Source organism: Juglans regia, chromosome 8 (assembly GCF_001411555.2).
Source record: "Juglans regia cultivar Chandler chromosome 8, Walnut 2.0, whole genome shotgun sequence".
Taxonomy (NCBI): Eukaryota; Viridiplantae; Streptophyta; class Magnoliopsida; order Fagales; family Juglandaceae; genus Juglans; species Juglans regia.
The window spans coordinates 12,583,165-12,655,253 of NC_049908.1; the positions used below are offsets into that span (position 1 = coordinate 12,583,165).

Below are 72,089 nucleotides of genomic sequence, written 5' to 3' on the forward strand. Positions count from 1 at the left end.
TTGAGAAATTTCAAGAATTTCTTCTTCCATGATATCATCTAATTTGATTTTCAAAACGTACCCTAAGGGACTGTTTGAATACTAAAGTATTCAAGTATTCAACTTTAATTCTCATATAGTTATTATCTAATCATTACAAAATTTTCAAACTTTCAAATAAAATACAAAAAATATAGTTTTATTCAAATTTTAAAACAAAAATTATATTAAAAAATTATATTCAAATAATTTGTTAATTTATAATGTTTTTATTTAATTTTTTTACCTCTCATTCTCCAAAACCCAATAAAATATTTTATCTTAAACTATTTCACTATTATTCACAAGTATTAGATATTCTAAGTATCCCTAAAACCTCTCACAAAAAAAATCTTGAAAAGATTGAAACCAATTTCTCATTCAAATTTCAATCTCTAGAAAAGAAAGGAAGAGTAATTGGCAATACTACCTTTACCCTCTGTAATTAGAATTTACTATTTAGAACACAATAAATGTAACCTTCCTAACCTTTTGTTCATATTAATAAGCAGCCACGTGTCAATTTAATTTTTTTTTATAAAAATTATTAATTTTTTTTCCAAAAATAAGAGATATATATATACATATATATTTATGACAAAAACCGTATTTTCATAATGAAAAAGAACTTAAAATCAAAGAAAAAACATGTTCAAGCCATATGTCCTCACATGACTAGTTATGACGTGACTATTTATGACGTAGTAGTCATGTACCACATTAACTATATCAGTTAGTAGACTAATGGAGTCTCGACAGAGAAACTATTTTAAAAACAAAAATGCTACTCGCAACCGCTAGGGGAACCCTCGGGGCATCATGTCCGATGTGGCAATTAGTGGAACGTCGTCGTGGTGCAACTTGCTTGAAGATAGAAGGGATCTCAATATCTCAGAGCTAAACGTCGTCATTTAGGCTCCTTTCCCTCGAAGACAGAAGGGGTCGGTTGGCCTCCTTTCCTATTTCGCCCATCCCCACAAAAACTTACCCTTCACTCTGTCTTCTTCTTCCTCTTCTACTCCACGAAGCCCCATCGTCCTCCACGAACTAGCTGCCCCACGAAGCCACCGCAGCCCAGTCTTCGTCTTCTCTTCAGTCATTCTTCGTGGTCTCCACGTACCCACGAACCCTCGTACCCGCGAACCAACAGTTTTGCGAAGACACTGTGCTTTGTAGTCTTCGTCTTCTCCGCAGTCAGTCTTCGTGGTCTCCACTAACCCACGAACCAACAGTTTTGCGAAGTCATTGTCTTCGTCTTCTCTTCATCTTCTCCACGAAGACACAGAGCCATGAAGCCATAGAGCCACATCCCCTTTGTCTTCTCTTCGTCTTCTCCACGAACCCTCATTCCCACAAACCCAAATCTAAAATCCCCTTCCCAGAAAACCAAATCTGAAATCTCCTTCCCACAAAACCTAACCCTAACCCTAGCCCTAAATTTGTTTGGTTATCAAGCCCCGAAACATTAACCCTAACCCTAAATTTTTTTGGTTATCATGCCCAGAAACCCTAACCCTAACCCCAAAAAATTTTATGTAATCATTGATCGGGCCGAGTTTCAACGTATCCACACTGCAAAAATGTCGTTAGTTTTCTCCTTTTTCTGTACTTTGGTTTTACTTTCCAAATGTTTGAAAGTCAATAATTAGTTATCATACATTGTACATTTAGCCATGTAATACATTGCCTGTGATGTATAATTCTTACATTAACTATTTAGTCATGTAATTATTCAAATCACATACCATATCATTGTTGTTAAGTTGCCAATTTATAAATTCCACTCACGTATGAGAGTAGTAGCATCTCTATGGAATGCATAAAATAAAACTTGAGTAGGCTGTTTTAGCAAATTTTATTTTATTACACTGTTACTGTAAAATGTTATTGGGATGTTGCATTAAAATGTTAAACTGTTACTGTTATTGCGATGTTTACTTCCACATTAAAATGTTCAATTGCTACGGTTATTGGGATGCTTACTTCCACATTAAAATGTTAAACTGTTACTGTTATTGTGATGCTTACTTCCACATTAAAATGGTTATATTGAGCATGTGTATTTAATTGTACTAGAAGACTACCTCAAAGATTTGCATCAGGAAGGTCTTAATTGATTCACTCTTGTCTATAACAGTCTCACTGCCTACTTCCAGATGACCAATCAAATAAGCAAAGCTAAAACTACATATCAACATGGGCCCTCCTAATGGACACAGTCTAGCACGATAGGATGAGACATAACCAAAAGTGCTAACACACAAACCCAAAAAACAATGATTTTTTTTTCTTTGTGCAAAAACGACAGTATACCATGTCATATGGCAAATCTATTTAGTATTTTTTTTTCCTTTCAGGGTTGCCAACTACAGTCCAAGAAGATACACTTGGCATGATATACTGTTTTTAAAACTGAATAAGTAGGTTCAGTTCTCAATTTATCACTGAAAGTTTTATTAGACTATCAACTATTTTTAAAATGAGGCACCCTTTCAATTGTCATTGTGTTCTTTAAATTTCACAGAACATCACTAAAATGTTAAACTGCTACTGTTATTGGGATGCTTACTTCCACATTAAAACGTTAAACTGCTACTGTTATTGGGATGCTTGCTTCCACATTAAATTAAAACGTTAAACTGTTACTGTTATTGGGATGCTTGCTTCCACATTAAAATGATTAAACTGTTACTGTTATTGGGATGCTTACGTCCACATTAAAATGTTAAACTATTACTGTTATTGGGAAGCGTGTATCTAAATAATTCAACGAATTCCTCCCGACAGTTGAATTTTCTGTACTATTGAAATTACTATCATACGAGGATGTCATCATCAATATCTTCATCTTCCTCTGGTAAACATGCTTTGGGTATACCATTCTATTTTTGTGAGGAGCCAACCACACTAAGACTGACTCGTATTGCAAAGAATCCAGGACGACCCTTCTTAGGGTGTCCACAGTACAACACTAAGGTAACTACATAATTTGTACATAAAATAATTTTATTTATGAAATGATTAATATTAAAACATCTAACATTTGTTATATATCTTCTTAATCTTCAGGGATTACCACACTGTAGGTTTTTCAAGCAAGCATATAGTAATGAAGAGAACGAAGACTACTTTGGTTGTATTGGGTTTTTGCATTTCTAGTTGCATGTTGGTTGTTGCATGGTAGTTAGGGTACATTTGGATAGTGAAAAGTATTGAGAAGTGTTGAGAAGTGTTGAGAATATTTGTGAATAGTAGTGAAAAAGTAATGAAAAAATAATAATAAAATATTGAATACTAGTAAAAAGTAGGTGAAAAATAATGAATAGTAAAAAAGTAGGTAAAAAGTAATAATAAAGTAAAGAATAATAGTGAGAGGTACTCTCACTTGCCAAACATAGCCTAAGTAATTTCTGGATAGTGTTAGTAGTTCCAGAAATTGTATTGGAGTTTTGGTTTTGTATTAGACTATGTAGTTAATGTAGTTGATGTATGGATATTTAGCAGATTGTAAAACTGCCAAAATGTACAGTTTGTAAAACTGTAAAACAGTGATGTAATGTATATTATTTGTAAACAATATGGTTAGGTTAATGTATTTGAGCATTTTGTATGGATATTGCTTGTTGAGAAGCAGTTTGTAAAACAATGATGTATTTGAACAGTTTGTAAAACTGTTATGTATAGCTTGTATTGGACAGGTTGTAAAACAATTTTGTTATTGTCTGGATATTGGTTGTTGAAGAGCAATTTGTAAAACAGTTATATATTTGAGCAGTTTGTAAAACTGTTATGTACTGTTTGTATTGGACAGATTGTAAAACAGTTTTGTTATTGTATGGATATTGGTTATTAAGAAGCAGTTTGTAAAACAATGATGTATTTGAGCAGTTTGTAAAACTGTTATGTACAGTTTGTATTGGACAGGTTGTAAAACAGTTTTGTTATTGTATGGATATTGGTTCTTGGGGAGCAGTTTGTAAAACAGTGATGTATTTGAGCCGTTTTTAAACTGTTATGTACAGTTAGTAGTTGACAGGTTGTAAAAAGTTTTGATATTGTATGCATATTGCTTGTTGAGAAGCAGTTTGTAAAACAGAACAGTTTGAGCAGTTTTTCATTCCAGTTTGTATGAGCAGGTTAATCTATGTGCAGGAACTTTTATGTACAGTTTGTAATGGAAATGTTATAAGCAATTTGTGATGTATATGTTTGAGCAGTTTGGTCAACTGTTATGTAGAGTTTGTAATGTATGAGCAAATACTAACATTATGAGCAGGTTTGTATGGCGTTAATGTATGAGCAGTTTTGTAAAACAGTCTCATATGGATATTGAGCATTGAGACGTGATTTGTATTTGTATATAAAAGTGATGACACAAAATGCCAACCATGAAACTGCATTACACAAAATATAGTTTCACAAAAATCATTACACCCACAAACTCGGCATAAATTTAGTAAATTACATGAACAAACTCGCTGACAAAAAGTAAATTTTACTTCACTTTGGCCAACACTACACCTCATTACACAAACATCAACAACTCTAAAGCCAAATATCAACAAAATGTCCTCCCAATTAACAAAATAGCAATAATTGACTTCCCAAAGGCAAAATAATGATAACGTTCTTGTTTCCCGAATAGGACGAATGCAGAACACTAATGGAGAAAGACGGGTACAACTCCAAACTACCCGGACTACTTACCTCCCACGGACCAAGGAGGCAAGCTGAGCCCAAGGCCGTCTTGATTTCTTGCGGCATAGAGCGGGATCAATCTCATAGCTACCCGAAGAATAAAATTATGCTAATGGAGAAAGATGAGTACATCTCCAAATTGCTCAAACTACTTACCTCCCCATAGACCAAGGAGGAAAGCTGAGCCCAAAGCAGTCTTGACTCCTCGTAGCGGAGAGCGGGTTCAGCCCCACGGTTACCTGAAAAACAAATCTACGCTAATGGAGAAACACGGGTACAGCGTCAAACTGCTCGGACTACTTACCCCCCATGGACCAAGGAGCCCAAGGTCGGCTTAACTTCCGGCAGCGAAGAGCAGGATCAACTCCACAGCTACCCGAACACAAATCTATGATAAAGGAGAATGTGAAGAACGGTTGCCTCCCCAAAAAAAGTCTCTAAGGCCCCGGGAGAGCCACGTGGTAAAGGCCGACGAAAGGGATGCTAGCAGGTAGACTGCTGGCTGGCAGGGTTGTCAGATATAGACCAGACACTGGTGGGGTGGACCGCCAAAGCCTTGTGTGGCAAATCCTTGCGGCCAAGCCACCCCAGGCTGGCCAAAAAAAAAAAAAGAGAGAACAGTGAAAAATGGATGCGCAAAGGACATAGCCGGATATAGTCAACAAAAGGTAATATTATTAATTATTGAAAGCTACAACATAAAGTCGTAGAGCTACAAGAAACAAGTTACACCATAAAATCGCAGAGCTATAAGGAATAAGATACAACATCAAGCCACAGAGCTACAAAGAACAAGTTACTACGCAAGGCAACTCGTCACAATCGAGCTCGATCAAATCATATTCCATGAAAGTGGCAGACAGAGATCTCCATCATTACGACATGTCGATAACACTCAAGATTACCTCTAAAAAATTAACAGGGATGCAATGAGGCAACTAATTGAGTCGTACGGTGACAATACTAGCCCAGGAGTCGCCTGAAACAACCCGACAGACGAGGAGAGGTATGAAAAACTATTGGAGGAGGTGAAGTCGGCGGGAAGGAATGGCCTTGAAGAGGAGCTCAATAAGCAAAAGAGCGAGATTGAGGGGAGCACAATAAGCAAAAGGGCAAGAACCAGAAAGAGGAGCACATGGACCACAACAGCAGAGAAAGGGCAAGGAGATCTGCCTGGAAAAAGCCGTGGGGACTTGGGACAACAACAACATAGAAGAGCAAGAAGATCTGCCCGGAACTTCCGCCCCTCAGTTGGCAGGGTCGTTCCCCGCCAGGTCATCACCAAGACCGCTTAGAACCAGACCTTTCCCAAGAAGAGCACCTTGCTTTAGAGCCTCCTGGTGTGGAGGAAAATCCCCACATTCATGACCCTCAGGTCTCATTGGGGGTTCTGAAGAATGTGAGTCTTCATCTGCTCTAAGCCGTCATTATCATCAAAGCCCCATGCATCATCGCAGATACTACAGACATAAGACAGATCCTCTCGTAAACTACAGATGGTAGCTTCATGAGCTTCTATAACCCGCTTGGTTTCTTCCTGGGTGGCCTCCACTTCTCTCCTCCGCTTCATTTCCTCCTCTTTGACAGAGACTTGTTGGCAGTTTTGACTGGCTTTGTCAGCCACTTATTCGACCTTCTGTTAGAGTCAGGTTATCGGCCTGTAGCCACTCAAGCTCCAACTAGCATTTGTCAAGGGACTGTTGTAATGCCTCCCTCACCTCAGAAGCAAGGGAGGCCTCAATGCGAAGCTCACCAACTTTGCTCTAGCACCTTACCAAGTCGGCAAGGGCCTTCTTAGCTTTTTCTTACTACTTTCGCTCCTTAGCCGCACAGTCCAAGGCCAATTGCACAAGCGAACGAAGAGAATGGTTCTCGCTCATCACCTCTTCTTGGGCATCCATGATGAAGGCCGTTAGACGCTCCAACTCCTATCACAAAAGTCAGAGTCAAGACCAAAGAAAGAAACAAACAAAGAGCCTGAGAAGTTTGTAAGTTAAAATTTTACTCCTGCGAATAGCCTCTTGAGTCTACTCTCCATCTCGTAGATTCGGTCAGCATGGCCGGGCAAAGCTATCGTCCGTAGGTCCGTCGAAACTTCCTCGACGAACTCCTCCCCTTTCCCCTCATTGGGGACTCCGGGTGCCATTGCCTCCTCGGCCAAAAAGCAGACCCTGCCACCTCGACGTCGTCGTCGGAGATGACCTCGACCATTGGAGTGGCTCTGGTGACAATGCCTTGGACTAGCAACACGACACGAGGAGGATTTGCTATCATCGCCATCTTCTTGGGTGCCAACAGCTCAAGCCAAAACAGACGAGCCCTCGGGAGGAATGGGGACATTGTCAGAATCAGATCTGATGGAGGGGATCCTCTGGGGTTTCTTTCCTTTCCCCTCCACCGGCGGGCTAGGGGAGCAATTGTGAGCAGGCGACGTGGCTGGGTTTATGAGGAAACCCACGTCAGAACGCAAGTTGGCCTAGGGGGGCAAATATCTTCGAAGGCTGTCCTCGGTCAACAGAGCCTCCGACTAAAAGTCATTCGAATACACCTTCACCCAGGCCCGAACGACCCTGAGCCTAAATGCCTCATTCGAGGATGGTTTTGGATGACGGCCCGTGTCCCCACCAACGCTACCCCACATAGTAAATATGGGAAACCGGTGCTTGAGGGCTTGCCCATTTGGCAACTCCCATCTATCGCTCGACAAGAAGAAGAATCGGCGGTTGTACCCCTTCACAACATTATGTTGCACCTCCAACCAAATCAACTCTTGAACTGGCTGGAAGCCATAAAGGTGTCGGCCCTTCAGCAGAATGTTGTGAGTGATGAAGAACTCATGAGCTATAAGGTCCGGGAAGTCTAACCAGGCCTCCTCCAACGCGCAGTGCCAGATGACACAACACGAGACAAGAATCCTCTACGAGCTGGGAGGAAGCTAAGCAGGTGTCAACTCGAAGAAGCCCAAAACTTCTCAAACTGGCTGACAAAATGGAGCGTAAGGCCGCAGGAGAACATAGCGGGGTACACAGCAACCTTGGTGCCATAACCCTCAGAGTCCACCGCCCCTTCGGTGGGAGAGGGCACCACAAAATCAACTTTCGAAAGGGATCCTATAGGTCACCTTCAACTCCTCCTGTTCGGCAGGAGTCACCACCGATCGCCACGAAAATCCAACAAATTCCTCTAAGGTGGAACCACCGTGGCCAACAGTAGCCTAAGCACCACCAGAGAATCCAACCTGTCCAGAAAGGCGTGAAGATTTCTTCTGAGCCATGAGAGATTGAAAGAAAAGTAAGAAATTTTGGGAGAGAACCGAAGAAAAACAAAGGAACAAAGGACTCAACTAGCAAGCAAGAAGCGCAGGAAACGAAGCAAAAGGCATAATGTGTATAATGAACTTTCACCAGGAAGGAAAGGTCCTTATATAGGCGGGGTTGACCTTTGAACTCCAGAGGCAACATAACTCCATGTGTCCCCCAAAGTAACAGAATCCCTCGATTATCGTAACTTCTGCAGAGTGTATATGCTGATACGATGTGTGAAATAAATGGCTGCCTAACACGAAGTCATGACGCTAGAACCAAAGGGATGCTATTCAATGCGAAGTGTAACCAACACAATACTGCCACGTGAGTGGGAGGCCAATCATTGCTCGACTAAGAGCAAGGAAGGCCAAGTGGTCTTGCAGAGCTAAAATTGAAGGAATAAAGGAAGAATTCTCCTCTTGGCCCAGAGGAATTGGTAGGGTAACTGTAAGGAGATTTTTCCTACTTCACAAAGCCCACTGGGCCTCAACCCAATACTCGGCTCAAGGGCCACCAGAATCGTGTAGGGGCAAAGCATCTACCAAGAAAAAGAGTCGAGTAATTGATAAGACAGATCAGCCTGACAACCCACGGCTGCGATCTGAACCTAGAAACTTGCACAGAGCACAACGGAAAATGTGGAAGGCCCTCGATCCACCAATATCAGACCATCTACGACACACAAAGGATGAACGCAAGTCGAGGAAACTACGTTGCATTAATGGCGCTACTATTGAGCTACACGCCACATTTATGGTGCCGTCGTAGAGCCACGCCGCATTAAAGGACCCTGATAGCAAAAACAACAGAGAAGGCACAAACTCTATGGAGACAAAGACGATCTTCACTTCCCCCAACCCATGGTATAAATAGTAAGCTCCAGGCATGAGAAAACTCTCTGATCTCTAAACTCTTTTACTTATTTACAAACTTCTAAGAATATTTACTAACTTTGACATCGGAGACTCCCCGGCCCCAAAGCCACCCTCTCCTAGTTACCTTCTCTCCTATCTTTTGCAGGCCCATTTCGGAAAACCTGAGTTGTCTGAGCCTGACTTAAAGGTGTGCAAAACACGACGTTAACAAACATCATTGGAGACTCAATTAGATATGAGCATTATAGCATAGAGATTAATAAGTTATTCTATTATAAAGTCCATGTCACTACAAGAAATCAGGCATTTTTCAGCAATTTTAAAATTGTCGCAAAAGAAATCGCTGCAAATATATGTTATTTCCGGTGATTTTCAAGTCGCCGCTCAATCTCCCGTGCGAAGTTGGGGAAATGGAGGAATAGAATTTAGGCTTCACTTTTTGCGGCGACTTTTGTCGCTGCAAAAAATAATTTTTAACTGTAGCGGTGTTAATGTTCCGTCGATTAGAAAAATCGTTGTAATTAATGATATTTGCGGCAAACATTGTCGCCGTAACAAAATATGTGGCAATTAAAGCTTATTAGCGGCAAATAAAAATCGCCGGGAAAAAGCACATAAAATTTAAAAGCTGCGCGTTAGGTTTTTCCCTCATTTGTTTCCCTCGAGCCCTCTCCCCCGCCCCCCTCTCCCCACATTCTTCTCCTTCAAGCCTCCGCCACGCACAGCCCGTCACCGACGACCCCACCACGCCACCGCCACCTCACCTCGACGGCCACCCCCTCATTTTCCCCCAACCTCCTCGCCGATCTCTTGCCTTTTTCTGAAATCTAGCCTCACCTCTCTCTCTCGGATTTCTCTATATCGCCGCCGCCACCATTCGCCACCACCCACACCTCGACGCCATCGACAATCCTCCGTCGGAGCCCCCTTGTCCTCAACGCCTAGCCGAGCAGCCCGAGGCCCTCCCTCTCTCCCTTGCTCTATTCGCAACACACGACCACCAGCTCTCCTCAGTGCCGCCATGCTCCTCCCGAGCCACCACTCCACGCCAAGCTACCACCACGACCACCCCTGATATTGCCTTCGGTTTTCACATATGGGTTCTTTTCATTCCTTTTATCTTTGCTTGATTTCTTGGTTTAGTTTATTCAGAGATTGGGTTTTGTGTTTTGTACCTGTACTGTAGAAATATCTGTGTATCCAAGAAGAAACTCTCATTAGTTCTTAGGTTGCTCTGATTCAGATGGTCTCTTAAGCTTGTCCTTTGTGTTTTAAGATTTTCTTTGAATCTTGGAATAACTAGCACTGACTTGAAAGTTGACATTTGATATGTGTTTATAAGGTGAGATAGTTATTGTTTGATAAATGTTAATAATTGCATTTATCTTCCTCTGCACCAAGGTTAATGGATTATTGTATTCTTTTGTTGATATTATTTTTCTTGAATTTTGCATGCGGGATGCATTTGAATTGTTATTTCTTCCCTCTATCATATTGAAAAGTCGGTGAATTCCTATTTATCTAAATTTTGGGTCCTTATGATCATGTGCATGCTTTGGTGGTGTATGAAAAAGTGGTGGTTTGAAACTATATTGAATGGAAGACTGTCAACGTTCGAATGAATGAGAAAGATGTGAGAGAAATGTGGCATCTAAAGCTAGCTTACAGTTAATTTTTTTATAACGAGTGTAATGCTAGTTATAAGTTCTAAATGTACAAGTCTTGTACAAAATTCTTGGTAAAAATGTAGAGTCTATCAAGACAAAGTAAGTTTTTAACACTTTTTCAAGATAAGATTCATTTTTTTATAAAATACTTGCGTGAACCAGCCTCTAGAAATTGTATATATCATTTTTCTTGTATAATATTCTTTTGTATAGCAAAAATTAAAAATGTTGTGGAGCTTGTCAGGGTCTTGGAGAGTGAGCCCCGCCATCCATGCTAATTGCTACGGAGCATCCTCTCATTGTCATTATGTTTTATGACTGGTGAGGGGGAGATTAGCTTTGCTTTTCTCTTGCTGCCTTTATCTATCTTTATTCTCTACTTCCATTGTTTTTGTGAAAAAAACAGGCCGACAATGATGAAAATGATATAGCATTAAGCTCCTAATTGATCTCTTGAAATAACCATCTTCTATGTTCTTTCAAGGTTTTCATAGCATAGGGACACTTTTTTGCATTCTAAGGGTCAAAGACCTTATACATATTTTGTTCCTTGCTGTGAAGAAATATTCTTTTATTTATGCAAGAAGAAATTTTAATAGTTGTAAGAAATTTTGTTCCTTCCTTCGACTTTGTAACTTTAATAGCTCTAATTATAATTGAGGAACGATTTTTTATCGACTTGTTTCTTGTTTATAGTACAGGAACAGCTTAAACATCCTAATCTCTCCTTTGCTTTCCGGTTACAGGTGAGCTACAGATATTATTATGTCTTGTTGCTTTCATTTGTTTGTATTAGTACCATTTGGCCTGAACAAGAATTCTGAAGCTTTGTTACCATTCAAAATCTGCTGTTTGGCCTATACATTGATGTTTCTTGGGATGGCAGTGAAGTTCTTGATACTTTAAATTGCAATTAAATAATTATTTGAATGAATGTTACACATCCTAAATAGGATAATACTGATGTGAGATTTCGATCGATGGTTTTAATGTCATAATATTGTTCTGTTGTATTATAAAGTGGTTCTCATTTGTGACTAAATATTTTTTTCAATGTTAGTAAATATAACATGTTAATAAAAATGACCATAACAAAGCATGGGAGTAGGTACGTGCTAGTGACATACGACAACCAAAGATACAATCAATAGCTTAATTTGTCACATCCTAAGGTTGTTAGTATGAGTCATATTTTGAGAGCTGTGTGTATGAGTTAATGTTGGAAATATTTTGATGTAAAATATTGGGAAGTTTTTTTATGAATAGGAAAAAAATGGAGACTTAAACCATTTTAGATTGTTGTGTAAATGTGAGTATCATTTTAAATATATATATATATAAATAATAAATATGTATAATATTTTAATCATATTTATTGTTTAAGTTAATGCTTATTTGTATTGAGATAATATATTTTAACGACAAAATAAAATGTATTGAGATGAGAAGTTTTATATATTTGGAAAGAAGTTGAGGAAAGATTGTTAATGTAGATGGAAAACTACTGATCTCTTGTAAATGATTTACTTCTACATCCAATTTTTTTTAAAGAAGAAGAATAATCTTGAATAATAATGCTAACTGAGCTCTAGTTTTTCAGTCACTCTGTTAATGTCATTAACCACATTCTGTGCATCACCTTTTAGAATCACATTTTGCAGCTTCAATTGATCACAAAGAATTACTGCTTTGAGTGCTATTACGACCTCAGCTAGTTTTTCATTAGAAAATAAAGAGAAAAGCTAAACACAACCGCGCCTTATCCCCGTTGCGGCCTCGGCGCCTACGTGGCATTAATGTTAAACGACGCCGTATGTATTAATTTGAATTCGATTCGGTTCTCTTTCGATTCTCTTCTTCCCCCCCGCATTCCATCCCTCTCTTCCCTTCCCCCCGCACACTCCATCCCTCTCTTCTTCCCCCCCCCTAATCCCTTCTCCCGCACACGCAGGAACCCTAATCTACCCTACCCTTCCCCTGCATCCCATCCCTCTCTTCTTCCCCCGCATCCCTCTGTTTCGCACTAACCCTAACCCTAATCTACCCTTCCCCCGCACACTCCATCCATCTCTTCTTCCCCCCCTAATCCATTTCCCCGCACACGTAAGAACCCTAATCTACCCTACCTTTCCCCCGCATCCCTCTGTTTCGCACTAACCCTAACCCTAATCTACCTTTCCCCCGCATCCCATCCCTCTCTTCTTCCCCCACGCACGAACCCTAACCCCTAGCACCTAATCCCTTCCATTTCGCATGAACCCTAACCCTAATCTACCCTTCCCTCTCATCCCATCCCTCTCTTCTTTCCCCACGCACGAGCCCTAACCCAGAGCTCGCATCCCTCTGTTTCGCAAGAACCCTAACCCTAATCTACCCATCCTCTTCAGCCTTGAGGCCGCGAACCCACACGAACCGTTCTCTCTTTTCCACGACCCCACAAAGCTCCTTCCCCATTGTCCTCCCTCTCCCCCGAACCTCCATCCCCATCGTCTTCACCCCTGAGGCCGCGACTAGACACGGTCCCCCTTCTACTCGATTAACCCCCCAGGTTTTCTTTAGATTTTTGCTTTTACTTTTATGAATTAAATTTGTGCTTGTGATTTTAAGTATTCATTACTTGATTTGGAGATTTTGTTTGATTTTGATTCGGTTTATTTATATATTTTGCAATTTGAATTTTTTGCTTTTTTATTTATCTTTGTACCTTACATTTGAATTAAATGGGGCAATATCTTTTTTTATTTATCTTCACATTAGAATTAAATGGGGCAGTTAACTATGTTTCAAGAAGTTTCTAGTTTGGGTTCAGGCCGATGGTCAACTTGGAAAAATCCGTACTGGGGGGTCAAAACAAAATAGAAATCCCAACAATGTTTGGTTTTCATTTATCGATGTCAATAAAAAAAGGGTAAATGAAAAAATAAACATTTCTTGGATAGTTGCCAATTTTTAAAGAAACCGACAGACATGCTTGTGATTTATTAAGAATATGGTGTTTCGATTATGGCTTTGGATAGTTGAAAACTAAAAACTAAAGGAAAAGAGTTGTACAAACACCAATGTCATTAGAATGAGTGCAAGAGATAACTACGAGAAAAAGGTAAAACTTAGAAAGATGCATTTGTCATTATCTGTTGTTGTAAAATGTATTGAAATCAGGCCACAACCTTTTGTTTAAGCATTGGCAGCGTTTTCAATTTTCCTGCTAATTAGATGATCTAAAATGGCCTAAACTCCAAGAGAAAAAATGGGTTCTCTTTTCTTGAGTGTGCTGGAACTTAATACATGCACAAACCCATCGCATTCTTTAACACATGATTGGATTGAAGTGAGAAAGGGAAATATCCTGACTTCAAACTCCATCATTAGAAGTTAATGATTCTAAATAAGACAGAAGAAGTACGTCAAACAAAACAACAATCTAGTAAGGAGAGCTCTACTTTGGTAATACATCCTGCCTACATTAAAAAAATATTAGTATTCAACTTATAATTTGTTATTAAACCATCCATTGGAAAAATTCATATTGGAAAAATTCATTGCATGGTTATTAATATTAAGAGGACATTATAATTATTATATATTCATTTGGTGTACATGATTAGTATATGCATATAAATATATTTTGCAATTTGAATTTTGTGCTTTTTTATTTATCTTTGTACCTTACATTTGTATGTATGTATAGATATGTATATAGCATGCATATACCAAGTCTGCCAATTGTGTACATGGTTACACGTCTGATGTTGTTCTGCCCCTTGCATGTTGCATGATATTTTCATGTTAGGGCAGAGGCAGTTAAAATACTTAATTAAAACTTCCTGCTATTCAATTTTATTCCATCATTATAAAATTGTTATTCAATTGTTTTATGGGGGTTCATCTTAGAATGTCATCGTCATCTTCGTCAATATCTTCTTCATCTTTTTCAAACGTACTTTAGGAAAACTATTGTGCTTTTGCGAGCTCGAAGCCACATTGAAATGGTCAACTACTGCAAAAAATCCTAGACAACCATTCTTAGGGTGTTCAAAGTACAATACCCAGGTAACTACATTATTTGTTGCCTGAAATATTTTTTTATATATATTAATTTAATATGATGTGCAGTTCATTCATTTTTAATACAATACAATATATGCATGAAATGAGCGGGGCTTACCATACTGTAAGTTTTTCAAGTGGTTGGATGGTAATGAAGTGATTAAGCTACAAGTTGAAGAAAGAATGAATAAACTATTAAAGAAAGATAAAGAGGTTGAGAAGATACTCGAGCTTCTTGAAAAGAGGGAGATTGAACTGTGTAAGGTAGTGGATCGCCTCGAGAGAGTGCAGATGGTACTATCCATTAAAAGCGACGAGATTATGCAAAAGGAGTTGGTGCTTAATGCACAAGAAGCTAAAATAAGGCGTATAGGCACGCTACTTTGGATTTATTGTTGTTTTGCATTTGTACATGTATTTTACCTAGTGTTATATAAGTAATTTGGGATTGTTGTTAGTTCTATGTTTAGGTATTGGACTTGTACATTTGTTTTATCTTTGTATTGGATTTGTACATTTGTTTTAAGTTTTTATTGGACTTGTACATGTTTTAAGTTTGTATTGAACTTAAAGCATGTCCCTCAAATGGTAACCTGTGGAGATTATGAGGGCTTGAGCAATGTGATTTATATTGGACTTGTACATTTGTTTTAACTTTGCATTGTGTGAGTGAGTAAATGAGAGCATTTCAACCCAAAATGAAATACTTGGGAGTTTACAAGCAGTTTATGTATCTTTGAAACAGATTGCTAGAGAATGGTTGTGAAACAGAAACAGATTGATAGAGAATGGTTGTATGTATCTTTGAAACAGTTTATGTATCTTTTACAAGCAGTTTATCTTTGCTAGAGAAACAGTTTATGGTTGCTAGAGTTCTTGGTGTTCCGATGAATTAAGAGTATCCTATTACTACATTATACCAAGTCTACCAATTGTGTGCCGTAGAGCCTGTTCTTTGTTTAGAAGTAAGGTTTTGTATGTTATGGGAAGAAGAGTACCACGTGATTTACAACAGGTCTTTACATACAGTTTGCTGTGCAATTTCTTGTGCACATTTTTCTAATCTAGCTGGAGTATTATATAAAGATATGAAACCAACACAATTTTCTCAGAATGCAGAGGTAGGCTAATAAGATGCATAATTATTGTTTTATTGTTTATTGACCATTCTATCAAAAATTATTGTTTTATTTTTTATTAACAATACCCTTTTTTTACTATACAGTGGTACTTCAGGTATGCTAATAAGATGCATTACATGATAGCCTGCCATAAAAAAAAGGGAGAAGTGCTACACCAAAAGTAAAGCAGAGATACAATGAAATACACAACAAAGTCTCTTAAATATACAAAAATATATTCAATCCACAACAAATTTATCCAACTCAATCATTACAATAAAGTCCCTCAAATACACAAAATATATCAAATCCACAACAAATTTATCCAACCCAATCATTACAACGAAGTCCATCAAATACACAAAATATATCCAATCCACAACAAATTTATCCAACCCAATCATTACAACAAAGTCTCTCAAATACACAAAATATATCCAATCCACAATAAATTTATCCAACCCAATCATTACAACGAAGTCCATCAAATACACAAAATATATCCAATCCACAACAAATTTATCCAACCCAATCATTACAACAAAGTCCCTCAAATACACAAAATATATCTAATCTAACATCACAACAAAGTCCCTCCCTCAAATACATTCAATAAAGAAAATAACCCATGCAATACATTCAATAGACAAAAAAGTTTAACTGGGAACCCATCATTGCAACGGTTGTGATCCATCTAATCCAAATTGCATCTGTGAAGAATAAATAACAAAATATATTATTCAAGTAATATATATTACTATTAAACTCGAAAAAAAAAGCTATGAACCACTAACGCTTTCTTGACTCTGCATCACTATTTCTCGGGGTTGGGTTCCAATAACGTCTATAGCCACTCTTTCTCTTTCTGAAACAGTCTGCTGGAAATCAAACGTAAATATATAGCCAAATAATGGAAATTAGTAATAAATATAAACTTATTAATATACCATCTCAGAAGGGCCAAATAAATTCCTGGATACTTCTACGATCGGTGTATCTCCTTTATCCACGACTTGGGTATCTCCTCCATCCCGCTAATAATTATTTAACAAACAAAATTACATTAAATCATTTTCTTCGTCAACAAAATATAAATAAAAAGCGGATATTAAAATATCATCACTTCTTTACACTTCCCCTTTGCTGGTACTTTCTTGGTCTTTGCTTTAACTTTACGCATGTCTATCTCCATCCTGGATGCTCTCCTTAGAGATGGAGGTCTGCCTTTGCCTTTCACAACCCACGAACTACGTACTTCCCTAGAACCACCGACCGTAGTGTCATTTGCCGTACTATCAACATTGGAACCAATTTGAGTCATCGATGGGGGTTCTTGATTGGCACGATACAAATCAATCATCTCATATAACTTAGTTCTCGCATCCTTAGTATGCTCTCTCGAACCCGCTGCGTGAGTAATCATCTGATAATAGATATTTAAAAGACTTGAATATCTATTAGAATTTGCTCGTTGTTCCCCTCCATCGTAGCTGCTGTGGATTAATGTGTATCACCTTTTAATATCCTTCCTCCATCGATCTAAAATGTACATTTCTAACAAAAATTTAATATCGTTACACCTGAATATGACCAAAATATGCCGACACAATATCGACCTCATCTCAAATAATCCACAAGAGCACTTTGCAACTGCAGTTTCGTTACTAAAGTCCACAAAATGGGTAACCAGCTTAGTGAACTCTTCCAACCAAACTTCATCATCTACCATATATGTTTTTACTGCACCATTACTTTTATGTAACTTTGGATTCAAGTCAATGATGTTGTTGACTTGCTGCTGAACTTCCTTAAATTTAGCATTCGTGTACAACTCTTGAAACCTCTTTTCAATCGGAGATCTAGATATGCAGGGGATTGTGACATTAAATGACTGGAAATCTGCAAGATTTTCATTCTCAATCTTTTTTTTCAACTCGTTATCAAATTGGTCTACAAACTCCTTCAAGTTTGTCCTACAATGAACATAACCATCAAAAAATGCATTCATGCTCTCGCTTCGCTGCGTTATACTCATTCCAGCCCAAAAACACTCATTCAGAAATGTTGGTACCCAATGTTCACACTCAACATATAGGCTTTGCAACCACGCATTCTCATGCAAGTTGTAAGTGTTAATTAACTAATCCCAACATTTCTCAAACTCATCAACAAGTTGGGTGTCATATACACATTTCATCAATGCATTTTTCATCCCAGTTTTGTACGAACTATATGAGCCAAGCTTCTCAGGGACTTTCTTTAGTATATGCCAAAGACAAAATCTATGCCGGGCTTTTGGGAAAACAATTGCGATTGCATTTTTTATCGCTCTATCTTGATCAGTGATAATAGCCTTCGGAGCGATACCATCCACGCATTGCAACCATGTCTCGAACAACCACACAAAGGTCTCTGTATCCTCACTGGAAATCAGGCATACTCCCAACAAAATTGACTGTCCATGATGGTTTACACCAACAAATGGTGCAAAGGGCATCCCATATCGATTCGTTAGGTATGTGGTGTCGAATGTGACCACATCATCGAAATCTTAGAACACTGCTCTACTACGAGGGTCCACCCAGAAGACGTTCTTTAACCTCCCCTCATCATCTATATCCATCATATAAAAGAACCCAGGATTTTTGTACTGCATCCGTAAAAAGTAATCTCGGAGCGCTCCAGCACCACCTGCGCCAAGTCGTAAATATCTGGCCTTGTCAATATAATTACGACAATCTTTTTCCAAAAATAGGAGGTTCTCGAATCCACCCGCTCTAACAACAAGTGATATGAACCCATGAGAATGAATTCCCTTGAACCCACAATCAATTTGAAAACTCCCCAAGAAAGGCAAAATCAAGTCAACGGATGGAGAACTTAGACCAGATGAGAACTTGTTTCAATAATTTAGATTATATTAAAATCTAGACCCGTTGAAGAACTCGTCTCAAGAACCCAGATTACAAAAAATGAATGCCACAAAGGTTGTGATTTACCTTTGATAAGTTCAAGAGTTCAATCAAGAACAAGAGGAGAAACTCAACTCACAAATAAAATTCAATATTGTCTAACCCCTCAAATGAGGCTACAAAGAGTTTTTAAACCCAAATCTAATCAAAACCTTAGCCAAAAAAAAGCCCCTTTTACCCAAAATGACCATTGATGAACAGTACCGGCTACAGTACGCGCGGATACAGTAACCCCTACAATAAATTGATGAAACCCTAGTTCCTAAAAAGTAACTTTCTAAATAAGCCATTGACCAAAATACAAGGCCTTCCCAAAAAACATAGTTCATAAGAAATAAGACATGTGGGCTAAGCATCTTCAAGCCGACTTATTCTAAACTAAAAAAATAAATCATTTAACCAAATTGGAAGCCTCCAATAACAATAGGTCGTATCTCTAAATCATGTCTTCCACAGCTTGAATCAAGTGGATCAAAACTGGTTCTTCTTCTTTCAGACCCATCTTGAGTGTTGGGCTCTTGCTGACTTCATCCCAAGTGTATTGCACCAATCCTTGCATTGCTTCCTTGATCTTCTTGGCTCTTGATCTTGTAATTGGCCCATCTAGAACTTGCAAAGGATCTTTAAGAGTAGGCCCACCTTGGTTCCTATCATTCCACCTCTCCTCAAAAGGATTCGACCTCGAATCTTCACCTACATCAAAAGGAGAAAGATCAGAAATATTGAAGGTTGCAGAAACTTTATACTCACCTGAAAGATCCACTTTATATGCATTGTCATTAATTTTCTCAAGAATTTGGAAAGGTCCATCTCCTCGAAGATGCAGCTTAGTCCTTCTATGGGCTGGGAATCTTTCTTTGAACATGTGAACCCAAACCCAATCTCCTGGTTCAAAGATGACACGCCTTCGTCCTTTATTGGCTTGGGAAGCAACCCTTTCATTCTTTTGGGCAATTTGAAGCCGTACCCTCTCATGAAGTGACTTCACCAACTCCTCCTTCTTTTGTCCATCCAAACTACTCCTCCGGGATAGAGCATCAGCAACAATGTTCTCCTTACCTTACTTGTAACGGATGACATAGGGAAATGTCTCAATGTATTCCATCCATCTAGCATGCCTTTTATTCAATTTACCTTGACCCTTGAGATGCTTCAATGATTCATGATCGGTGTGGATCACAAATTCCCTTGGCCATAGGTAGTGCTGCCAAGTCTCTAACGCACGAACAAGAGCATAAAGCTCTTTGTCATAAGTAAGGTACTTAAGGAATGCCCCACTTAACTTTTCACTGAAGAAGGCTATAGGCCGCCTATCCTACATCAAAACGACTCCAATCCCTATTCCTGAGGCATCACATTCAATCTCAAAAGTTTTGTTAAAATCAGGTAATGCTAATACAGGTGCAGAGCACAACCTTTCTTTAATAGTGGCAAAAGCATTCTCTTGATTAGCCCCCCAATGAAACCCAACATTCTTTTTAATTACCTCAGTGAGTGGTGCAGCAATGGTTTAACAAAACGCCGATAAAAGCTAGCTAAGCCATGAAAGCTTCTTACCTCAGTGATGCTTTTTGGCGTTGGCCACTCCTTGATGGCCTTGATTTTCTCTTCATCCACCTCAATACCCTTTGTACTAACAACATAACCAAGAAAAACAGCTTTTTCCTTGCAAAAGGCACATTTCTTGAAATTAGCACACAACTTTTCACATCTCAACACATCAAACACATATCTCAAATGCTCAATATGTTCATTTAAGTTCTTGATGTACACTAAGATATCATCAAAGTACACAACCACAAACTTGCCTATGAATGCACGCAGGACATGGTTCATTAATCTCATGAAAGTACTGGGCGCATTTGTAAGCCCAAATGGCATAACCAACCATTCATAAAGCCCATACTTAGTTTTAAAAGCAGTTTTCCATTCATCACCCTCTTTCATTCTAATTTGATGGTATCCACTTTTAAGATCAATTTTACTAAAAATACATGAGCCATGCAATTCATCAAGCATATCATCCAATCTAGGAATGGGATGGCGATACTTTACCGTGATATTGTTGACCGTCTTGCAATCAATCCACATCCTCCATATCCCATCCTTCTTTGGCACTAGTAGCACTGGTACTACATAAGGGCTCATGTTCTCCCTCACGTACCCCTTGCTCATCAAATCCTCAACTTGCCTCTGAAGCTCCTTTGTTTCCTCTGGATTTCTCCTATAAGCTGGTCGGTTTGGAATAGCAACCCCGGGCACAAAATCAATCTGGTGCTCAATGTCTCTAATGGGTGGCAACTCATTTGGCATCTCCTCCGAGAATACATCCTCAAACTTCTGCAACAAAGAAACAGCCAAACTAGGAAGAGACTGGTTAGTTTCATCAAGAGTAAGATAAGACTCTTTATAGACAAGAAAAATTATAGGGCGATCTGCGAAGAAAGCCCTCTTAACCTCACTCTCTCTTGCATACAAACTCACTTTTGCCTTTCCTTTTCTCTCGGCAGACTCTCTTTCTTTTTTCTCTCGTGGCTCCACTCTTTTTTCTTTACTCTCAACCATCTCTCTACTTTCTTTTTCACTCTCACTCTTTCTTTTTTGCTCAATCACTTTTTCACTCTTTCTTTTTTAATCACTCTCATTTTCACTCTTTCTCTTTTGATCACTCTCATTTTCACTCTTTCTTTTTTGAGCAACCTCACTTTTCAATTTCAGTTGGTCCTCATGGCTTGAAGTTAAAGGAGCAAACTTAATTGTTTTGCCCTCCTTTTCAAAGATGTACATGTTCTTGAACCCATCATGTGTCACTCTCCTATCATATTGCCATGGCCTCCCCAAGAAAATATGACCCGCATGCATAGGCACAACATCACAAAGCACCTTATCTTGATACTTCCCAATAGAAAAAGTAACTAACACTTGTTTATCCACCCTAACCTCTCCACAATCATTCAACCACTGCAATTTGTATGGTCTAGAGTGTTTTAAGGTTGGTAAATTCAATTTCTCAACTAAAGTAGTGCTAGCCACATTAGTACAACTCCCCCCATCAATGATCATACTACATACCTTATTGTTGACATGGCATCTAGTATGGAAAATGTTCTCTCTCTGTTGCTCTGCATCATCCACTTTAATGTGTGCATTGAGAGCACGCCTGGCAACAAGAGACTCACCTGTCACAGGGTATACGACTCCATCATCATCACTAGCATCAACCAACTCGGGCACCTCATCACTATCATCCTCACTCTCAGTCATCACCTCTCCATTGTCACACATAATCATCACTCTCCTATTTGGACATTGAGAAGCAATGTGCCCTGAACCCAAACACTTAAAACATTTAATATCTCTATTCCGTGAAGGTTGGGATTCTACCTTGAATTTGTTGCTAATTCCCTCATCTTTTCCCTTAGGTGGTTCGATCTTTCTCTTTGCTTCAGCTGGATCATTCATATCCCATTTTGATTTCCAATTAGTGCTAGAAACTAAAATGTACCTTACTGTCCCTTTTCTCTTTAATTGCCTCTCCACCTTCATAGCCATATGCATCATGTCCTCTATCTCCACATAATGCTGCAATTCAATTACATTGGTTATGTCCCTATTCAAACCACTCAAAAATCTAGCCATGATGGCCTCTCGGTCATCCTCTACATTAGCCCGAATCATCGCCACCTCCATCTCCTTATGGTAATCCTCCACACTTCTAAACCCCTGTGTAAGATTTTGTAATTTCTGGTAAAGGTCTATATAGTAATGGCTAGAAACAAATCTCCTACTCATGAGAGCTTTCAACACTCCCCATGTCTCTATAGGCCTCTCATAATTCCTCCTCCCATTGGTCACTAATTGATCCCACTAAATAATAGCATAATCAGTGAACTCAATTTCCGCCGACTTTACTTTCTTCTCCTCAGAGTAATTATGACAATCAAACACCAACTATATTTTTTTCTCCCACTCTAAATAAACCTCAGGGTCAGTTCTACCTCGGAAATATGGTATTTTCATTTTGATGCTACCAAGGTCTCTATCTACACCATCCCGACCTGTTAGATTCCCCTCAAGTCCTATTTCATGCCTAACTCCTCTATTTCTACCCGACCCAACGTCAGATGCTAAGTCTTCCCCATCCTCACCATCTCCTTCATTCTCATACTGATTTTCAACTCTATGCTCACGTCACCTCCTATCCCTCCTACCTTGTGGATTTCTAATCGCTGCTTCTTGATGATCTATCTGATCCCTCACTTCACCTAACACCAAGTTCAACCGCTTAAACTGTTGTTGCATGGCTTGCAACACAAAGGATGAGTTATCTGCTCTCCCCCTTGGTGATGCGCTACTCCGATGAGACATTATCAGGTGCTACACAAAAGAATGTTAGTGGCAAAAAAAGGTAAACCTCACACACTTCCTTACGTGTTTACACTCGAATAATGACACTCCACTCGTGTTTCACTCTTAATTGACTTTTTCTCGATAATAGTCTCACACTCTCTTGCCTTTTACCTCAAGAGTTTTCTCACTCAAGTTCTTTAAGAACCAATTGACTCAATCAAGACAAAGCAACCTTGTTTTATCCCAACTAGTAATTAGGCCTAAGAAAAAGAACAAGAGAAATACTGAAGGAATGAAAAAAAAAATGGCACGTGAATCAAGGAAATTTATACGAATGAAACAGTAACTATAAGACAAGATACCAACTAGAATAATGTATGCACCCCCTTTGATGATAAGGCTCATCACGATTTTTTTTTTCTTTTCCTTTCTTTTCTTTTCTTTTCTTTTCACCAACTGATTTGATCACAATCAAGAATAAGCAGTTGAGAAAACCCTCACAATAACTCAAAAATCCTAGGGCAAGTGATATACGGCAGCCCATAGAACAAGAGATTTCAGCCAACACAAACCCTGGAACAATGAATTTCAGCAACCCTAACAATAGTGAACAAATCTGCTAGCCACCACTATTTTTTTTTTTTTTTGTAATCAATCCTAGAACAATGAAGCCCTATAATTAAATATGCAAGAAATAAAAGATAGAATCAGACCTAATTGGAAACCTTGCTCTGAATACCAAATGATATGAACCCGTGGGAATGAATTCCCTTGAATCCACAATCAATTTGAAAACTCTCCAAGAAAGCCAAAATCAAGTCAACGGATGGAGAACCTAGACCCGATGAGAACTTGTTTCAAGAACCTAGATTATATTAAAATCTAGACCCGTTGAAAAACCCGTCTCAAGAATCCAAATTACAAAGGAGGAACGCCACAAAGGTTGTGATTTACCTTTGATAAGTTCAAGAGTTCAATCAAGAACAAGAGGAGAAACTCAACTCACAAATAAAATTCAATATTGTCTAACTCCTCAAATGAGGCTACAAAGAGTTTTTAAACCCAAACCTAATCAAAACCCTAGCCAAAATAAAGCCCCTTTTACCCAAAATGACCCTTGATGAACAGTATCGGCAACAGTACGCACGGCTACAGTAACCCCTACAATAAATTGATGAAACCCTAGTTCTTAAAAAGTAACTTTCCAAATAAGCCCTTGGCCAAAATACATGGCCTTCCAAAAAAACATAGTTCATAAGAAATAAGACATGTGGGCCAAGCATCTTCAAGCCCACTTATTCTAAACTAATAAAATAAATCATTTAACCAAATTGGAAGTCTCCAATAACAATAGGCCGTATCTCTAAGTCATGTCTTCCACAGCTTGAATCAAGTGGATCAAAACTGGTTCTTCTTCTTTCAGACCCATCTTGAGTATTGGGCTCTTACTGACTTCATCCCAAGTGGATTGCACCAATCCTTGCATTGCTTCATTGATCTTCTTGGCCCTTGATCTTGTAATTGGCCCATCTGGAACTTGCAAAGGATCTTTAAGAGTAAGCCCACCTTGGTTCCTATCAACAAGATATCTGTAACTCTTATTTATTCGGATGCCAGCCAAATCATTTGTATCGAGGACCCTTTTTACGGCATCACTAACTTCTCTATTACATTAGAAGAAGCGGGATTTCTTTGGACTAAGGCCGTGATTATGGATATTATGTATTGTCGTCAACCGAAGCACACCATCTTGCCTTAAGGCATTAATCTTTGCCTTACATTCAGTTTTCCCTATCAGACGTGGGTTGGCAACATTCAACGTCCTATTCCGGGCCTTCCCACCACGGGCACAAGTAAGGCTGACATATCTAACAGACTCATCTTCTCCCCTCTCTGTCCGCTTTGTCATCACCCCAAACCCGCTCCTCTTACCATATTCCTTATAATAACTTAATAAATCTTCAAAGGAATTAAACTTCATTCCCGACTTTGGCTCCTCAATTGTATCATCATCATCCACTTGGACATTTTGAGATTTCTCAGCACTGCCATCACCAGGTTTCATAGGACTTGGTCTATCCTCAGTACATTCTTCAGCTTATGGAGATCCGCATGGCACTTCAGTTTCCCCACCATCAGGTCAATTATCCTCTGAACCAACTATTCTGCTTGTGGCAGAGCTTGTATTGCTGATAAGAGTCGGAGGTTCCATGATATGTTGAAATAGGTAACCAGCATTCTGCAATAAACACAAAAAGTCTGCAATTAAACTCCTACAAATAAGCCAACTTATTATTTTTTTTATAGGTGGAAAGAAGCCAACTTATTAAGAATAAATCCTGATCAATTATCACCACCTGTATGTTGATTGGATATTGGTTGCCAACCGGATATGGTAGAAAAGTCGGTGACCACGTAGGCACTGGTCCAAAGTAACCAAGCATGTAATTTGGGATGTTTGGACTAGTTGATGGTATGGCCTAACATGTTATTAGATAAAATTATTGATGATGAATTTTGGAAATAAATATCAACTCAATAATACCAATGTTATTGATATATTAAATCATATAACATACATACCTCGGAAGAAGCGGAATTTGGGCTAGATAATGTCTGCGTAGTTGGCTGTTCTTTCCCGTTTCCCAGTCTAAAAATTAGTATAAACTTTCAAGATAGCCAATTGACACTTCAGCAAGTGGGTTTTTATAACTAGAAAAAAATAAACTATCATGCAAAAGCAACTAAAATGCCATTCAAGCAATTAAAATGCCAAGTGAAAGGACAGTTCGTAGCATAATATATTGATTATCAAATGGTCCCATCATCACTGTTTAATTATAACATCTTACAATTATTAATTACATAATACTAGATTAATGTAAATGCATGCATACCCAATCAGGTAGGCTTGAGCTTCAACTATAAGCATGACTAGAAAAAATAAAACTTACACTGCAAAATTCAACTCCTAATTGTCCACATGAAGTTAATTCATCTTCTAGACACAAACTGAAGCGGCAATCTTTGTGTTTGGGAAAGGGGATCGTTATCTCCACGTTCTATAAATCTGACCGTTCAAACGGGATACAAACAAACAACTGTCCGTGCAGGGTGACAACAACAGATGTTTGATGTGGATCAAATCTGGAAGGGAAGCTAACAACCTGGGAAAGAGAACTACTAAAGTCAGGTATGCTTCGATAAAGAGCCTCACGCCTATACAAATATTTTTTTATAAATACATAAATCAGAATTCCTTAAACTCCTCCTATGCACATCATTAGCTCGAAAGCAGATACATCCAGTCCAAACTAAACCAAAAAAAGTGGTATAACAAAAGGGGTTTCATGTAGCATCAGCTTACATTCATTATTTACATGAATACTTTTAACCCAAAAGAAATCATACACTCTATTATGCAAAGAATTTAAGATCCTCTCCACCGTCTAGCCAAATTGAATGGTCTAAAGCAAAGAGAGATAGATATAACATTCGTTTGTTTTCGGAGATGAGATGAGATGAGATGAGATTAAAGTTAAAAAGTTGAATAAAATATTGTTAGAGTATATTTTTTAATATTATTTTTGTTTTGAGATTTGAAAAAATTGAATTGTTTATTTTATTTTGTATTGAAAGTTGGAAAAGTTGTAATGATTAGATGAAATGAGATGAGATGTTTTTCCAAAACAAACGAGGCCATTAAATACTGCAGGGCTCACATGATGGGGCTATCTCTCTTTAGAATTGGGCCATTTGATTTAGTCAGGCAATTGGAGAAGATCTTTATTATGCAGAGTTACATGGACCCACTGCAGCAAAGCAACACTGAACAGCACATACAACTAAACATAAGAAATCCTTTAGAAACCTTTTTTTAAGAATTAATCTACTCTAAGGCCGGTCGTTCTCCCACTCCACACACCTGGTGATGTGGCGACCTTGCCGTCCCGAGTCAGCGTCTTGTCCCCCCTTCATCCCCACCCCCCCCCCATCATCTCAGAATCCCTCAAAATATCCCCCCATCTCTATTTAACTCAGAAATCTCTCCCCCCCCCCCCAATCGTCTCCATTTCTCCCTCGAAATCTCCGTGCCCTAACTCCCGAAATCGTGAGAAATCGTGATTCGTATTCACTTTTCCGTTCACGTGCGGATCAACAACAACTGCACCAAGTAAGTTTCCATTATTCATTTCTTGGGTAGCTGTTACCTTCTTCAAATTTCTTGCATGAAGGATTAATATTTCAGTAGCCGAGTGTTAAAATCAAAACCAGAGGGTTAAAATCAAGCATTTAGGAAAATACAATATATGCTAGATGTCTGGTGGTTCTTGGGTAGCTGTTACCTTCTTCAAACTATTCGATGCTATATATGCTAGATGTCTGGTGGTTCTTCTTCGAGTAGATACTGTTTTGAGAGGATCCGCATGGGAGGCATTACTTTTCATGTAGCTTGGTATGATTTTGTTTTTTTCCATGTAAATAACAGTTTTGTTTGTCAAGACCCAACAATAATATGAATACATAATGAAAATAATCACAAAGGATCCCAGGAAAATACAATCACTACTAGCACAGAGTCAATTCACAAACATGTACAGAGCCGCTGGGTCTTTATACATAACAACTAATGTTTAGTTAAGACATGCTCTAGCAAAAGTTTGGCATGAAAATTCAAAAAGACAACAGAGATTAAAGATGTTCCATAATAGACTACTTTCATGACAGGAAAACCTCAAATCTCTCGTCATTACTATGACTTTCATTGCTCTGTCTTACCCCAAAATAGAGAAACTGCTTCTTTAAATTATAGGATAAACATTTGTTCTGGTCAACGATGGACCAAGTCGAGCTAGGATATTGATCTAACTAATTAGGTAAGGCCAAGCATCTTCTTGGGGAAAAATTTATTCGGGATAGGTAATCTTTAGTTTTTCATCTTAGGGATAGGCTATAGCAGCAATTTAAGTGTATGGCACTGTAGCCCATTTTGTGTTATGCTCAAAGAGTAAACTAAACTGGGATTAATGGAAAACTGATTTCATCTGGTCCTCCTTGACCACAAACCAATTCCATCCATTTGGATTTGGATGCTCTTGTCAAGTTTTCAACTGAAGGTGCTAAAACTTCTCCTTTTCCCATTGAAAATCCAAATCATGATTTTTTTCTAACTCCTAATATTGGTCTTCAATCCCATCCAACTGAAATTTCTTTTTTTCAATCTCTTACCTCTTGTCCCTTTTTTGGCAGGTTTTGTTGTTTTGCTTTTTTTGCTTTTTATTTTTTATTTTTTATTCCCTATACGGCTTCTACATCCATTCTGTCTTTTAGACTCCCAGATGCAGCATTTTCCATTCTTAGACAGATACCTCTGTGGCCCTGAACAGGAGTTTGGCAGCATGAAGATCTCTTTTCCTGGATATGGTGTAGCAACAGTTCGCTTGTGAGACCTAGAGTAATTTATTACTAACTCCTGAGTGTTAATTATCTCAATTGAGTGGTTTAGATCTCTTTTCCTGGATATGGTGTAGCAATAGTTTGCTTTTTTTTTTCTTTTCAGTGATTGTTGCTTGTTGCTTTTATTGTTAACGTTATATTCTTCAGCTGAGTGGTTCAGATTCACAAATGAAAAACTGGGTTGTCATCAGATTCAATGGTTGTTGGTGTTTATAAGGAAAAAGTTAGTAACTTTATTATCACCTTTCCTCTTATCTCTTAAGGCTACTTTAATACCAATTTAAAGAAAAACTGGATTTAATGTTTGTTGTTAGATCCACCTGAATTAGCAGCAATTTTTCGGAAAGCTTGATGGGAAGTACTTTTTGTTAGGAACTAAACAGACTCAGACTTTGTTCTTGTTGGTGGTTTATGGGAGTTTTTTGTGGTTTCCTAAGCTTTTTGTTTGATTTCATTAGAATGGTCAAAGAAATCTTCAAAAACTAGACTAGTTTTTTTTTTTTTTTGTTCTTTCTTCAGCTTCAGCTTCAAGCTTTTATGGAAAAAAAATTGAAGAAAAACTGAGAAGTAAATGGAGTCATATCTTCAACGACACCAAATGGAGGGACAGGGAGAGAGGGCTACGGAAGTGAGTCAGGGAGAGAGGGCTCGAGAATACTCAGATAAGATGGAAGTGAGAGACGGATAGAGTAGATCTGAGAGAGAAGTGAGAGGCGAGGTGAATTAGAGATTGTACTTAAATGAGAGATGGGAGGGAGAAATGGCTCCAGTGTAAGCAGACGAAAGATGTGTGTAAAACCGTGATGTGGCACTCAGACCAGGCTCGCCATCTTACAGTGTGTGGTGTTGGAGTAATGGACCGGCTTAGGAGTAGAATTTCTCGTCTTTAGAATACGGGCCTTCAGAAAAAGGACATTCTCAGATTGTTCTAGTTGGTTTGACTTTAGATATAGGATTATTATCAAATTTGCAGTCTTAGATTAGGTCTCTACTTTTTGAGGGCTGGACCCATAGAGTGAACTCAATCTTCAACAAGATGCATAGCTGCTTCTGCTCCTGAGAATGGCCTCAGCCATGGCATTTGTGAGGCATGCATAGGTTTATGTCTTTTGAGATAGATTTGAGCCTGTTTTCACTTTAAAAGAGGACAAGAAAGGGAGGAGCTTTCTGCTATTTTGCATCTGTTCTTTGCTTGAAATGGGGGTTTTCAGTTTTGTCTCATATCTTATTTGATGATGGTGCAATTACACACGTAATATTATAACTATTAATCCTTGAATCTTCATCTTCTCTGTTTGGCTGGAAAAAATAAAATTAAAGTATAAAAAAAGATTAGTTTCCATGGAAGAGAACTTTGGTTCATAATTATGGTGATTCACTGTTAGCAACTATGATATGGGATGAACAGATTATTGCAACCACAGCTGTAGTATATTAAAGCACAATACCTGCTTATTGCTAGCCATAGTATATAATCATATTGGACTGCATTCATGCACCACTTGCATTTAAACGATGTTTTAGTAGTTGCTCAAATCCATCATGTGTGTTTAATTAATATTTCAATAATTCTTGCTCAATGTTTCATTTAGATCACCTATGGCCTCCAGTCAATCATCATGTGTTGTTGATGAGTTGCAAATCGAAGCACCAACTTGTTGGTGTGGGTTGAAAGCCCCATTGAAGACCTCCCATACTAAGAAAAATCCTGGAAGGAAATTTTACGCCTGCCCGAAGTATAACACGGTAAAACATATTTTTTTATCATAATTTTGTAGTACTTTTTAATTTGGCATATTTAACAGTCTTGGAATTAAAAATTTGTATGCAGGGAGAAGAAATGTGTCAATTCTTTATATGGGCAGATATACTTCAATTGGTAGAGGAAAAAATACGCACAAGAGAGAATGCAGCTCGAAAAAGGGAGGATGATTTACTATTGCGCGAGTATGAAGTTCAGAAAACGAAAGATAAACTTGTTGAGAGAGAGAATGTTCTTTACAAGCAAGAGAAGAAAATTGGAAAGCAGCTCGTAGAGAATAGATGTGCACGAATATGTTTATGTATTTATTGGGTGTTATCAATTGTAATAATATTTGGTTGCCTTGGACTATAAATGTACTTTTGAAGAAGTACATTGTAGATAGATGGTACGGATTAATGTATATTAATTGTACTAATTGTATTAATGTTAATGCCTATGTTGGAAACGTGTTCAACCTACTGTTTTACTATATTGCTTTGAGATGACACATATATTGTTTGTTAATCAGGGCTAAACTCACGTCAATAAACACCGAATATAGGTGGCGATATATCACATTTCTTCCCAAAATTCACTAAAATACAACATTCTTTTTCTAAGTCTACTACGTGCATCTAATACTCATACGCAGCTCTACTACGTGCGTCAGCCCAGAACACATTTCTAAGTCTCAACTCCTCATCCACGTCAATCACATAAACAAAACCATCATTCTGCATTCTCATCCTCTTGAAGTACTCAGTCAGTGCTTCACCACCACCTTTACCCAGTCTTAATTGTCAGGCTTTGTCAATAAAATTTCGACAGTCTTTTTCTTGAAACTGCAGATTCTCAAACCCCCCTGCCTCAACAACAAGTGCCCCAAAATTCTTGTTCATTCGAATACCTGCTCTGTCGTTCAAATCAAGCATCCTCTGACTATATTCGTCTAAATACTTGTGCGATCTAAAGAATCTAGACTTTTGTGGGCTGACAGTACCATGATTATGGGCAATCTCAACAGTGGTCACCACCAAAGTACCATCCACCAAGTGAGCATTTATCCTTGCCTTACAATCCGTTTTAATAGTTGGGCGTGGCTTCTAGATATTACTATGACTAGGATGGTACTTCCCCCCACGCGCACACCCAATCGTTAAATACTTCACCCTCCCATTAGCATCTCTCTTCGTCCTTTGTGTTATAACACCAAAACCTTGTTGCTTGGCATATCGCATGTAATACGCCATAAGCTCATGATCAGTGGCAAACTTCATACCAGGTTTGGGCTCCTCCTCAACTTGGTCATGATTAGAATTTTCTTCATCATCTTCATGCATCTCATCAACTTCTGTCTCTACGTCTACTGAAGTACCTCCAATATTATTTTCACTTCCAGATATAAATGCCAATGTCTCCGCAGTCTTGGGATTACTTGCAGTCTTTTCAAAGCTTGTCGAGTCCTCTCCGGTACTCGACGAAGTGCATGGCATTTGTTGAACATGGTCCGAACAATCCGCATTAGTCGACATGAACGTTGATGGAAAAGGTGGCGTTGGTGGGGGCTGTAATCAGCCACAGTGTTAGAACGGGTAACAACGCACGCATAAAAAAAATAAATAAATAAAAATATTTATTCAGGAATCTATCTACCTGGTTCATTTGTTGAACCCGACTTGACTCCTCCGCATTAGTCGACGGCGGGTATATATCCCTTGTTGGAAAATGTGGCGTTGGTGGAGGCTATAATCAGGCACGTTGTTAGAACGGGTAAAAATGCACACATTCCAAAAAAAAAAAAGATTATTCAGGAATCTATCTACCTGGTTCGTTTGTTGAACACGACCCGACTCCTCCGCATTAGTCGACGGCGGGTAGACGAACATTGTTGGAAAAGGTGGCATTAGTAGGGGCTGAAACAGGCACGGTGTTAGAACGGATAAAAATGCACACATAAAAAAAAATTAAAGATTAATCATTCATCTACCTGGTTCGTTTGTTTAACACGACCTGACTCATCCGCATTAGTCGACGGTGGGTAGATGCACATTGATGAAAAATGTGGCATTGGTGGTGGCTGAAACAGGCACGGTGTTAGCACGAATAAAAATGCATGCATAAAAAAAAAAAAGATTAGAAAGGAATCTACCTGGTTCGTGGGTTGAGCACGACCTAACTCTTCCGCATTACTCGACGACGGGTATATGAACGTTGTTGGAAAATGTAGTGTTGGTGGGGGCTGCAATCAGGCACGATATTAGAAAGGATAAAAAAAATGCATGCATAAAAAAATAAAAGAAAAAAAATATTAGAAAGGAATCTACCTGGTTCGTTTGTTGAACACGACCCGACTCATTTGCATTACTCGACGGTGGGCAGATGAACGTTGATGGAAAAGGTGGCATTGGTGGGGGCTGCAATCAGGCACATTGTTAGAACGGGTAACAATGAACTTATGGAAAAAAATTGAAAGTTTAAAAGGGAATGTACCTGGCTACCCCATGCGTATGTATATGAATTCGGATATGCATTTGGATGAATCATAAATGGCGAGTAGTAAGCATTTTCTGGACAAAGAGAAACCTACAATACACGAATGAAAATACATTAATTATTAGAATCGAGACACCTTCCTTTTATGAATGACCAATGTATCATACCTGAGTCGGTGAAACTGGTGTAGAAGGCCTGGGTGGCCTTCTATCTTCCTCTTTGTCCATCAATATATTTCAACTGAGTTTTTAGATCAACATTACAAAAATAAAACCATTAGTCCATAGCTTTTTATTAAATCGACATTACTAGGAAAAAACACTTTTGGTTACTGCTACATTGTGACTTTTCTATGCTCTGCAACTCAGTTTATTGCTATCTTACTCGACGATATGTTTTAGTTGGTCTTCTTAGTGTTGAGGTTGACTAGTGCATTTTATATTGAACATTATTAGTTTTAATTATTTTGGGAGTTTTAAGGTTGGAAAGTTGTCTTTACAACAGCCTCTAGTTTACTTTGAACTTTACAACAACCTCTGATTATATTAAAAACAGCCTCTGATTTTATGAGAGTAACATATGGTTTAGATCTGCCCAAAATCTCAAAATCAGTAATTTTATGATTTTGCCCTTGCAACTGAGGACATTTTAAGTAAATGAGAATGGTATGCAATGCTCCTAAATCTTTTTTGAACAAGATTTAATGAAGCACCGTCTATTCACCTCCTTTTTAGGACATGAGTGTACAATGTATATATGCAGCATTTCAATGTAAGCTATGCTTTCTGGACAAGGAAGGTTTACTAGTATATTTTAACCCAAAAACTTCACAACCCACATGCTGATGATCTAAAGAAAATATTATTGAGTGCCCCACCTCATATATATGATCTCCTTTTTCTCATCCAGTTTGCTCATGACTATATGTTATTCCTATGGAAATCTATTCTCCTACTTTCAAATAAAAAGATTTATTTATATGACTACAGTCGATCTGTATAGTGGCCGGCAAGCTGTCTCCTGGAACCTCACAGCTTAGAGTACTGATATTCTATTTTACAAGCTGGGCTTCTTAGGGAGGTCGATTCATGTAGATGCAACAATGCTCATCATGATCATGATCAACGGAATCACTACACAATGACTTTTGTACCAAGCTCTATCTTTCAAGTACAAAGGATATATTCCAGAGGTAGTGTTGTTGTGGGTATCAATCTTTTCCTAGACTTAGTGTCAATGTCTCTTTAGCATAAAAAATCACTGTGAGATTTATATAGTGCTTTCCTCTAAAAACAGCCTCTGATTTTATGAGAGTAACATATGGTTTAGATCTGCCCAAAATCTCAAAATCAGTAATTTTATGATTTTGTCCTTGCAACTGAGGACATTTTAAGTAAATGAGAATGGTATGCAATGCTCCTAAATCTTTTTTGAACAAGTAAATGAGGACATACATCTACTGGTCGCACAACCAAAGAAGCAACATTTACAACATGAGCTCCATACAGCAGATCCAACATACTTTTCTATAGCTATTACAGATCCTTTACATGAAGAGGATCAGATGAACAACATGATACTGACTATTGAATAATATGGACATGAATAAATGGCGGCACAAGCAAAAATCAGAGAGTGTTGCATTACAAGTCACAATGATGTGTGAATTAAATTAACTGGTCAGGCTTAATTGTTAAATGGTTATATCTTAGGCTTAATCTGAGAACACTCTACACATACGGCTTCTCAAAATAATAGATCTTCAAATACTGATCAGTCCCAACCTTATACATACCTTGTTACTTACCGGGGGGGAACCGAGCTGGAGAGAGAGAGATTCGAAGGCTGGGTTTTGAGCAGACGGCACGGCTGAAGCATACGGCACCCAGACGACGGCAGACGGCACGCGGACGACGGCACACGGCACACGGACGATGGCAGGAACCGAGAAGGAGAGACGGGACTGCGGGAACTAAGCGGGAGAGAAATTATTCGAATGCACTGTTTCGATTCGAAGTCTCTTTCAGTTTTGAGTAAAACGTCTTCGTTTTACTGTAGCAATTTAAAAAAAAAAAAGCCACGTAGGCGGTGTGTGGTGTTTGTTACTGTGTAGGCTTGAGTATAGACGAACTCTTTTTTTAAAGGTGTTAATCCCCAAGGAATATCCAGTTGCGCTGGTTGACCGGATATAACCAAGCATCCAGCTGGATCGGACTGAACATGCACCTTCATTGGTAGAAGAAGATTCTAATCAACATTTAAAAAAAGGGAATATAACAAGCATCAAAAGCATGTTTCAATAAGCATTAGTGGTGGGTTACCTACATCCTAGAATTGATATCAAGATTTCTATTTTGCCAATTTAGATTGATTGAGACCCACAAAAAAAAAAAAAAAATCAAATCTGACCAAGAAAATTAAATACCATATGACAGTAGATATTCTGCTGAGTCAAAAAATACAAAGAGGGGGTTGGGTTCATCCCAAACAGCTGTTTTGCAGCTTAGAATTGTTTCATAAACTCAAGGACTAAAAGATAGAACTTCATTATAGACTAGGTTTGCTTGATCCCTGGCTCAAACTTCATGCTAAAGTTTTGGATCCAGCTCAAGACAAATTTACTTAGGTTCTCATAGACTACTTAGCACCATGTGCAGGCCTCACTTTCCTTTCACTTCTGCTCTATTGTTGTATACATATGTCCTTGATAAAATATTCAGATTTTTTTTTTGAGCCATTTAGTTTCAATAGCTGGTTGAATTTGGTTCTTCACCACCAATGGTTGAATTTGATAATATATTAATTATCAAATGAGAGCTACCTTTTTCAATAGCTAATGAATGAATGAATTTCCAATACCCATTAAAATACTAAAAATGCAACAAAAAAAAAAAAAAAAAGAATTTAGAAGAAACACTAGAAAAAAAAAAAAGCATAAACAATATCTGCAAATCTATTATTACTTGTCATAGGCGACCTTCCAAAGTACACATATATGACAAATTGGATATTAAACTACACCTATTACATGCTTGACTTCTACTGCACAAGATTACTATTACTGCTGCTGTTGTTTGCATTACGGAACCAAAGAAGACCCAACGGCTCAATACCCACCATTAAGCACAGATTTTTCACATACAAACAAAAAGGACAAGAGCAACCCAGAGAGAACGGCAGATGAAGACCACAACCTAGAGAAAAATAAAACCCAACAACAAACAGATGAAGACCTCTTACCCAAAAATGCAGATGAAAGAATAGACTTCAAATCTAGAAGAGAAGACCGGAAGAGAAGACCGTGGGAGGGATCGAAGACTGCGCGCAGCTCTGATCTGGTTTGGGGGGTTTGGGGCTCTGGTTTCTTCAAATGAAAATAAAATGAATTCCTCCTCCTGCGTAAGGTAAGTAATGTTTCTGGTTTTTGTTTTTGTGTTTTTTTGTTTTAATTATTGGTTGACAGTTGCGAGGCCGCGAGGGGGTTACCACCCAGTGGTATGTAGCAGTATTAGAAAATAAATTCTTGTTGGATAGCAGAGATGCTACCACCTTCCTTTCATGATGTCTGATGATTACCCCTATCCCCACTTTACAATTAGTGTGATCCACTACTGCATCCCAGTTAACTTTAAGCATGTTGCCTTATAGTCTTCTACCACTTGAAATGCAATATGTATGACAGTATATGGGGACAAAAACTTCTCTTCAAAAAAAAATACATTCTTTCTCTTCCACACCTAATACACTGTTGCTGCAAAAATAGCCAAATCATCTTCACTTAACACAGAAACCAGATAAGTTACCAGCTCACTAAACTTAACTTCTATTATCTTCACTTTTTTGTAACTTCTTTGAATTGGAACCCCAAACACCTTGAACTGAGAAGCATGACCACAACTCATTGATAAATTATTTGTTTCTAGTCTAGGTTTCTTACATATCATTTTTTACAACTCAAATATTTTACTTGTTTGGTGACACTTGTCATTAGTTTTTAGATCATTTGTAAATTTGGTTTTGTGCTTCCCACTTGTGCAATATCTTTTTTGAGCAAGAACATACAATTTGGATGTGCATTATATTTTTTGTGGATTCTGTTTTTTGTTGCTTAGAGCTGGTTTTGGTTGATATTTGAGTTCACTTGGTACTTCTCATGTCACCTCTTGAGGTTGAGATGAAGGGATGAAATAAAGGAAGAGAAAATGAAAAATAAGAGGTTGAAATGTTAAGAGAACAGAGAATTAAATCTACTGATTTATTGCAATGTGATTGTTGGCAAGACAAGAAAATAAAATCTACAAAAAGTTAACTAAGTTACATTAATTTTGTTGTTAATTGGAAAATTTTATCTGGCATTCTTGTGATACTCTTCAATCCTTACAGGGTGCTCCCTGTAAATGTGTTTTTTTAGAGTACTTTGATGTTAAGTTCAATGATCTTGCTCAACTCTGTTTTTTCCCTTTCAGCAAGTCTAGGATTAGTTTTGGTGCAATTCTTAGTGTAGTTACTATAGATCTTAGGTTCTTTATTTAAGTTATTATAGACTTTGGATCTTTTTTGAGTATGTAAAAAGAATATTAGTGTAATCCATAATGTAAGGTAAAATTGTGAAGTCTACAAAACTTAGATGTGTATAATATTTTCTCTATATAACATTGTGATTTTTTTTTTAATTTTCTGAAACACCTTTTTCGGCGAGTAAAATTCGCCGGAAATATTTTTCATAGCTAAAAGATATTGTGGCGACATTAACTCGCCGGAAATACTATTTTGCTGTGAACCTTACCCGTTGGAAATACATAGTAGCGACAATAATTTAAAATCGCTGGGGAAAATAATGTGTTATTTTCGACGATTTATATGGCTTTTTGTGACAATACATATCGTTGAAAATAACTTTTATCAGCGATTTTAATGGTAAATGTGAAGACCATTTCTGTCGATTTTTGCTTCGTTTGCGACATATTAAACTCACCGCAAATAGTAGTTTTGTGAAGAGTTCAATTGATCAAAAATGCCTTTAGGATTTCGTCGAACCTACGGCAATTTATAAATATTAAATGTAGCGAAAATGATCAAATGTAACTATTATTATATATATTTGCGATAATTTTGAGCGCTAAAAAAGACCTGATTTCTTGTACATGTGTAGAGCACACTTTGATTTAATATAAAAAAAAGTTGTAGATCACACTATCTACATCACTTAAATAGTAAGATTCAAATTTTAAAATTTATCTTCTAAATCAAATTATGTCATATAAGTACTTTATTAGGTGTACTTTACACACATGCTTAAGAATAAAATTTTTCAGGGATCAATATTAATTAAAGTTGTTATCTAAATTCTAAAATTTAAAGTGAAATGAAGATAATTATAGATGAAAATGATTTGTAACAAGTATGTTTTTTTTTAAAAAAAAAGGCGACCTAACTAAATAAAAAATCAATTTTTTTTTTACTGTGAATATCATTTTTTTAAAATAAATTTTTCACAAAATTTATTATTATTCAGTTAAAATTTTCATCACATCCAAACTCACTAAGAGCACTCTCAATGGATTAGTTAAAACTAAAGTATATTTTTTATAAATATAAGATGAATTTAGATGTTGACTATTTCATTCACATAAATCTCCACATTGGAATAGCTATTTTTTTATTATATAATAATAAAATAATATAAAATAAATTTAACTTTAGATATTCATATCAAATTTTCACATTAGATTATTTATTTATTTATTATATAATAATGTGTAATTAATAATTAAAAAAATATTTAAATTTTTTAATTATTAATTTATTTTATTTTATTATATTTTATTAATTTCTATCATTCCTATCCAACTATATTTTTTTTTATTAAATTTAGACAGAGCATCCATGAATCCATACACTTGAAAAAAGCATTCATTCAACAAATATTTCTAAAAATTAAACACGTTGGTTTGCTAGAGAGAGAAATAATTCTTAAAATAAGAATTTGGGTTATGAACATGAACATTTAAATTTAAAAATTATTTTAAATATAATTGTAGCTAAATTCTAATTATTTAAAATTTAACTAATTTATTATAATTTTTTTTTAATAACTAAATATTCAATAAAAAATAAAAAATATCAATCTACATTCTCAACACACCGTATTAAATTAAAAAAATAAAAAATAAATTCTTAAAGATATGCTGCGACTTCCGACTTATGTCCAGAATTTCTCATTCAACAAACTTAACTTCTAACTAATCAACTCTGAAAAGCTGGGCGTTCGGCTCAATAGAACAAAATTCGGACCTATAGACAGCCTCAGTTAGACGTTAGAGCTACTAAAACCCTCGAATCGCAGAGCGGCTGCTTAAACCCCTTAAAGCATTTTTCTCTGCGTATGAAGCTCCGCATTTCTTCTTGAATTCTAGGGCTATTCTTGTTCTTTCACTTCCCTTCTGGTTCCCCAATGCCCATGGCCTCGCTCCTTCTCAGAAACCCCAACTCCAAGCGCCTCCTCCCTTTCTCCTCCCAAATCAATTGCTGCTGTGTGGGATCATCGGCTCACTCCTCTCTCTCAGATTACATATCCGGAAATGACCGAGTTTCAGCTCCCAATTCCTGGTGGAGATCCATGGCCACCTTCACCAGAACGTATGCCCCATCTCCTGTCCATCAATTATATATATGCCTATGTACGTGATTTGTATGTATGCCCCATGTTATGCGTGTGTTTGTGTGTATTCATGTACGTATAAATGCATGTTAAAAGTTGTGTTGATTGAAATTTAACAGTGGTGTTAGAGAGTTGTGCAGTCTAATTGCAGAATTGGTCTTGGAAATGTGATTAGCAAAGTGGGTGATTATTGAAGTAGTTGGTAACTTGGAGATTTTTTGGGCTTTTTTGTATGTCCTTTTGTCTTTCGTTTCTGGAAGGTAGCTATTGGGTTTTGTAGCACTAGTGATTATAACGAGCAATACTACTGTTCATTCCGGTAGCGCTAATCCCATTCGCGAATGCAGCTCATTTGAATTGAATTCATATATCAATCACTCAAATAACATCCACCTAAAATATGCCACTTAGCATATGTAACTGGTGATGTCAAAACTTAAGACGACTAACAAAATTTCTGTTGTAGCAAAAATTACTTCTGAATTTTTCTACAAGTGAAGAGATTCTTTCTTTTTGTGGAAACGTTCAATAACATATTCTTCACTTCTGTTTCAAATTGGTATTGAAAAGGAATAACTTTTGTATTTCCGGTGTCAACTCTTTCATATTTCTGTAACAGTCTAACTTAGCCCTTACTTGGTTACACAGATGAGATGAAAAATCTGTGAATAGCAGTGAGATAGTTTGTGAATAGTAATGAAATGGTTTGAGTTAAAATTTTTTATGGGATTTTGAGAAATGAGAGAAAAATTTAAATAAAAATATTATAAAGTTAAAATGTTATTATAATATTATTTTTATTTTATGGATTTGAAAAAATTGAATTATTTTTTGTGTTTTATTTGGAAGTTTGGGAAAGTTGTAATGATTAGGTAATGATTAGATGAAAATGTTGAAAGGTCGAAAATTTGAAATTGAAAAGTGTTTGTGTTTGAATGGTGTTTGGAGGTTGAGATAAGATGAGATGGGTTGAAACCATTTGTGAAACCAAATGGGGCCTTAAATTTTGAATTGAGCGAGTGTATTGATTCTCCTTTGTTAACCTATTTAAGATTCCAAACACTCTATGCAAAGAGACTATAGTTATTGATGTGTGGGAAATCATATTTACAAGCCATAAGCACAACGGAATTAATGAAATCAAAATCTTCAAATTTGCATGAACCTATGGGAAAAAAATATAAATTGGTAGGGAAAAGAACATACCTAAGATTTGAAAAAAAAAATAAATAAATAAATAATTATCCAAAAAAAAAAAATCAAGTATAATGCTCTTTTACCATAATCTTCTCCTTCAATTACTTTGTAACAAATTAGGAGTGTATGCTCCATACGAAGATGGAATTATTTTTCTTATTAATCCGTATTTTGCATTCTCATTCTCGTGATAACAGAAAATAGAACATTATTCTTTTCAAAACTATGATCTTCCTTCGATGCAAGAGTGAGCTGAGAGCCTGCAGAGAGATTACTTCCAAAAAACTTCTCTCCAAATATTTTACATGCTCTTGTATCACCATGCTCCATGCCATTAGGGATTAAAAACATTTTTCCTTTCTTCTTTCAAATTCTAGCTATCTTCCCAAGGATGAAGAGTGATCCAGAAGAAAATTAAAATTTAGCTCCAAAGGGCCTTGAGGTTTTAGTTATCTCATAACTAACCTTAGGTTGCCTTTAATTATGATATATTACACTAAGAAATCATAGTTGCACTCTAAATTTTGTTTAATTAACAAAAGAGCTCCAATTACCAAATATTTCAATTGACCCATACATGAAATATTCATAGAAAAATAAAGCTTTAATATGCTGCACTTTATTTTCTTTATGTTATTATTTGTTTGGGTGCCTACTTTAATCGTTTTGAGCATTCTTATACGCTTAGAATCATATTCTATAGAATAAATTGATTTTAGTAATTCCTTACTAAAATACTTAGACGCTATATTCAAAATAATCAATTCTCCATCAAATTGATCTCAAATGGATATTTTGTGTCTCAATAAAGACTATAGATTCCATCTTGAAGAACAATGTTTCCACAATGGTGGAAAATATGTTCTCCCAACTACTAAAACATAGTATTCAAAAGGATCTCGTTCTTGAATACATAGTATTCAAGAGAGAAGTACCTAATTACAACCTACGAACTAGAAAAAGAAGCATAAAAATCATTAAGGTTGACCCCCTCTAATACAATAGCCTTAGCCCAAAGAACGGAAACAATGTCACATCAAAGCAAACAATGTCACTTCTGAGTTCTCAACCTTAGGATTAAGAATCGAATGCTGTTTGTAAAAGTTTATCTGCTAATCAATTAACAATATTGTTCAGAATAAGTCACCGTGATCTAGTTAAATATACTCAAAGTTTATCAATATGTCAGTTAGAAGTCATCACTTTTATGATTAAGATAAATCATCATAGTTGACATATTATAATCTAATTAGATAAAGTTTCAAATGTTATTATTAAGTGTGAACTTATAATCTATACCTTACAAGGAATTGTGATATAAATTTTTTCTATATTACATAAATCAAATATAATATAACTTATGGATTAAATTAAATGCAATGCCTAGCGTTCATGTAATTTTCCAAACAATAAGATGTTCTATTAAATGGAAGATTATTACAAAATGTCACGCAAATTTGATTATTAGGTATTAATCCCATCAATTTATATGTGCAAAGTATGGATTTTTGTTTAGTTTCCTTTGTATCATTGTTAGTTTGTTTGATGTTGTTTTGCTTGCAGGAAACCTCATGTGAATGTGGGAACTATTGGGCATGTCGATCATGGGAAGACTACATTGACTGCAGCTATCACAAAGGTTTGGTCCTCGTCTATCAACTTGGTTGCTTATGTGGGTTATATTTAGTTTCCCTTTGGTTACTTCGTGCTTGTTTATGTGAGTAAAATCTAGACAGGTGAATAATATCGTATGAGATAGGAACTGTTTCCCTAACCTAATTTCTGAAATTTTCATTTGATTCCTTTCCAGGTTCTTGCAGAAGAAGGGAAAGCTAAGGCTATTGCCTTTGATGAAATTGACAAGGCCCCAGAAGAGAAGAAGAGAGGAATTACGATTGCAACGGTTGGATTACTGTTTTCTTAATGCCTATTTTGGTATTGCTATGCCATTCTATCTTCCTTAGGGGTGTAAGTTTACCAGTCTGGACTGGACCGATAAGTATATTGGTCGGTTTCCGTCCATATAACCTTAGAATTCAGTTTTCAATTTGATCTAGGGTGTGGTTTTTTTGGACCCGACCGGACCGACCGAAGTATATATATAGTTTTTCAAAATATTATATATATATTATTTTATACAGTAGTTGTATAAGTTAATTATGTAATTTTCATCTAACCTATCATCTTTGACCATATGTATTTGGAGTTTGGATGATATTGCATTTTTCAATTTCATTTTCTCTATTTTTTGTTTTTAACTTTATTATGATGATTGCTAATTCTCATGGATGGATATCGATAATTTTGATAATTTATCCAACTTTTTTTAGGCTATTTTCAAGTACAAAATGTGCAAATAAAGTTCAAAAGTTGATATTCAAAAATGTAAAAATTGTGGGCTTTTTTGTATAGTTGGGCCAAAAATACATATTAGAAGTGATTTTGGGCTTTTTGTATGTTTGGCTCATTTTACACTGGCCCAAACCAAATTGGTCCGATAGCTAACGGTCCAGTCCGGTCCGGTCTATAGGGGTAATCGGTCCAGTCTCGGTCTGGAAAAAGGGTGACTGAAATTTTCGGTCCGGTCCAAAAATCCCTCTTTGGACCAACCAGACTAGACCAATTACAGCCCTAATCTTGCTTGCTTAAGAAATTCCTCTTCACCTTCAGCTTGCTTTGGTGGTGAAATAATTTTTCAGGCACATGTGGAGTATGAAACAGTTAAGCGACACTATGCACATGTTGACTGTCCAGGACATGCAGATTATGTTAAGGCAAGCTGTACAATTTATTTAATTCTGTTATGAAATAGTTATGTTAAATCCTTTTGAAAGTTTTGCAAGACAAGCTCATTGATGAACGAAGTTCACTTTTATACAGTATATCAATTTGTATATGCTTATTCTTGCTTTGTGAAATTATATGTCCTGTATACTTGGGCTCTTGCCTATTCTTATGATCGTTAAAATCTTGTTACCGATAAAAACATGTGTGTTTGGTTTGTACATCTTTGATCTTTACATCCCTTTATGACTATGTAAATAAATAACATATTGGTTTGGATTTGCATAAAAATTTAGGTGAAAATGAAAAAATTAGTTCAACTAGCTTGTTCTTCACACACACAGACAAACTTTGTGTGTGTGTGTGAGGCAATCTTATTCAAAGCACAGAGGAGCACCACTGAAGTACACAAAAAGTATGTGACGCTCCAATAGAATGCCCAAACCACATGGTCTATACTTCAAAATAACTAGTCAATGATACAATTGGAGCCCCATTGGAACCTTATAAAGAGCAAAAATTTTTCCTTCCCAAGTAATGTGGGATTCCATACACTATCAACTCTTATCCATATCATATAGGGTATCACAAAGTATACAATGGGGAGGATCCAAACTATATGGAGGAAGAGAGAGAACATAATTCTATGAAATCTAGAAAACTAGAGAAATTGGAAATAATTGAAGAGAATGACTCTTAACTCAATCATTGTCGTTTATTAATTTTTTTTATAAGTAATGTAGACTTCTATTAAGGTGAAAAGGGTGTTACCCTTGTACACAGTTAGTATACAAGAGATCCACCTAACTAGCAAAAGGGAAAAGTGCAAGGAATTCATGAAAAGTATAAATATAAAAAGTAGCATGATGTTGGACTACAATTCAATGGAAGATCTGTAAAAAGCAAGACTTGGGCTCTGGCACGAATCTCTCGCAATCCTTGGAATTGCAGTCATTCTTTCTCTCGAAGACACCATAGTAAACACAACCACATTTTCCATCATAGTACGTATGATGGGTACTGAACTGCTCTGTCCAACATGTTAAAGGATACGGCACACGAGAAGGCATAACCCAATCTATCCCAAAAAGGCCAAAAATCATGTTCCATTAGCAACCTCAAATTGATGGGTACTAAATTGCACCGTCATCTCGTAATCTTCATAGGTCCAAGCGTTACATTCCTGCCAAATGCACCACATAAAACACAAAGTAACCATCCTCCAAACCTCTAGATTGCCATGGCTACCAAGTTGACTCCACCAACAAGCCATCAAGTTCACCACCAATCGTGGCAATGGCTCAATCCCAAATTACGAAGCATTTATTCTCATAATTCCCCAGCCAACTGTCCCATATACTTGGGCTTATGCCTATTCTTACGATCAATAAAAGTTTTGTTTACCGATAAAAAAAAAAATGCCCCAACCAACTCACAGTGAAGCAAAAGATGATCAATGCTTTCTACGTGCTGCTTTCACATACAACACCAGTCTATCACTATGACAGTCCTCTTTCCCAAGTTATCTACTGCTAGGATCTTTCCAATGGCTGCCATCCAGACAAGAATGCTACCCGTGACAGCACCTTCTTGAAAATGCTTATCCAAGGGAAAAAAAAAGGGCAACGCTAGGGAGGAGTGCTTAGTAGAAAGATTTGACCTCAAAGGTATTTCTTCTAGAAGGGATCTAGCAGATTACTGCCTGAAAGAGTACAAACAATTAAAGAAAGAGGAGATCAGCTTCACATCCAATCATGTGGTGGTCTGATTACTTATAAAAAAATCTTGTGCTGATCTGGTTAAAGTACAATCCATTGGTATCTAGTAGTAGAGACCTACAAATATTTTGCTATCAAGCATCCCTGTAATGGGAGATGCTAAACAATGCCAGGAAAGCTGTCTTCAAAGATGATCCTGCATAACAGATTGTGCCAGAGTCTGAGTTTCATCCCCCCCCTCAAATCTAACACATTGGGATAACCCCCCCCCCCTCCCTCATACTTTTCCACACCCCATCCGAAAGGCACACTCAGCTATTTTTCATTTGTCAGTGATGCTATTCCACTTTGTATGTCAGTTATATCTCAATGTCCATATTTATAGCATTGCATTTCTCTTCATTTAAAAAATTTCATGCCCTCATGCACCTATCTCATTATTTGCAGAACATGATTACGGGTGCTGCACAGATGGATGGGGGTATCCTCGTCGTATCTGCCCCCGATGGGCCGATGCCACAGACCAAGGAGCATATTCTGCTTGCTCGCCAGGTGGGCATCCTGCTCCTAACTTTTATCCATCATACTTTTTAGCTCCTCTTGCATTGTTTTTGGTGCTTTTAGATCAACTATATGTGAATTTTTTAATGCATTTGTGCAGGTTGGTGTGCCATCACTTGTTTGTTTCCTAAATAAAGTTGATGCTATAGACGACCCTGAGTTATTGGAACTTGTGGAAATGGAGCTCCGTGGTAGGGTGGCTTTTTGAGAATTATTTCTTATGTATAAGTATTTTCACTTTGGTTAATTTTGGTTCTAAGACAACTATTTCACTTAAGCTTTTTTATTTGGCAGAGCTTCTTAGCTTCTACAAGTTTCCTGGGGATGATATCCCCATTGTTCAGGGTTCAGCTTTGTCTGCCTTACAAGGTACAAATGAAGAGATAGGCAAAAAGGCTATCCTGAAACTAATGGAAGCTGTGGATGATTACATTCCTGACCCAGTACGGCAGCTTGACAAGCCTTTTCTGATGCCTATTGAAGATGTATTCTCAATTCAGGTAAAAGGATATCCATTGAGCATCAATTTGTAAATTGCATTTAATGAAAAGGAATTTTGTGATTTACATGGGATGTTTAAAAGTTTTGCATTTGCTAAATCTTTCTCTCGGCATTCCATTTTCATGGTCTGTTGATTCCAGTTGATCTATAAAATAGTTAAGTGAGTAAACAAGTTACTGTTTGTAAAATATTGTCATTTATGTAATTAAATTATTTTATGAAAAGCCATTTTGTACGGAGATGCCTTTGTTTTTCAAGATTTTTGTTAGATATTGCCTCTGCCATAAAGTGAAGATAGGTTCTTTGCTATTTTGCTCGTACACTTTATGAACAGAGTTGTTTCTAGGGAATTTCAACTTAGCTTTAATTATTTTTGTTTGTTTAAGGGGCGTGGAACTGTTGCAACTGGCCGCGTTGAACAAGGAACTATTAAAGTTGGTGAGGAAGTTGAGGTTCTGGGGTTAAGGCAGGTAAGTGTGTAATCATTTTTGGTTGTCTTATTTGTGTGTAATGCTTGGGCAGCACCTCTCAGGAATTAGCTGATGATATCCGCTTTCTAATCTGCTGCTAATGATTCTGCTATTACTAATGGGACTGTGCCTCTGTTTAGTTTAAATTGGCTTTGAACGTGACCTCTTTAGATTTTGTTGTCAAAATCTATACTTCGAATTTCTGATTGTAAAATTGTCTTTTTATTTCCATACTCTATGCAGGGCGCTCCTTTAAAAACCACAGTCACTGGTGTTGAAATGTTCAAAAAAATATTGGACCAAGGACAAGTAAGTGATTGATAATACCTTGAGCTATACATAGGTACATAGGGTCTTGCACTGCTCATGTTGGATTAATGGTTGGTTTGTAATTGATAATAGGCCGGTGACAATGTGGGTCTTCTTCTTCGTGGTCTAAAACGGGAAGACATTGAACGTGGTCAGGTGAATGTCAAGTTTTTTAAGAACTATAAACGCTGGACCCTTTGGCATCATGCATAATTCATATGTTACTTAAAGTAGTTTATCTAGATCCCAAAATGCACTTTTGCATTTGCTTACCAAATCTTCTGTCCAACTTCTTGGCGTATTTTATGAAAATTAGTTTAATCACTTGATTCTGGTACAAATTTAAGCAGTATCCTATACAGATTAATTTCATTGTGTTCGCTTTGATAATTATAAATAACATAAATCGTGTGCTTCACCTGATTAACAGTTTGATCAACGGTGCATGTGACTACCTCACTGAATCTAAAAGTTTTGTGAATGCAGGCACGTGCTAGTTAAATTTTTGTTATGAAATCAACTTTTAGATGTTGATCATGTGGTATTGAATAGTTAATATTATTATTATCAAAGGAAGCTTGACTATCTTTGTTTCTTATTTTATAGGTAATTGCCAAGCCCGGTACTGTTAAAACATACACGAAATTCGAGGCTGAGATATATGTACTTACAAAGGATGAAGGTGGACGCCATACGGCCTTCTTCTCAAATTACATGCCTCAGTTTTATATGAGGACTGCAGATATCACTGGCAAAGTAGAATTGCCTAAAAATGTTAAAATGGTTATGCCTGGTGACAACGTGACTGCAGTATTTGACCTGATTTCACCCGTTCCTCTTGAACCAGGTGTGTCCAACTTAATTTCATCTAGGAAAAGTGAATGTAAAGGAGCTACTTGTATGTTGATCTTTCTTAGGAACTATGAAAGGTGGGCCATAACTTTACTCTTGCGAAGAGCATTGTGCCTTCAATGTTTATTGCATATCACTGTGCGATATCTCAGTAATATTAATTTTTCATTACAATATATTTATTGGTGTAAAAATTCCCCTTGCGGAAAATGGGTGGAAGTCAAATTTTTGGCTCCAAATCCCTCTTTTTTTATTTCTAGTGTTGTATCTGTTGGTTTTGGGAAGATTGTAGGGGGCTCCCATCCCATCAAACTTTGTATCTTGTAATCCTTTAGTTCATCTAGGGGTGAAAACCAACCCCTTCGGCGTAGTTTTTGGGCAAAACTGACGCCAACCGATGCTTCATTTTTTGGGGAGAAAACCTGCCAAAACCAGTCGATGTGGAGGAGAAACACCGGCCGTCTAGACGCCGGCGGTTCACTGTCAATTTAGAGGCGAGCTTCATCTGAGAGAGTAGAGAGAGAGAGAGAGAGAGAGAGAGAGGATGAGAATTGAGAAATGAATCGGGGAAGGAGGAAGAAGACAACCTTATTTTGAAACGGCATCATTCTACTTAATTGTTTTTTAATACATTATGAATAAAATGACGGGTGTCGTTTCAATTATATTTAAAACACAACTATAGGCTTAAAACGATGCCGTTCTACTTAAGACGCCGTTCCACTTAAACTTAAGTAGAACGGCGTCGTTTTGAGTATAGAATATATAAAAAAAATAGAATTTCTTTAATCGGCCGGTTCTGCGGTTTGAGCCAGGTTCAAACCGGCCGATATTAGTTTTATCTATTTGCTGCTGCACGCCAACCAGTTCTCCACCGGTTTCGACCAGTTCCGTGCTCCGAGGGCTGGTTTGATCGGTTTCCGGCCTGTTTGGATTGTTCCTGTACAACACTAAGTTCATCTATGATATGCTTGCTTAGGGGAAAAAAAAAAAAAAAAAGGACCCTGTGAATGGTAAACTGATTTAAGATTACTGAATTTTCTTCTTTGTATTACATCAATAGATTGTTCCCGTGATTTCTTTTCATTTGTATGCATTCCTAATTGCATGCTGGAAATCTTTTTACTATACCCTTCATATATGAGAATATTCTTATTGGTTATGTCATGTTACTTTAACGCGAAAGTAGATTTGCTTTATCATGTTGCCTATTCTTTTATTTCAATGAAATTTTGTTTACTGATAAAAAAAAAAAAAAAAAATATGTTGTCTAACTTGTTAGTGGCTAATTAGGAATTGAATTGTGTCTCGTGATTGACAGACTGAATCAAACTCATATTAAACGTTTTCAGTTGCATACACAGAATAATGGGCACGAAAAGATTCCTTCATGTTGACTATTTTGTTAATTTTATTAATTCAATTGAATCTGATAATTAGTTACTTGAAGATTTACCCGAGACAAAATAGGCAAACAGCAGTTGGCACGCATGTGCTGCCAGTGAACTTTCTGCCTTTCAGTACTAGGGTTGTGTATCAGACCATCAGTTCTATCCATGTGAAGTTTGTGAGTCTGTGACATGCATAATGCTTACAATGGATGATGCCATGGCATGTATTTTTCTTATCGGTAGCATGGCATGCATTTAACATTATCCGTTACAAATGTGATATCATGAATGGCAGATGCAGGGAGATTGTATTAATTATTTACTGATCTTCACACTTGCCAAAAGAAAAAAAACAAAAAAAGAAGGATTTGTTAGAGACCTTCATACATTAGCACTTTAATGGATAGCATGGATTCTAAACAATTTTCTCGGTGGTGTAAAAGGCCGAATGCTTTGACTGTGTTTCTGCAATTCCACGCAGTTAAATCCATAGGATCATGCATATTATCCAAAAGGTGTCAATTTAGACTTTCTTGAGATTTCCTTTTCCTTGTTGAGTCTAAAAAGCACTAGATGGTCTTACTCATTTCTTGTTTTGAATTTAACAGGACAAAGGTTTGCCTTGAGAGAGGGAGGTAGAACAGTTGGTGCAGGTGTAGTTTCGAAAGTACTGAGCTGAGTTGACATGACACTCCTTTGATTCTTCAGCTTTTTATTTTTTCATTAACAGAGTGGGAAACACATGCCAAGCGGTTGTTACTTTCCTAGTCCACACTGGATGAATATTTTCTAGTGGGATGCAATTGAGTAAAATTAAAAAGGTAGTTGTTCTTTGATTGAATTCTGTGCTTGTTATTAGAAATAATCAGTTAATCAAAGGTTGATCGATGCATTGTATTGCAGACTCTGATGGCCACATAATTATCATCATCATTATTCTCTTGCATTGTTTATGATTTGAAATTATAGGTATGGATGTTGTATTGCCTTCACGCCATCCCTTCTTTTTTTTTTTTACGATAATGTATATATTTATATGCTAAAATAGGAATCACAATTACGCATCAGAATTATTTTCAGCGTTATACTGGTTTTTGACCAGTAGCAAGGCCCAAAGGATCAGCAATTGCACCATGTGGCTCAAATATAAGGGCTGTTTGGATAACAAATTTATCTCAAATTCATTATTGATTAGACTCATTTACTTTTTTAATTTTTCATAAAAAGTTAAAAGAAAATGCTAGATGCCCCGCTGGGGGCTCCCGCTGGGCTCTAGCATTTTTTTATGTGTTTTTTTTAGTTTTTTTTTTTTTATATAGATATTTTTAATAATTTTAAATATTTTAAAAAATAAAATAAAAATTATAATATTATTAAAAAATACTTTCTTAATCACGAAGTAGAATAAAAAATAATATTTATTCTACTTCGTAATTAATGAAGTATTTTTTAATAATTTTTTTTTACTTTCTGATTAAAGAAGTGTTTTTTAATGATATTTTAAATTTATTTTATTTTTTAAAAATATTTAAAAGTGTAAAAAAAATCTATATAAAAAAAAATTAAAAAAATACACATAGAAAAGTACATGTTAAACCCAACGGAGCCTCCAACGAGGCTGTAGCATGACCATTTTAAATATATATTTTTTTAAAAAAAATATAATATTATTAAAAAATACTTTCTTAATCACGAAGTAAAATAAAAAATTATAAAAAAATATTTTTTATAATTTTTTATTTTATTTCGTGATTAAAAAAGTATTTTTTAATATTTTTTTTTTACTTTCTGATTAAGAAAATATATTTTTAATGATGTTTTAAATTTATTTTATTTTTTAAAATATTAAAAGATCTATATAAAAATTTATTTAAATAAAACATATATAAAATAATGCTACACCCCCAGCGGGAGCCCCCAGCGAGGGCTGTAGCATCACCATTTTTAATAACTTAGATCTGAAAAGGAAAATGATAGAGCCACTGCTGGTGGCTCCTGCTGGGAGTCATCGCTGGCTCTATCATATGTTTTTTTATGTGTTTTTTTTACAATTATTTTTATATAGATTTTTTTTAACAATTTTAAATATTTAAAAAAAATAAAAAAAAAATTATAATATTATTAAAAAATACTTAATCACGAAGTAAAATAAAAAAAATATAAGAAAGTATTTTTTTAATAATTGTTTTTTACTTCATGATTAAGAAAGTATTTTTTAATAATATTATAAATTTATTTTATTTTTTTAAAATATTTAAAAGTATTAAAAAACTTTTTATGAAAAATAACTAAAAAAAAAAAATACATCAAAAAGCACATGCTAGAGCCAATGGTGACTCCAGCAGTACTCAGTTAAATTTATCTCAACGTACCTTATACATTTACACGCATCTCAACATATTTATATTCAAATACATCTTAATGTGATTTACAAAATATTACTATTTACAGATAGATCAATTAATTGATCTGAAATCATCTCAGCATTCAAACGCAACCTAAAAGTTGAACATTAGTTCTTCTCTTAGAGAATGCCGGAGTGGAATGTATTCTTTCAATCCCACAAAACCATGTATACTCTCTGTTTAACACTAACGATTGAAGTGAGTTCTTGGGAGAGAATGCAATATGTGAGTGCGACTTGATATCGATTAGTTGTGCAGATGCTTGCTGCCCAGAGCTTTGCTGCCACAACCAATCATTTTAGGTCTTTTTTCAACTCTTGCCAACTATTTTAAGCTATAAACAAAAAAACTCAGAAACCAAAAGCGTAATGTAGTTCGAAAAAACAAGAATTGAAAGCTAAAAAGTCCTTGGTTCGATATACAAAACTGTACGGAAAGTCGTACAATATTTTTGCTCTAGTACCAGGCCATGTTACCTTCCTAATGCCAAAATTACAACCCCATTAGTAACATTAACTTCGACAACTATCTAAGTGGTGATCATCTCAAGCAACCCTGATGAGCTTGAACGTGGTATGATCTGAAACAGCCTTTGCTATAGCATTTACAATGATAATAATCACACCCCTTTTTAAGATGTTGTCCTAACCATTAGTACTTTCCTGAGATTATACCCTTTTTTTTTTTTTTTTTAACTTTTTACCATGGATGGTCATGCAAACTTCAGCATTGCCACTACCATCAAAGTTGCAGTTCCGAAGTAAATCTCCTTCATGCACTTATCCACTCTCCTCATCATTTGCTCTTCCTTCACGCCCAACTTTCCAGCATTCTTGCTGATATATACAATTGTATCTCTTAGTTTGTTCACTGCCCATGACAGCCAAACCAGTCCGAACCCAAATCCTGTGCTCAAGAGTTTTGATGAACAGAACGGTACCCTCCCACAAGCTAATTTGCCGACGACAGAGAAAAGTACAGCGAGGCCAGTCCCAGCAATTCCAGCAGAAAATTGCGTCAGGAGCTCAGGAAGCTCTGGGCCAGATTTCTTTAGAGAAAGGATCGCCGTTTTTCCATTGTATCTCTTGTTAAACATTAATGATAGAAGGGTCTCACATGCATGGAAGTAGTTCTTCTTGGGTATATCCCTCTCTCTGCCTACTTTCCTATTGTTCTTCTTCTTTGGTGATGGCTTGACCTTTAATTTCTCAGGACTGTTACGAATGTGACAAGCAGCATCAACAAATGATGTGTTAATATTTAAGCAAATAAAATTGCTGGAAGTTAAGTTCATATGTGTGCTCACCAACTAATTCAATTACAACAAATATTTAGTTTTTGGGGAAACACATCGTTCATTTAAAAAAATTTTATAAGACAGTTATTCACTTAAAATTAAAGCAATGAATGCATGCACGTATAAAATATGAAATACCAGTAGCAATGTGTGTCAGTAGCCATGTCAATGCTAAAAATGAGAAAAAATAGAGCTGATTAGTTTTGGTTCACAAATAAAAGATGTTTAATGTTTTTAGAACAAAAACAATACATGGATAAAACTTGTGTTTGACTAGATGATTGCTATTTCATTTTCCTTTTACTGGAAAACAAATATTCCTGTTTTCTGAGAAAGCCAAATGGAATTTTCAATTGTTTCAAGCAGTTCCTAAAATACCCTTCAAAGCATGGAAAACAACCAATTCATTGACGACTAACTTGCAAAAATTTTGAACTTCCCAATCCAAATATTATCAGCGCATTGATGAAGCACGTGGATGGCACAATGGAGATGTAGTGCACAATGATGCACCAGCTGGACAGCCCATACTGGCATGGCAAGTAGTGAGGTGGTGAGAAGGGTTTGAACAGGTACAAGTGGGACCATAAAGAGATTGGAGAACATAATGTTCATTATGATAGAGTTGATAAGGTGGGAAGATGTGGTAGAGATGGTGTTTTGGTACGTACAGGCAGCAAAGTTGTTGAAGGTGAAGATTATGAATGGAAAGAGGTGTGGAGCTATGAAATATGGAATTGGGTACTTCAGTGGGGAACCCAACAATCCAGAGCCATAACCATTACCCACTGTGTAATATGGAAACTGGCATAGATTTTTAGTATCGTTTTCACCTTCTAGATAGGGTGTATCTCTTGCATACTCCATGTGCACTTGAATTGTACCTTTTTGCCTATCAATAAAGATTCATGTTTATCTCAAAACTTCTCATAATTTCCTTCCCAAATATCACTCAAACACAAAACACCTTTCAATTTCAAATCTTCAACTTTTTCATCTAATCATTACATAATCATTACAACTTCCCCAAACTTCCAAACAAAACACAGAAAACAATACAACTTTTTCAAAGTTCAAAACAAAAATTATTTTCAAAAATTATATTCAAACAATTTTTAACTTTATAATATTTTTATTCAACTTTTTCTCTCATATCCAAAAACCCAATAAAACATCTTAACTCAAACCATTTCACTACTATTCACAAAATTCTCATCTCATCTCACTTCCCAAACATACCCTTATTACTAAAAAAAAAAAAAAAAAAACAGAGAGAGAGAGAGAGATTTCAACTGAAAATCAATATTTCAGAAGTGGACTTGAATGAATTTCTGGATTGGGAAATCAAATTTGGGTTTGGGATATAGTTTTAGTTTTCATTGCTTAAAACCATTGTTTTTCATTTGTTATTATCCAAACATCTTTTCAGGGCCTTATTTTCTTAAGAAGAATAAAGTTATATTCTTCCAAAAACTTTGTGGTATAAAAAGTAACAGCAAACAGCTCTGTCCTCATACTCAAAACATGTTTAAGATAACTTTCAGATAATAGATCAATCAGGCTCATAACTATGAAGAAACTAGATTAATGTTGTGTTGTATACCTCTTCAAAGGGGCAACAGTTGTAGCTTGAAGCTTCAAAGAAGACCCCCGAACATTGGCAACTGCTTCATTGCTTTCCAGCCTGGACAATATAATGATCAAGGAGGACTTCAGGCAGAATAATTTTTTTTTTATAAGTGACTTTAGGCAGAACAATGATAATTGAAGATGATAATACAAAATCATAAAGGACACCCATTGCTGTCAACTTAAACGCAACATATTAAGTTCATTCAATCAATTTAAGCGAAGAGCTCTAACTACATCTAATCCACTAAAACAATTCATCTAGAAGCAGTATACTCTTTTCTATGTTAATAGAATATGTGATAGTTTAAAACTTAAAGGGGAAAGTGCAACACAAAGCCCAAACAATTTTGACTTCACACTGCAGATCCACAAACAATGTTGCAAAGTAGAAGAGGTTCGAGCATGGCAATGCAATAATTTCCATTGTTTCTGCTGCTCAATGTACTCAAAAAGTAAAAAAATGTTTCTCATCATAACATTATTCACTGATGAATTGACACAAAATGGGTCAATCATCTGGTACTAGTAAAGTGTAAACCAAATTTCTGCAGGTAATATAAACTCAGACTCTAATCAAGGCAGACGAGGACCAGGATAGTCAAGCCATGTCCTTTTAAATAGATGCTCATGTAGTTATTATCTGATGTCTACCCAATCAAGAGGTTGTCAGCAGATTAGAGAAAGTAGAATTCGTAATTTGATACATGAGCTAAACTAACTAAAGAATAGTCATCAGATTCAGTGAAATGTACAGAGAACACTCATGATAAAATGAAATTAAATCAAATATAAAAAAAATGAAATTAGATAGTAGGACCAAGGCAAGCCCTCACAAAACATTTACACACAAATGTGAATGCATATAGGATATTATTCATGTAAAATCAATTGTATTTTTCTACAGAAATATAAATAGGTCTAAGCATTCATACCATTTATATTGTGGGACCAGCATAGAGAGCTTTCTCCAATTCGGTGGGTTTCTTGATATGTCAAACTCAGCAACAAATGAAAGTAGATCTTTCACCTCCATCCCAGTACCTGCGAATGATACCCGGCCATCTTGGTGAACTGTAAATTTCGAACTACAGGCCAAATCTCCCATAAAGTCCAGGAGAGGCTTCTGCAAAGGTGTGCCATTCGGGTAAATAAGTGTAGATGACTGTTGGGACAAATCAGTCGTCAACGCTTGTAACCCCATCAAATCAGAGAGTAATGACATATCAAATTCACTTCTCTCCACTTCACTTGGTCCGGACATGAGGAACTTCAAGATTTTCTCCTGTTTTGTGCATTGCTCAGCGATTCCAAAGCCAAATAGTACTGAGTCTGGGCGATTCTCTGTATTTGAAGAAATGAGGCAAATAAGATTACTTCAGCACAGTACAAATATGGAGAGAAACAAAGAGAAATTAGCAGCGTAAACATTCTGCATGCCATCCTATCTAAGGAAAGAAAGTGCCAAAATGTCACCGGCTATATCCCCACCTCCATTCATCATTCCCTTCAGTCTTTTCTGATTGTTACACAATATAAATGGATCTCCAGTTATTTCATACCCACCTTGCTTGATTATCCCTTATTTACAATGTTTTTAAACAGTGGCATTATCCCCTTGCTCTGCTACTGCTCATTCTCACACGCATATTACCACATGTTCAATCACATACACAAACACACTCCATGTAGACGTACTCTATATACAACAGCCCAATAGTCTACTTGACATGTAAAAAGAAACTTAGAAATTAAAAGTTTATGGGACATTTAAAAAGAACTAAATCTCTAAGGTTGCATTTGACAAGACTCATTACAAAGGAATTCCTTCATAGAGGTGATTTCAGAAATCAGCTTCCTGAAAAAGCAATTAGCCCCAAGAAAAGTGTAAAAAAGGAATTTCTTGAATGCTGCCAAATGTTTTAGTTCACTTTTTTTTTCTTTTTTTGGGTATGGGTGCTATAGAAAGCATACAATTTTTGGATCTCAAAAAGTAGCATTTACCTCAGTTCTTGTTTCTCTCTTTTTTCATAGTTTCCACTCTAATTCTATAGTTTATCCGACCCTCCTTTTATGACCGAGCAACAAAGTCCACCTAAGTTTCAGTGACCACCTCAGCCACTATCACCATCCTCATGGGCCAAGGCCAAGCTATGATAGCAGCAGCCATTTTGATTAGCTTCTGCATCATTACCACCACCATTAATGACCACCATAACCACCTCTTTCAACCAATATGAACCAGACGCTCATCACTATTAATATCATTAACCCTCCAAAACTGACCCCATTAAAACTTTTACAATGGAATATTCAGACTTTAATCGCTTATTCAATCAAACTAAGTTCATTTTATATAACTTCCGTGATCTTTTAATAAATCATAAGTAGCAGCGGTATGAATAAATAAAGGGAAATTTTCTTCAAAGAACCACAGCATCTGAAAAATGATCAGCAAACCTTGCATGTCAATGAGAACAGGCTTTTTAACTGTTGAGTCAATCTGAACAAACTGACTAGAGACAGGCAACCCACTCATAGGTTTCAATGGCTCCTCATATTGATTTTGCCTCATGGTAACTGAAGTTGATCTTATTATCTCATGTTTAGCTCCAGAACTTGGCAAAAGATGTTGAGAAGCCTGCATTGAACAAAGAGTTAAAAAAAAGTTCAGTTTTTAAACGAAAAAAAAAAGTAGGGGAATGACCATTATGAGTTTAATAAGCCAGCACTATCTTAAAAACTAACAATTATGGCAACCCACGTTGGATAATAAAAACTTCAACAATATCTTAAAAAGTAAAAATCCAATGGCAATAACAAGCAAAATGTCACTAACGATAATAAGAATCTTTAAAAGCTACATTAGAGGCTATTAAATTAAGATACAAAAACACAGAGAAACTACACCAACTAATGTCGTCTTGAAATGTGTTGGAAGATTTCACCATCTGAAGTAGTGAAAGTCAAAAGTAATACAATTAATGTAATAATACTGGGATTGCAATTCAACTAGAAATCAAGATCTCAAACTTCAAAACTGAATAAAGATACAAACAACTACTAATAAAGCCTAAATTTCCAAATGACAGAAATTTGGCACTAAGCAAGTTACATGTCAAGTTCTTAGAGACTGGCCTAGTTTGGTTACACAGTTCAAACCATGTCATCTCATCTCATCTCATCTCATCTTATATAATCATTACAACTTTTCCAAACTACCACACAAATTATAATAAACAATTCAACTTTTTCAAATCCCAAAACAAAAATAATATTAAAAAATTATATTCTAATAATATTTTATTCAACTTTCAACTTTTATCTCATCTCATCTCATCTCATTTGTGTAACTAAACAAGGCCTAAATTATCATTTGGCCATGTCAATCGACAATTCAACACAAGCTACTGCGTAATTAAACTGTAAGAAAGTAACTGATAATCCCATTGCAGTGAGATAAGTTAGACACAAAAGTACTCAAATTACTATCTAATTCACTAAATCATGTACCGAAAACCAAATCATGATTATTACTAAAAACCCCACACCACAAAGAAATATAAAACTCAAGTAATAAACATCCATTTTGCCCTGCGATTATTCTCAAGTATCAGAAAGCCATTAAGCAATTCAACACAGATCACCAAAAATCTAAACAGAACTCCATTAAAACCTGTAGAGCTATCCCACAGATTTAACAACCTAAACCGCTACAAGTTATAAATCCATTAAAACCACATACGATGCGAGCTCAATCGACCAAGCTGGATTAAAACATACATGAAACAAGATCGACTATCATCAAAACGTGAATTCAAAAAAAAAAAAAAACGCCGGAGATTAGAACCTATTTCGGCAACCCAGATCACCGAATCCATTAAATTCAAATACCAATTATGCTGATCAGACTGACACAGACGATAAACACGGCATCAAAGACTTAACTAGGCAACAACTCAAGCAAACAAACCCAACAAAATAACAACTAGCATTAAAATTGACCTGTGATTTACCTTGAGGATCCTGCTTTGTTCATGGTGCAAAACAAGGCCGGGAGGGTACCCATGAGAAGCCATTAAACAAAGCTTGACCACCATACCGAAGAGAAACGCAGTTCAGGAAACAAGCGCCTGAAACCAATCTCTCTCTTTGTCGTGCCTTCGTTACACCACCATAAGCTTATCCGTCCCTACGCCTCAAAATCCAAAGATTCGGCCAACCTGGCTTTTTGGGTTGTACCTAAAAGTACACTTTCTAATGGAGAGAAAAACCCAAAATAAATTCAGAGAAAAAGGGGGATTTTTTGTGCTCCAATCGTTTTATTCGAGAATCTTCTGAATGGGATTTGTGGCACTCACGGATCAGTTGTCACACGCGCCAAAGTGGAGACAAAATGCCATCCCTGCTTGTCAGGGGACTTTAGCATTCACATCGTAATAGCATCTCTTTCAAATTTAACTAATACGTAATTTATTTACTTTTAATTAATTACTCAAAACTATACTTTAAATTTATATTACATTAGTCATCATATTTTTTATAATAATAAAATTTTATTATTTTTTATTATTTATATTTTTTTAATTTTTTTATATTTTTTAAATACTTTTTATTTCTATTTTTATAATCTTCAATAGCCTTCAATAATTATATTCATTTTCATCAATTGAATCCAATAATCTATAAAATTAACATCTCTAATTGACAGATTTTGTAGATGTTAACAAAAAAAATTATTATGCATATTCACAATCTCATATGCAATCAACTAGAGAAACAATTTTGGATGCAAAAAGTACCTGCCAATTTTTGTACATTCACAATGCTAATGTCCACTACCTGACAGTATTTCCATATAATTTTTATGCACATTCACAATCCCATATGCATAAACCACATGATCACACCCTATAACATCAGCATATAAAGGAATCTAGATGGTATAAAAAAATAAAGAATTTCACCAACATATAATAGCCTAAAATGATCGACAGACTCCAACATATGCAGTCCCAATAGCAAGCATATAGTTTTGACAAACATATGGCAATCCCAACAAAACAAGTGCAGTCCCTACAGTAGCATCCTAACTCTAGTTTTTACTCTTGTATTTCCTAGTCTAGTTTTTGCTAACACACCTACAGTAGCATGTAGTTGCTGCCTACAGTCACAAACACTCATATTTAAAGCTTAAAATAACAAAAAATCACAAAATAGTATAAGCAATAGTTGTTGTCCAGCCACATGTATTTCAACCACATGTGGCTACCCAGCTACTAAAATCTATTGTAAAGTGTTTAATTACAATATTAAGTGAATAAGAACAACCCCAAAACATTACACCAACAAAAGGCCACACATCTTCAAAAGGTTGAGATGGAGATGTAGATGAAAATGTGAATGAAAATCACTTACGTGAATCCAAACCTCTTGCTGCATTCCATTCGCCAGCAAAATTTAACTTCATAATCTTCATATTGATCTTCCTCTTCTTCATATCATTATTCCCCTTTTTCCCACCAGTAACTCAGCACTATTAGAATGAAATTGTTGACCGCTTGTCTTCTCTCCACCATGCATATGGCTCTCACATTTCTCATGCGAGTTAAGGCATCAACAAATTTAGCATCGGAAGCTTCTCTAGTCTTCCTCTTTCTCTCACTTTCTTTCTCAACCTTCTTGCCTGAGGTCTCTCATAAATGATCTCTACGTTATCATCTATTGTGTCATCTTCTAGTGGAGTCGACTCTGCAATAGTTGGGTGTTTCCATGTGGTTTCCTTCTCGTTGACAACATAGGCATATGTTGCTGCCATTTTAGTTGATGTCTCATTAAACACTAGCAATGTTCCATTGTGTAAGTGGCCTTCTTTTAGAATTGATGCAGTTAGAAACTCATATATTGTTTTGCTTCGTTGCATCCCTTGAATGCAATGATTCTACTAGGGCCACAACAGCACAAAACTTATTTGTGCATTTTTGGATTACCAACCATCGATTGGTCAATGATCCCCCAAAAAGATTTGTCATGTTAGGTTTTTTATACTCATTGTAATAATCGCTAATTCTCTCCCACATTTGTGAAGATTTTTTCTCGTCCCTCATATAGCATCCATGCTAATGTTGAATCAAGCTGACACGAGGAGATTGTCCTCCTCTACGGTGAAAAGCACACATCATTCAGTTTTCTTACTAGGTGGCCTTTTTTCACCATCCAATTGTGTTGCTTAGAGTATAACATTATCATGTCTGCTAGCTATTGGGGTGCTGGAGTTACCTTGTTCACCACTTTGTAATAGAGTGATGAAGAATGGATCTTCATTAAATGTGGTGTTCATCCTTGATTCAAATATAATTGTACAAAATCAAATTTAGACTCATACTTCCAATATTTGGTATAAACAAAGTTTTATACTATATTTAAGTTGTTCTATAACTTGGATGCTATATCCATGCAATGTGACTGTTAAGGTAAATAGATAGTGCAATGTGACAATCTTTGTAAATAAGAGTAAGAAGTGTTCATAAGCCAATAAAACAGAACAAGGCAAAGTCTATAAACTGTTGCTGGTTCATGCTGAAAGAAATAAAATAGAACAAGGCAAAGTCTATAATCTGTAGGTAGTCATGTGTAGGCAACAACAACAAATGTCCGCATAATAAAAAATGTGTGCATAACTTCGATGTATAAGAATATGAAAAAGAAAGCATTAAGGAAGGGAGAGGGACTGTCAAACGTTTTATAATTCTTGTTGGGGAGAGGGATTGGTTGTGCTACAATTTAACAGCCTAAGCTGTTAGTGGGTATTGTAAATGCAGTGCAGGTTCTTCTCTCTTTCTCTCTCTCTTTCCCTCCCTCTCTACCCCTCATATAGTGGGTACTGTAATAATTGGTTATGAATTAGAATCGATGCATTCTCAAATATGATATTCTTAATAAGAAAACATAAATAAAAGCCACAAATCTACTCATAGGCAAATGAATTACATAATATGCAAGTTCATAACATCAATAAGATTAAGAATGCAACTCTTGCATAACACAGGTAAATCACTCCTAAAACTGGCATGCTCCTATACTCACATCAATTTTCATTAGGCTTTTCCTGAATAATATTTCATTAAACTTTCCCCATACCCAATGAGCAACAGCTTAAACATACAAAAAACACATATACCGAACAATCTCTTCTATTATAAAAATTTAGTAACATGGATTGGCTATAAGAATGGAACAAAAGGACACTTGAAACTTACAACAAACCTCAAAAGAAGGCAAGATTTTCCAACACCAGAATCCCCAATGAGCAAGAGCTTAAATTCAAAAGACACTGTAATAAGTCAAAAGTCAGATGAATAAATTTGACTATCTATTGCAAAATAAAATAACACCAACGAACATAACATCAATGGCACCCAAATCTATTGCACAAATATTATAGCTTAAATCTGATTATTTATTGCAACAAAATAACAGGAACCATATAAAGAATACCAAGGCAGGTATGTCAACAAACTAAGGCAATCCTACTTGGTTTTGTGTTCTTTCAGTCCGTAATTGATATGATTGCCACTTGAGAGTCTATTTTCTTGCATTTTTTTGCAAGATTACTGGGTTATTTTTTACTTGTGTTTCACTATTTTTCACATGGAGGATGAATTAACTGATCAATGGGGGAGATTTTCGTTGTCTGAAGTTGAATCTACTAATGTTTTAGTGCAGGATGAGTGTCTGGATTTTTCTAAAAACCATCGTGAGCATTGCCTCTTGTTTAAAATTTGTTCACATAAATTTTTTAACAAAGAGGCTTTCAAAACTATGATGCGTAAGGTCTGGAATCCTGTCCATGGAGTAAAATCTTTTGACTTGGGGGTTATCTTTTCTTGGCTCAATTTCTAGATACTACTGATAAGGAAAAGCTTATTCGAAATAGTCCATGGTCTTTTGACAGGAACCTTGTTCTTCTTCATGATTATGTTCTTTTTCATGATTATGATGGTTATCGCCTTATGATATTGAGATGTATCTTTCATCCTTTTGGGCTCAAATTTATGATCTACCATTGAAAGACATGTCGGTAGAAATCATTAAACGGATTGGTGAGTCATTGGGTGTTGTTGAAGACATAGATTTGCCAGAAAACTCTCCTGGATTGGGTCTTTTCTCAAGAATATGTGTTGGTTTGGATGTTTGTAAGTCGTTGCTGAGGGTGAAACGCGTTGTCTTAAGTGATGCAACTGTCGTATGGGTTCATTTGAAATACGAAAAAATTGTCTAACTTTTGTTACTGTTATGGAAAGTTAGGGCATGGAGATCGTGACTGTAATTTATGGGTGGAGAATCGAACTGTTTATAAGGGCATCGGGTAGTAGTTCCTCCATTCACAAGAGTACAATTGTTGAGAGCGAAACATGATTCTGAGAGAGTCATGGTGGGCATGAATGTTGCTGAAGGAGGGACTAGCAAGGGGAAGGCTATGGATTCTTAGACTAAGGTTCCTGTGGATGACTCGTTGGTAGTGGAGAAAGCTGACGACGACATTTTAACAAAGTGAATTTTAGTGGGTCAGGTCAAAATCTTATGATGAGTGGCCCGATTAACTTTTCAGCTGGAGGCCCAACTGAGCTTGGGCCTATTTCTAAAGGCAAATATGTGGATTTTGCTAAAGGGAAACAAAATTCTGTTGAGGGTATGAAAAGGTGCTCCCGTCGGCTAGGGCTCCAAGTGAGAACCTCCCTTATTTGAGACGACAACTGGGAAGACAAGTGCGTAGCTAAGATCATGGTGCTTCAGATAAGTTTTCTTATACACCCTCTAAGTCTACTTCTAAGAATTGTAGTTATTCAAGTCTGTGTACATTTGGGGGACCAAAAAGGGTAAAATCTGTTGATGATGAATTTTTATTTGAAATAGAAGTGGTATCGACGAAGGTTGAGATTCAACCCCGTCGAAAGCCATGAGGTTCATCAGTTGGAACTCTCGTAGGCTTGGGAACCCACGGGGAGTTCGAGTCCTTAGGGACTTAATTCGTAGGAAAGCTACCAATTTAGTTTTTGTTATGGAAACTAAATTATTAGTATATAAATTGGAGCAGTTGAAGTATGGGCTTGGATTTTATGGTTGTTTGTCAGTGAGTTCTGAAGGGCTTAGTGGGGGATTGGGACTGTTTTGGAGTCGCGATACTAATCTGGAACTTGTTTCATATTCCAAGCATCATTTTGATGCTTGGGTGGCTGATATGGTTTCTGGTGTCAAATGGAGAATCACTGCAGTTTATGGGCATCTTGAAGTATCTAAAAGGTGTGAAGTGTGGAATCTATTGAAGATAATATTTGCATCTATTAGGGGCCCTTGGTTGTGTTTTGAAGATTTTAATGAGATTCTAATGCAGTTAGAGAAAAGGGGTGGTCGTAATCATCCTGAATGGCAGTTGCAAGCTTTTAGAGAAATTGTTGATTGTTGTGCTTTTTAGAATTTGGAAACTGATGGGTCTTTGTTCACTTGGTCTAATATGAGGGATGGAAGAGGTCATATTCAAGAAAGACTAGACAAATATTTTTCAAATACAAAATGGTTGCTTATGTATCCGGGTTCTAAGATAAGAAATGTCAACACTTCATACTCGTATCATAATTGTTTGATCCTTAGTATTATTAGTGCATTTGAGCCTCAGCCTAAAGGTAGCATTTTGGTTTGAGGCTATGTGGGTAAGGGCAAATGGGTGTGAGGAAGCAATATCGTGTTCTTGGTCTTCATTGGAATATTCTAATTCAATGGAAGGTGTGAGAAATGTTGTTTCTATGTGTAGCTCTCAATTAAAGCAATGGCATGGTAGAAAACTTGGGAATATTCAATCTCAATTGAGATCTAAACAACAACAACAGAATCAATTAGTAGGGGCGATCCACCATTGGTTTCAAAATCTGATTTGGACTCTCTTAAACATGATATAAATCTTCTATTGGAACGAGAGGAGTTGATGTGGAAACAAATGTCAAAGGCTGTATGGTTTCATTTGGGTGATCATAATTCAAAGTTTTTTCATTAGAAAGCTTCCCAAAGGCGATCAAGGAATTTTATTACTCAGCTTCAAGATGATTCAGGTTGTTGGAAAGATGGCAGGGACATGGCTTCTCTTGTTCTATCTTATTTTCAAGGTCTCTTTACTACATCTCACCCTACGAGTATGGATCTTATTTTAGAATTCGTCATCCATAATTCCAACAGATGAAGTATGGTATACTTTATTTTAAATGAACCCTTTGAAGGTGCCGGAACCTGATGGTTTTTGTCCATTGTTTTTTCGAAAATATTGATATATTGTGGGTACTTTGGTTACTAAAACAGTTTTAGATTCATTAAACAATGGGATGATACCTAGTGTCCTAAATGAAACTTTTATTGTTCTTGTTCCAAAGAAAAAGAGGCCTGAAAAAGTTACAGAATTTAGACCTATTAGCTTGTGCAATGTGGTCTATAAGATTATATCTAAAGTCATTTTTCACTAGGCTAAATCTATCTTACCTCATGTGATGTCGGATAGTCAAAGTACTTTTGTTCCAAGCCACCTAATAACTGTTAATGTGCTTGTAACTTTTGAAATATTGCATTGTATTAGAAAGAAAGAAAAGGGAGAAAGGGTATGATGTCTTTAAAGTTGAATATGAGCAAAGCCTACAATAGGGTGGAATAGAGATTTCTTGAAAAAATTATGTTGAAACTGGGTTTTGATCATAAATGGGTTAATCTTGTATTATCATGTATAAATTTAGTCTCTTATAAGAGACTTTTAAATGGGGTGCCTACTTCATTTGAGGCTTCACGAGAATTGAAACAAGGAGACCCATTATCACCTTATTTGTTTGTGTTGTGCACTGAAAGTTTATATTATCTTCTTCAAGCTGCTGAGAAACGAAATTTGATTAAGGGTGTGAAAGTGTGTTGTAGAGCCCTTGCTGTTACATATTTATTTTTTGTAGATGACAACCTATTATTTTTGTTAAGCTACTCAGTCACAAAATGAATATTTAAAACAATTGCTAACAGTGTATGGATTGGTTTTGAGTCAGCAAATAAATATGGACAAATATGAGCTTTTGATTAGCCCAAACACAAGACAGGAAGAGGTCGACGCTATTATGGCCCCATTTGAGATGTTCATTCTCTTCAGCACCATGATAGGTACTTGGGGTTGCCTTCTTTGGTTGGTCAATCTAAATGTAATACTTTTAAGGAGTTATAAGATAGGGTTTGGTAGAAGCTACAAGGTTGGAAAGAAAAATTACTATCTCAGGCCGGTAGGGAAGTGTTAATCAAAGCAGTAGTGCAAGCCTTGACAATTTACACAATGAGTTGTTTTATGCTGCCTAAACATTTGGGCAGGGACTTAGAAAGTTTATTTGCAAAACTTTGGTAGGGCCAACAAGGTACTAAAAGGAAGATGCATTGGGTTAGCTGGTCCAAATTATGCTCTTCAAAAATGAGAATTTGGAGTTATTTAATTTAGCCTTGCTTACAAAACAAAAATGAAGGATAATTCAGAATCCCAGTTCATTGTTGGCCAGGATTTATAAAGCGAGATATTTTCCTTCTACCAATTTATTACATTCAAAGTTGGGTAAGAAACATTCTTATATTTGGAGAAGCATTTGTGCTAGTAAACCACTGTTGGGGAATGGAGGTATATGGTGGATTGGGAATGGTAAAAAGGTTCGGATTTTTCAGGATAAATGGGTTCCACTTTTTTGGTTACCTGAAGCTGCTTTTGAATTAGAACACTAGTTCTTGGAATATAAATTTGACATAATCTGTTTTTCCTACCTCGGTGGCTGCTGAAACTTTACAACTACCTTTACCATTTTGGGAGTGTGAGGATAAATAGTGTGAGGATATGATAGAAGAATAATTTATAGGGATTACCGGATATAATTTCATCTAGTAATCCATGATGATTTATGGTCTTTGGCACGCCTGCTCTCTATTTTGGAAATTCAACAATTGATTTTGCATTATTGAATTCTTAAGCATTACTTGTATTTCTTTCCCTTTTTTTTTTCTTTTGCATGTTAGGGCCCTAAAGAGGTGCTAAGGTGTCGCCTCCTCTTAAATCTGAAAGAAAATATTGATAATTTTGGATCGAAGGCCTTGATTGGTGAAAGATCCTATGGAAGAGTCTATTATGCGAACTAAAGTAATGGGAAAGTTGTTGCGGTGAAAAAGCTTGATGTTTCATCAGAACCAGAGTCAAATACTGAGTTTTTGTCACAAGTGTGACCTGAACTTCAAGTAAATATACATTTAGTATCGTATCTATGTTCATATTGAAATTTAATTTGATATATGACTTTGCTTTAGTTTGTGGTTTTTTTAATAAATATCATTGCATTTATAACAATAGAAGCAATAGCAAACATTTACAATTGGAAATTATAAATTAGCATCTAATTGAACTTGAGCCTGAATAAAATATGGGCATTTATTTCACCATTGAACCGTATTAGCTACCAAGCGAGCATTCCCTTCAAGTAAGTGAGCTGCTTCATTTCATTGTCTACCCACATGAATAACATTATGCGTCGAAAAGGATGAAAGTAACTTTTGTATCTCATAAATCACATTCCATTGCTTTGAAAGTTCGGTTCTTTAAAGTTACTAGACTTCAATGACAATTGAAGAGTCTCCTTCAAATAGCAAGCTAGAAAATCCTAAATGCAAAATCATCTGAAATCCCCTCAAAGCAGCCAACGCCTCAATATCATTAACATCATACAACCCCCATTCCCTCCGACACATAACAAATAACACAACCCCATTTTCATCCCTTACAATAACTCCCACACCCCTAGAAGATTCAGAACGAAACAATGCCCCATCAAAATTAAGCTTTACTGTACCTTGATTAGGAAGTTTCTAAGAGACAACATTCTCTATACTCACAATCAGATGTTGTGTTTTACTCGTAATATACCCCTCAAAATATGCCAAACAATTATCTACAATATCTATTAATACACAATTAGAATTCTAAAATAGTTTTAAATTTCTATACTTCCATCCAGCCCACGAAATAGTAATAAAGTTAGTAAGCAAATCTGAATCAACTTTCATCGTATGCCACACCACATCAATAAAATGATTACCAACCTGCAACAATGACAAAGTTGATGAGTAGCATACTGCCAACACTTTTGTAATCTCTGTATAGCCCCAGAAAAAATGTCTCTCATCTTTCACAGCCAATTGACAAAGTGGACAATTCTCATTTGAGATAACACCATGTTTCAGCAAATTCGCTCTTAAATGGAGGTTATTCTTGCAAGCACATCACCCAAAATTGTTCACTTTGTTCAAAAGATTCAAATGCCAAAAGTGACGCCAAAAAGTTGAAAGATTTGAAAAATGAGAACTTTCAGCTCCCCTCCCCCCGCCCCCAAACAAATAATGTCACAGCTAAATGATACCTCGACTTAAATAATATCTACATTACAGATAAAAGAATAAAAATAAGTGAGAAGTCAAATGAAAAAAAAGACATTAAAATCTACGCGCTACTATAGGACGTAAACACCCATATGCAACCATCAAACCCATATGCAAAAATGGAGCATATGAAATCAGCAAACCGAGCAAAATGAACATAGGAAAATCAAGGCTAGGGTTTTGAATGTACCTTGATGCTGGTATATGATCTGAGAGAAGCTCTAAGGAGCTACTAAAATGAGTTGTGGGATTTTTTACGGTAAATCTAGATTTAGTCGTCGTGCAAGAGATAGGGAGGAAAGAACTTGGAAACACAATTGTGGGAAGGAAAAGAGCCATGAGATACACTAACCGGAAGGAAAAGGGAAATGACCGTGCGACATGAAATAATAAAATATTAGAATGAATATGCTATAGTTCTCGTCATGTATAACTCTAGGGATAAATTTACTATAGATAATCTTCAAGACGAATTGTGTTTAGTTAATCCAATATAGGCACAATTTAATGGACATTCTTCAAAATATAACTTTCACTGGCATTTGACTAAGCCAATACCAGTGCTCTTAAAAACTCAAAATCTCTCTTTTTTTCGAATGTTTGAATAGTGAGTTAAGTTGAGTTGAGTTGAAATGAGATGAGAGTTGAAAATTAAATAAAATATTATTATAATATTATTTTATTTTGAAGTTTGAAAAAGTTGAATTGTTTATTATATTTTGTTTCAAAGTTTAGAAAAATTGTAATGATTAAATGAGATGAATTGAAATCAACTTATTATCCAAACAAGTTTAAAATGATAAATTATTATTCAAGTCTGTGTTTTTTATTTTGTTTTAAATTAACACCTCTAATTTAAAATTTTTGTAATAATCATCAAGGGTTATGGTCAAATTATGTTATACAAGTATTTTACTAAATGTACTCTATACACTGATTTGAAAATATAATTTTTTTCACTTAGTAAAGTGCTTACATGAAATAATTGGATTTGAAAGATAAATTTTAAAATTTAAATTTTACAAATCAAATCTTACCATTGCGATGTGAATGATATACTCTACACACCAACTTTAAAATATAATTACTTTTTAAATTAATCTCTTCGCTAATTTCCTGACAGAGATGCTGATATTACAGTTGACTTTGTGGTTAGTACTAATCAAAACATGGCACGTGATATATTATATACATTTAGCAAGCTAGTAAAACAAAACTTCAAAAAAGATTAAGAATCATTAAAAAAATATCAGTAGATAATTTAAAAATTAAACACTGAAAATATAGAAAACCACAAAAAATATTTAAAAACAACAAGAATCAAACAATTTTATATTCTGAGTTTCTAAAACACATCAATTATAAATAAAAAATTTTGAAAATTGTTAAACATAATTCTTTGAGAACTTAGAAAGGATAAATAAAAATATGGTAAATAAGATAAAAATCAACTAAGATAAATTTTAAAAACAAATAATAATAATAATAAAATTGAAAAACAAAAGGAGAAAAGTTTAAAACAAAATTTAAATTTAAGTCAAATTAAAGAGAGAGAGAGAGAGAGAGAGAGAGGAGAGAGAGGATGGCCACCCACTTGAGGGTGGCTTCTGCCACCTTCCAACTCCAATATGGGGTGGCCGTGGCCGGTCAAATCCATCTGGGGCACCTACGACCACTATAGATTTATTTGGAGTGGCTACGCCCCTTTAGCTTTGTTTCTCTCATTTTTAGTCAAATTCTGATTATTTTAAGATGAATAATTCTATATACAACCGTGAAATGCGTCAACATCGCGTAATCACTTTGAAAAAGAGTGGGGTCAACTATTAAAAAATTAATTTTTTTTATGTGTGCTATGTTTTATTCACTTTTTTCAAAACGATTACGCGGCGGTTGCACAATTCTGACCTAATTCTGAAATATGCATTTCAAAAGAAATGTTTCTATCATTTTGGTAAATTTCTTGAAACATTAGGGACATGCTTGTCATTTTCTATTTCTTTTTCACCTACCTAGGCTGCAAAGAATGCAAACATTAGAATACCATAGGTTACGTTTGGATGTTAAAGTGATCTTAGATAATTTGAATTGATCTATAAATAATAATATTTTGTAGGTCTCATTGAAATATATTTGAATGTAAATAGGTAGAGATGTGTTTAATTTTTTTTTATAGAAAGTTGAAAAAGTAATGAATTGTACCATTAATTAGTTTGAGATGGATTGAGATCACTTAACAGTCAAAGCAGTGATCTCTTGTTTCTTTTTCACCTACCAGAGAGCCTGCTATGAAGGTAAATTATTTCCAATTTTTTAAGAATTGTACTACACATAAGCCCCACACTCATACACACCACTTTAAAATATGTAATTTTACTTTTTTATCCTTATATTTCATATTTTAATTCAATATAAAATATGAGGGTAAAAAAGTAAAATTATATATTTTTAAGTGGTATGCAAAGTGTGAGCCTTATATCTAGAATTTTTCATTTTTTAATGAATCTAATCCCTAATTTTCCTCCCTAGTCCTACACGCATATCAAGCTGATTATGTTAACAAATAATTGTATCATTTTTTTGTTTTGTTTCGGAAAGTATGTTTTTAAGAGCTGGATTAAAAACTATTATTGAAGAGTTTAATTTATTAATTTGTTTTTTTAAGTATTTTAGAATATAGTTTATATATATATAATTATTTATATGTGTGTATATATAATTATTAATATACCAACTATCTCAAATAGTACGTCGAAATGTATCGATATCGAAATATTTCGTTTCAATATCTCAAACGTAATTGTTACCGAAATAGAATTATTAATTTTTTTATTTTTTAAAATTTTAACTGAGTTTTAAATATTTTTGTTCATGTTGACATTGCATTTTTGTAAATGTTTAAGTGCTGACCGTACATAGTTTGCCATGTGTCGAGATTGAGATTTGCCCTTATGTATTTTCTTTTGAAAATAATTTCATGTGCTACAATAAAACTCGAAATTTAACCCCTCCTACTAATTTCATCCAACTTAACAAAAAAACAAATGGCAGCCTATGAAACCAACACGTGGGGTGTTTAATTTTTAATTTAAAAAATATGCTAAAGTTTGGGAAACCAACACGTGCCGGTAAAAGTCTTTTGTAGTATGCCACATGAATTCCAATAATTAAGTGACACGTGAGAAATTAAAATTAAATTTTTAGAAAATAAAAATAAACATATAATAAGATTATACATTAACCAAAAAGTATTAATAATTTTGAGATATTGACGTCATAATCACAGATAAGATAAAGCCTTGTTTTCAAATGAGAGAACCAATTTAGAACCTCCACCCTCGTATAAAAAAATAATGATTTAAATGGAAAAATAAAAAAAAAAGTCACAGAACGAAACCAAAACACTCCATATAAAATAGATTTAAGTTCAAATTTGCATCTCGACAAAATCCTTAAATCAACTCATCTTCCAAGTGTAGCTATCATTTTCCTAAATTTCTCTCCATATGAGATCTACACATTTTCAAAGTCATTTGGTGTAGTTTTTTTTTTTTTTTTTTGAAGTCAAATATACCTCCTTTAATGATGTAACAAAGACAAATCAGTCATTACAGTATTTTCCATATCACTAACTATCTCTATAGGACTATTCTCAATCCACACCCTCTTCTCAGAATACTTAAGTGCTAATTTTGCTAGTTTATGTGCTATGTTATTAGCTTCTCTATACACAAATCTTAACATTCCAATCCAATCTATCAACTATCAACAATCTCACATCTTCAACAATATTTCCATAATCTATATCTCTTCTTCACTATTGGTTGCCTTCACAATCATCTGAGAATCTCTTTCCAAAATTACATTAGAAAGACCTAGCTCTACACATAAGTACCCTACTCTTCTTAAAGCTAAAACTTCTACAATTGTTGGTTTCTTTACATGATCCACAATCGAGCTCAGACATGCCAGTATCTCTCCATTGGAGTCTCTAATAACAACACCAATACCCACCTTTTTGAGACACACATCCATTGCTGCATCCTAATTCGCTTTTACACTCAATTCAGTTGGCTTTTCTCATT

At 35.9% G+C, this 72,089-nt stretch overlaps 2 protein-coding genes and 1 long non-coding RNA gene across 5 annotated transcripts; 2 read left to right on the top strand and 1 right to left on the bottom strand.

Annotated features, from left to right (window-relative positions):
* Positions 1-27,117: 27,117 nt before the first annotated feature.
* Positions 27,118-30,711, top strand: LOC108994469. Of its 2 annotated transcripts, none has more exons than XR_001996690.2 (3): positions 27,118-27,227; positions 30,103-30,256; positions 30,342-30,711. It is a non-coding gene; the product is annotated as an uncharacterized LOC108994469 (long non-coding RNA). The 2 variants fall into 2 exon arrangements; XR_004802277.1 differs by lacking the exon at positions 27,118-27,227 and adding an exon at positions 28,310-28,508.
* Positions 30,712-38,988: 8,277 nt separating this feature from the next.
* Positions 38,989-50,093, top strand: LOC108994485 (elongation factor Tu, mitochondrial-like). 2 transcript variants are annotated; one of them, XM_018969710.2, is made up of 12 exons: positions 38,989-39,386; positions 42,169-42,244; positions 42,416-42,508; positions 43,305-43,379; positions 45,555-45,659; positions 45,769-45,859; positions 45,963-46,168; positions 46,556-46,639; positions 46,883-46,948; positions 47,042-47,104; positions 47,555-47,795; positions 49,800-50,093. In XM_018969710.2, exons 1-12 carry the CDS (start codon positions 39,202-39,204, stop codon positions 49,868-49,870), a joined length of 1,356 nt encoding a protein of 451 aa, XP_018825255.1. In that variant the 5' UTR covers positions 38,989-39,201; the 3' UTR covers positions 49,871-50,093. The 2 variants fall into 2 exon arrangements, with proteins under 2 accessions (XP_018825255.1, XP_035549497.1); XM_035693604.1 differs by lacking the exon at positions 49,800-50,093 and having other exon boundaries at positions 47,555-48,522.
* Positions 50,094-51,965: 1,872 nt separating this feature from the next.
* LOC108994486 lies at positions 51,966-58,946 on the bottom strand. The gene is made up of 5 exons (XM_018969712.2): positions 58,539-58,946; positions 56,983-57,163; positions 55,458-55,866; positions 54,497-54,577; positions 51,966-52,810 (listed from the first exon to the last, which is right to left on the bottom strand). Exons 1-5 carry the CDS (start codon positions 58,620-58,622, stop codon positions 52,309-52,311), a joined length of 1,257 nt encoding a protein of 418 aa, XP_018825257.2. The 5' UTR covers positions 58,623-58,946; the 3' UTR covers positions 51,966-52,308.
* Between the last annotated feature and the right edge of the window lie 13,143 nt (positions 58,947-72,089).

Bases quoted from the DNA above. Each gene is read 5' to 3' on its own strand.
- LOC108994485 (XM_035693604.1), top strand. From the start codon at position 39,202: ATGCCCATGGCCTCGCTCCTTCTCAGAAACCCCAACTCCAAGCGCCTC. The intron at 39,387-42,168 runs GTATGCCCCATC...TTTTGCTTGCAG, and splicing joins ATGGCCACCTTCACCAGAAC to GAAACCTCATGTGAATGTGG. The intron at 42,509-43,304 runs GTTGGATTACTG...ATAATTTTTCAG, and splicing joins GAGGAATTACGATTGCAACG to GCACATGTGGAGTATGAAAC.
- LOC108994486 (XM_018969712.2), bottom strand. From the start codon at position 58,622: ATGGTGGTCAAGCTTTGTTTAATGGCTTCTCATGGGTACCCTCCCGGC. The intron at 55,867-56,982 runs GTTTGCTGATCA...CTTCAAATACAG, and splicing joins TGTTCTCATTGACATGCAAG to AGAATCGCCCAGACTCAGTA. The intron at 54,578-55,457 runs GTATGAATGCTT...TATATTGTCCAG, and splicing joins CTGGTCCCACAATATAAATG to GCTGGAAAGCAATGAAGCAG.